The 70583-nt window shown below is 51.4% G+C and overlaps 3 long non-coding RNA genes across 3 annotated transcripts; 2 read left to right on the top strand and 1 right to left on the bottom strand.

Moving 5' to 3' along the window:
* Nucleotides 1-30276: 30276 nt before the first annotated feature.
* Nucleotides 30277-30650, bottom strand: LOC128799937 (uncharacterized). Its single transcript, XR_008434873.1, has 2 exons — nucleotides 30494-30650; nucleotides 30277-30416 (listed from the first exon to the last, which is right to left on the bottom strand). It is a non-coding gene; the product is annotated as an uncharacterized LOC128799937 (long non-coding RNA).
* A 1220-nt stretch (nucleotides 30651-31870) lies between these two features.
* LOC128799947 (uncharacterized) lies at nucleotides 31871-32484 on the top strand. The gene is made up of 2 exons (XR_008434878.1): nucleotides 31871-31959; nucleotides 32101-32484. It is a non-coding gene; the product is annotated as an uncharacterized LOC128799947 (long non-coding RNA).
* A 34086-nt stretch (nucleotides 32485-66570) lies between these two features.
* Nucleotides 66571-68021, top strand: LOC128799863 (uncharacterized). The gene is made up of 2 exons (XR_008434850.1): nucleotides 66571-67149; nucleotides 67834-68021. It is a non-coding gene; the product is annotated as an uncharacterized LOC128799863 (long non-coding RNA).
* Nucleotides 68022-70583: the final 2562 nt, after the last annotated feature.

Here is a 70583-nt window from a genome sequence, read left to right on the forward strand (position 1 = left end):
TGCCAAAGGACCTTTAAAAATCCAGTCTTCAAGGGAGCACTTGCACTGATTGCAGCCCAGCATAAATCTGACCTTTTCTTACTCTTCATCCTCGAATCCTCCACTGAGGCTGCTCCTGCAGTGCTCAGGAGGTGTCTGCTCCGGTTTGATCTGTCTCCCAGACAAAAGCTCTACAAAAGAAATTTTTCATGTTAATTGTGAGATGTTAAAACACTAAAACAACCAAAAAAAAAAAAAAAATCCTACTCGGGATGTAGATTTTCCAGCCGAGCCTGAAAATCAGCTCCACTTGTCTCATTTCCAAAGGCAGCTCTGCAGTGCCAATCATCCAAAGATGTCAGCAAAATTCCCTGGATGCACAGAGCTGGTGAATGGATTCATGGGCAGCCTGCTGTAATGGCAACTTTGCAGAGGCTATCAGAGCTCTTTAGACATCAAGCTAAAAAATGACAAAGCAGCTGAAAATAATGATTTGTGCTGTGAACCAGAGGCTGGCAGAGCCCTCTGCACCAGGAGAAGGATGTGAGCCTGGAAAGAGATGTAGTTAACCCCAGATCTCCGTCAGACAGGTGCAGCTACGGGGGAGCCACAAATCACCACTGAAAATTGATTGTAGGCCTGGAATGATGTAAATCTTCCTCATTTCAATCTGCTCCAGATTTGGGAGCTCCAGAGCTGAGGAACACTTGGAAGAGGAGCAAAGCTGCCAAGTGGAGCTGGAACAACAGCAAACGGGCCAGCTCAGGTGGGCGTGGGCAGCGCTGGGCTCCTGCGCGGCCGGGATCTGAAGTCAGAGCTCTGAAGTCAGGTCTGGGAATATCCAGGTTATTGTGAAGGGCCCTGCTTGGAGCTGCCAGCCACAGCTCGTGGCAGGCCCAGGGACAGAGAGATGGGGGGGAGAGAGAGGTGGCAGGGGTGGGACAGGATGCCAGGAGAGCCTCAGGTCCCCCGGGCACACCTTACCAGGGCTTCAAGGTGGGCTGGAACAGGACTTGGGCCAGTGGGATCACAGACACCTGATGCTTCAGGCAGGGTTACAGGTGTGGGATGAACCATACACAGAGCATTCCCTGTGACCCTTGGGCCTGTCTGTAGGTGCAGGGCATTGTTTAATCAGAGGGACTGCTTTCAGTCTGGCTATACTGTTGTTTTCTAGTTGCTCAGTAACCAAGGTTTGGTATCTCAAAGCTTTTTCTCATTTCAATCTCGTTTATAGTTTCTGTATTTTCTAAATCTTTTGCCAGGCAATCATATTTACAAGGCTTTGCTGTTTCATCTTCCCCAACAGGTGGGAGCTGTCAGGTGGAGACAGCCCCAGCCAGGAGCATCCTGGCACATCCCAGCTGGGCTCTGGGGGAGCCTGGATGTGCTGGGAATGGGGGGAGCTGCAGGCTCTGGGGCAGTGAGGGTTTGTTTGTGCTGGGAGCAGCAGCAATTCCTGCAGAAATCATGGATGTGCAAAGATGGGACAGCACCTCGAGTCCTTCACTCATGCTGGGCACAGCATTTCCAGGGCTGGCTTTGCTCTGGGGCAGCCAAGGTCCTTTTTGTGCGCTGAGAACTGCCCTCACTCTGCCTTGGCCGAGGGTTTCAGGTGTTCCACACCTGGGGGTTTTCCCTTTCCCAGTTATCCAGGATTGACCCCTCAGCTGTGGCAACACCTCATGGAAACGATGTGAACCTGCCCTCACTGGGAATTTTGTCAAAATCCTGCAGCTCAAGTAAAACTTCGCCTCAAGTTTCTAGAAAGAAAACACAGGGAGATAAATCCCAGTGAAAGATTTCTGGGATTTCTGCTCCAGTCCTACTCTACAAACAGAGTTTGCAATGGGTGCTCTGGGATAGCAGAAAAAAAACCTGTGCTGGGTCACCTCTCCCTGTGTCCCTCTGTGTCCCCTGGGTGTGCTGGGACACCCAGGATTCTGAATTCCCCCCAGCAGCTCTCAGGACTGGTTTATGAACTCAGAAAAACCAGCGTTTTCAGCTGTCAGTTTGGGCCCACTGGCTGTAAATACAGGCCCAGCCTCGCAGGGAGGAGATCCAAGCTTTGATAAGCTCTGATCTGCTTCACAGGGAAACAGCAGAGAGGTTAAAGAGAAAAACCTGATAAGAAGAGAAAAACGGTCCTGAGTTTTAAATCACCAAAGAGATTTTTAAGAGCAAGGAGGGAAGCGAGTGAAAAATAAACCACTGGTTTAAGGACAGGTTGTTCAATGAAGTTCCTCGGCCCTTTGGGGTGACAGAATTTGGAGAGACCTGAGGATCTTACATTTAATGCTGTCTCCAAGCACACCTGGAGCATCCTGCTAGGACGGGTTATCAGTGACACCACACGGAGACAAGACAAGGATCAGAGCAACGGCAGCACTTCCATAATAAATGTTCATCCCTTCCTCTGGGCCACTCCAGCCATGTGCTGCCAGCTCCACGTGTGCAGCAGCTGCTCTCAGGTATCACTGGTGGTGCTTTGAATGGAGGGATGGGATTATTGTCAGGTTAAGAATTGTTTATTGTTCAGATAAATATTAGGCTTAGAGCTTGTGGGATTTTAGAGGAGTAAGTGGTTGGTCATACTATAAGTAGTTACAGGTTTCTTCATTATAAGATAATATATAACTTTTTAACCCAGTGAATGGATGTTACAAGGTTTATTTTGCTTTTCTAACTTATTACTTTTACTTATTTCTGCTGCACTGTGGGTATTTTTTGCCTGATAGGCTTCTGTCTCACATGCACACATATGCCTTTATTATAACTTCTAAACTCTGAGCTTATTTTATATTATTACATTACTATAAACCCTTCACCATCTTTCCAACAGTTTCTCACTTACTAAAGGTACATTCTTACAACTACAGAAATATAAGTTTATGATTTTTTGTGTATTTTATTTTTACATCAATCTAAGTTTCTTCTGAGGCTGTTTAGATTAAACTTTTCAGCTAAGTTTCTGTTTTTCTGATTCTCGCACTCATGGGCAGTCAGGAGCCCCGTTTGTACCTGCCTGAGATTGAGAAGCAGGGTGTTTTTCTGTTGCCATCTGTTGTCTTCTGGGCACTTTTCCTTATCTCCTGTTAATGGGAGATAAATGTCATCAATGTCTTGCCACAGGACTCAGAGATAAGTCCCTCCAGTTTCTGTTTAACGGGCGATCAAGCACCCACCCATGACTCACAATGACATCAGCCCACTGTGAGATGCTCCGCCCACGGGGGAGGAGCTAAACATTCCCACCTGGATATATTCTGGGATTTTTGGACTGGCAGGCAGCCTTCCCACAGGTTTCCAAGAGGACACAGCTGGGGTTTCCACTGGGCAACTACACCTTTTCTAGAGGATCACTGCTCCCACAGAACCACATCTGCCGCTCCAGGAGGAATGCAGCCACTCCAATTTGGCTGGCCAAAGGGGTGTCAGGGTGTTCTGACTCTGTCAGTGGTTTTCCTTTTGTGTTATTGCTTGGATTTTGTTTTCTTTTCCCTTTTCCTAATAAATTGTATTTCTGACTTGGAGTCTCTCACTGGTTTTGCTTTCAAGCCAGAGCAGTACCCCAAATTCATGTCTGGATGTGCACTGGGGGTGCCAGGAGGAGGTGATGAGGCTGAGCTCAGGTGTCACTGAGCTCCCAGGGACACAAGGTGACAGCTCTGTGAGACACCAGGACTTCTGGAAGGAAAGGCAGGAAAAATCACATCAGAATAATCAACAGAACAGGTACAGGAGGAACTGAACAAACAAATGTGAGTGGGAATAGAAACAGGGAATTGTTCCGAGTGACAAAATCCCCCTTTTCTTTTGGCAATGCAGTGGGGGAGAAACTGCTCCTTGGCTGCCTGCACCCCGCTCTGCTGGCCCTGCAGAGCCCCTCGGACCCCGAGGGGAGGACACCAAAACACTGGGGACCCACCCTGGGGATTGACCCGGGGGATTCATCCTGGACATTGACTCTGGGGATTCACCCTGGGGATTCACCCTGGATTCAGCCTGGCAATTCACCCTGGATTCACCCTGGGGAGTCGCCCGGAGAATTCGGGGGCATCTGGGAAGGGCTCGGGGATGAAGAGGATGTCTCTGAGCAGCACAGGACAAGGGGTGAGGTGGCACAAAGGGCCAAAGGAGGGTGACACCAGGTCCCAACCTGCCCTGGAGCAGGTTTTGTGCCCTCAGGCTGCAATCTTGGTGTCACTGATCAGATCTTTTCCAGCAGCCTTGGCTTTTACCCTCCCTCACCCGAGTGACTCAGAGCAGCCAAGTGGCCGAGCTGATGAGAAAATAACAAGCAGCAAACGCCTGTGGGCAGATGTATTTTCTGTTTTGGTGTCAGATTGGTCCTTTGACTGTCAAGCCACCACTTAGAGCTGCCAACCCCTGAGAAATCAGCCGGTGCCTGTGATCCACATGAAAGGACATCTCTGCCCCAGCTGGGACCAGCCCTGGCAGCGCCCCGGGCTCGCAGCTCCACAGCGGCAGCATTAATGTGACACCTTGGGCCCTGTCCCCAGCCAGGGTCCTGGCCAGGCTGCAGTAAATCACTGCAGGTCCTGCCTGGCACATCCTGTGCCTGCGGGCCCCCGGGGACCTGACAGAACCAGGGACAAACCGGGCTGAGCCCGGCTCCTGTGCCAGCCAGTGGCACTTGGTGACACAGGGCCACGGGACCGCGGTGCCTTTGAGAGGGTACAAATTGCCAGTTCCTAGCATTCAATAACTCCAATTCCTTCGTGCCACACAGGGGCTCATTACAGAGGCAGTGTCACTCTGGAGTCATCTCCTGGATCAGCCAAGCTTTGGCTGATGGATATTTGATTGCTCCGTGCTGATCGGCGCTGGAACAGTAATGAAATTGCTTTCATTTGCACCAGGAGGGGCTCGGGGTGTGAATTGTGCCAGGGTTCCGAGGAACCTTTTTTTTCATTCTTCCCAGTAATTATGCCCAGGAGGGTGAAAAGCATTTGAATTGCATCAGACATGTGCCATTGCACATGACAATTCCTATTTTACACAGCAGCTCCCGACCCCTGCAGGACAATAATGCTCAGTCTGTGTTTGTTTTAGTAGGGGAGGCAACTGAAGGACCCTAAAGGGAGTGAGATATGGAGTTTGGGGGTGAACTGTGAAGAGAGCCAGGATCTTCCTTCCCTCTTCAGAATACGGAGAGTGTCAGATTCAAACCTAGACCTGGGAAATGGGGTGTAAGCCTCAGTGCCCAGCAGGTGCACTCACACCTGGGAGCAGTTCCCAGCCTCTCAGGGGAGTGATCTCTGCAATGAAGGATTTGCTGCTGGGGCCAGGAGCTCTGTGGCTTCTCACACATCCCAAAGGGGTTCTTCCATGGGCCTTTGCTTTGGGGTTTCCTCTGCGCACACCATGGTGCCCTGACAGGCCAGGAGCGAGGAATTCCTGTTGCTTTCCCCAGATTATCCTGCTTTTTGGGCTGGACTGCTGGAAGCAAGGAGCTCCTGCAGGAATTTGGGGGTGCTGGAACATCCCTGTCTGTGTAGGGCCAACTCCCTTTGAGGACTGGCCTGGCTGTGGGGGGTTTTCTGCCTGTCCTGACAGCCAGAGCAGCACATTTTGATCCCTGGGTGTTTTCAGCCTGTCCTGACAGCCAGAGCAGCACATTTTGATCCCTGGGTGTTTTCAGCCTGTCCTGACACCCAGATCATCACATTTTAATCTCTGTCCTGGCCATGGGATGATTTCAGCCCATCCTGACAGAGCACATCCCCTTTGGAGCCTCTGGAAGCGCTCTGTGGTCCCATTCTCCCTCTGGGAGAAAGAGAAATGGACAATGACCATAAGCAGTCACTGGGGGAAGGCCCATTTGTGCCAAAATGAGCTCCCTGGGTGCCCCTGGCTGGCCCTGGCTTGGGGACACCATCCCTGTCCCCGGGGCTGGGATCTGTCCCCTCACTGCCCCAGCACAGCAGCTCCAGCCACATTCCCAGGGCACAAACAGCCCCACATTCCCAGGAGCTGCCTCGGGTCAGCCACTTTTAATGGGGCTCCTTTAGGGCTTCGTTCTGCCTAATTCTGATTTTTCCCCTTGTCCTGCAGGACAGCAGAGGAATAACCCTCAGACTGATGAATCTTTCCCTTCCCTGCTCCCGGCACTGCGCGCTTTCATCTCTGTTTCTGGGATGACAGTGAAACTTCCGGGCTCGTGTGTGCTCGGTGTCAGAGGAGAAGAAAGTGTTTTATCATTAGTGAGGTTGATTCTGTGCAATTAGAGGGGGAACAACCATTGTGTCAGGACAAATGGTGTAATTCCTGCTGCCTGAGCCCTGCCCCATCAGGAATCACATCTTTTCCTCCCACAAATCTCCCATCGCACAGAAATATAAAAGCCATGAAACCCATCAAATGCAGATTGGCAAATTTCACTGAATTTCCCCCTATTTCATAATCAAAAGTAATTGGAAATGCTACAGAGACTGTTAAAGTTAAATTTCCCCGGTGCTGAAGAGCACATCAAAGAGCAGATGCTCAACACAGTGTCAGAAACAGTGAAAGTACCCCGTAAATCACTGCTGATATTCACATTTTGAGAGGCTGCTGTGGGGAGGAGGAGGGTGGATGTGGAATGTGACTCAGGGAGGGGACTTTAATGACATTTGTGATGGCACTCGGGACAAAGCTGAGACTTGAGCGCGACCTAAACCAGGGGAAAACAAACAAAGAGCTGTGAAAATGGCTGGGGCCATGAACTTTTGGGACAGAGGATGTGCTTTTATTACAGAATTGGACTCCAGACCATTTTCAGAAGCTCAAAAAATGTGTAAAGTTGGGTTTTAACACCCCAAAAGCTAGGGAATAATCACAGTGATGGAATGAGCACGACTGGAAAAGTCACATCCCTTAAAAGTCTCTGCTCCCTGACCCATTTCCAACAAGTGGTGGAGCAAATCCCTGGCTCCTGGAAAACACAGAGTCATCCAAAGTGTCCTCACTTTGCAGTCAGGAGGAGCCAGAGGCAGGGCTGGGCCTTCCATGGAGAGCTGCAAACCCAAAAAGCAGAGTGGGATTTGTTCAGACCCTTCTAGAATAGGGATTCAACCCATTTTGTGATGTTTTGGACATGAAATGAATCTGTAGAAGGTCTTCAAAGCAGTAATAAACTCAGTGTCACCTGGGTGGTCACCTGCCACAATAAATCCTTGGGAATTCTCATCTCCTGCAGCAGAAACAAGGCCAGAGATGTTTGGTTCAGAGTGGGACATGAAAGAAACACAATTTAAAAGGCACCTCCAGGAGGGTGTCAGGGCCACACTGAGCTTTAGAGAGGGCTAGGTTTAGAATCAGGGGAGCAATGAGGAAAAAAGCCTTTTCCTTCTAAGCAGAGCTTGCAAAACGTTTCTTTTTAATCTCTTTTTTGCATCTTCTGTGGGCAGATGAAATGCTCGAGGTGGGCAATGAAGACACCCTGTTGTTATCCAGCTGATATAAACCCAAATATTTCTGTTCAGCATTCCACACCTCTTGTAATTCCTGGTTTAGAAACCCAAATATTGCTGTTCAGCATTAGTGTGGCACAGGAAGAGGTTTTCTGTCATGCTTGGTGACTTGTCCCAGAAATTTCAGCACCAGAAGGGGCTGGGGCAATCAGATTTGGGATTGCACTTGAGCTCTGGCCCCAGGCTCAGCAGATGGATGACAACATCTGCAGGAGACAGGGAAGAACAAAGAAAATTGATAAAACAAAGATCAGATGTTGTTGCCAAACTTCTTGGAGTGCAAGTAGACATCTGACAGCCAGGGCAGCCTGAGGGATCCCAGCAGGGCTGGGAGTGGGAAGGTGCAGGATAAAAGCCGGTGCTGGAGGGCACCAGGAAAATCCTCACAGCTTGCCAAAGGAAGAAAGGGAAATTCAAACTCACCCCATTCGCCATGGGACACCTCCCACTATCCCAGGGTGTGCCAGCCTGGCCTCGGGCACTTCCAGGGCTCCAGGGGCAGCTCCTGCAGCACTTCTCTTCTGACAGGCAGGGCAGCCTCCTCTCCTGCATTTGGGATCCCAAAAACGTGAAGCAGTGTCTGAGGTGTCCTGGGTTGTAAGATGTGTGTGTTCTGTCCCACCTGTCAGAGCTGGGGCAGCTCTCTGCTGTTCTCTGGGCAGTTTTCTTTCTCTCTCCCACAGCCAATCCTCCCTCCAGGAGATCTCTTCTGTCCATGGCCACTGAGTGTCCCTGCATGGCTGAGAAAATTCCAGCATCCCATGGGCAGAGGCTGCGCCCAGGGGGAGCAGCCAAGCATTCCTACCTGGATACAATCTGAGCCCTGCAACACCACAGCAGCCTTATCCACTGCATTCCCAGAGGACAAGAGCTCCATAACCACCCCTGGAGCTCCAGAGGAAAACTCCAGCCTTGTGCAGGATCCTGCTCCAGCAGAAGCACAGCTGGCACTGCAGGAGGGCTGAGCCCCCATGGAATGGGACTGCTGCCAGCACCCTGCCCCACAGCCTGCCAGGGCCTGCTCTGACTCTGCACTGCTTTCTTTGTGCTCTTGCATTTGTAGTTTTCATTTCCCTAGCAAAGAACTGTTATTCCTGCTCCCATATCTTTGCCTGAGAGCCCCTCAATTTCAGAATGACAATAATTCAGAGGGAGGGGTTTGCATTTCCCATTTCTGGGGAGGCTCCTGCCTTCCTCAGCAGACACCTGTCTGTTCAAAGCAGGCCAGAGGGCTGGAGCTGCCTCTTGCTGTGGGAATGGAGAGCTGGGAGTTAATTAACGACCCCAGCACTGATTGACTCTCACAGTGTCCATGGCTTGGGTTCTTGCCCCGCTGAGCTCTGAGCCACGCTGTGCCCTCGATCATTACCTGGAACGCAGCTGGAGCTGTTGGAACTTGGGAATTCCTGCTGGTCTGTGGAAAATGGATTTGTAGAGAATTTTCTTTATTTGAATCAAGGTAGAGGCCATCCTTTTTGGACATCAACCTCTGGTGTTTGTGGATTAATTTTCTTGACAGGCCTAATCCGACATTGGCCAAGCATCTCTTCATTTAAAGAAAAGACAAAAAGGACAATAAAACTGAGAAGAAAACCTAGTAAGCTTAAAGGAAGCTTAAGGAATACCGTGCAGAGAACACAGGGAGGGGTAACTGGAATTGGGAGGGGAGTCTGGTTCACCAGGGCTCTGCTGAAGGTTTCCCACATGCCCATGGGGTTTTTGGGAGACTGAACTCCTCACTGTTCGTGTCTTTAGGATCCTTTAGGAGCTGTGGGATTGTATCCTGTCCCAAACACTTCAGAGTCCCCCTCAGTGCCACACGGGGCTGGCACAGCTGCTCCCAGAGCCGCTTTCTTTGGGATGCCAGGCATTTATAAATGAGGAATGACCCAAACCCTTCAGCCTGGGACACGCTGGCCTCGATGGCACCGTGCTGTGTCCGAGGGGTCGCTGGGGCCACTCGGTGCCTCATTCCCAGGGCGTGGCTGGGGACAGCAGTCCCTGCTCAGCCTCTCCATCCTGCTGGAATTCCGGGGATCTCCCAGCGTGGCCCAAGCTGCCACAGGCCCAGTTGTACCATAATTAACACCCTGTGATGAGCGACATGCTCGTGGCAGGGAGGGGACATCACCCTGCCACCACTGACTTTGACTTGGCTGTCCCTTAATTGTCACCATTACGGGGAAATCGGCCCCTTCCCAGCTCCCTGCCAAGGACACATCGGGTTGTGTCACCTGTCACTGTCCTGCCTGATGTGACAGGCGGCAGAGGTGCCACCGTGCCTGCCCTCAGCCAGCTCCCAGCCCTGCAGAATTTTACAAATTGTGTTTAGCTTTTAATGATTTGCTGGAACATGCTTGATTAAAAACCTGCTGGAATTCCAAACCTAATGAACCTTAAACTTTCGCATTAGATCCATTAATTATCCCGGTCCCAGTGGCACACACGGGGATGTTTCCCTGCTGCATTCGTATGAAAATGAAGAGTTTCTGCAAGAACTACATTAAAAAATAGACAAATAACAAGACTCCATTGCTAAAGCTGTTGTGTCTCTGAATTAAGTTACTGTCTTTTGTTTTTCCCTTTAATTAATCATTCCCGAGGCATTGCTGGAAGGCCCGGGGGAGGTGGGGAGCAGCAGTAGTGACTGATGGCTTTGTCACCGGTGTCACAGTGCCAGAGCAGTGATGAACGTGAGGGGAGGGACGGGGGCACCAATTCGCTGTCATTGGTATTACAGGGGGCTGTTCTGGGATGATCCATGTTTTTCTGATTTATAGGGGAACACCAATCAGTGGTTACAGGCCCCACAATGCACAGGGATAATCACATCAAAGGGTCTTGGCTGCTGCCAGGGAATCCCGGAATCCCGAGGTGGTTTGGGTTGGAAGGGACCCAAAACCCACCCAGTCCAGGGACACCTTCCACTGTCCCAGGCTGCTCCAAGACCCGTCCAACCTGGCCCTGGATGCTTGGACATGGACAGAAAAGCCCTTTAATGCTGCCTGAAGGCCTCGTTCAGAGAATCACAGACTCCTTCTGGCTGGAGAAGAGCTCTCAGGTCACCTCTCGGTCCGAGACAAGCTCTCAGCTCTGAGCCAGCTCCCCTCACTCGCCTGTGCCTGACAGTGAGGGGCAGAGTTTGGGATCCATTACAGGTCCAGCACTCCCCACTCCACGGGGAATGGATAGCACATTCCCCTGCAGCCAAGCAGGAGACTGTTAATTAGCTAATTATTGCCCAGCATACATTCTAGAGGCTCGTCAGGTCTCCTGAACTCTCACTTCATATTCCACAGGTTTCCGCACGGGAATTCAGTGGGATAATGGGGCACACACTGATCCAGAGCTCACCCTGGCTGAGGAGACAGCAGGCTGCTGGGATAATCTCCCCAAGGGAGGGGCTGGGGCCTCCCCCTGTGCTCTCACCTCTCCCTCAGCCCTGGCCAAGCCCTGTTCTCCACCTGCTTCGCTCCTGGCGAGGGTGGAACGGGATCACGGCAGCTCTTCTGTCATGGAGCAGATCACAGCAGCTCCTCCTGGCTCTTCCCACTCCTCAATAATGGTGAATTCCTCCTCCTCTGGGACGAGCCCCTGCTGCTCCCAGGCTGGGCTGAGCTGGTGGGAGTCATGGACACGGCCTGGAGGGACAGGAGCCAGGGAATGGCTCCCACTGCCAGAGGGCAGGGCTGGATGGGATCTTGGGAATTGGGAATTGTTCCCTGGCAGGGTGGGCAGGGGCTGGGCTGGAATTGCCAGAGCAGCTGGGGCTGCCCCTGGATCCCTGGCAGTGCCCAAGGCCAGGCTGGACTGGGACAGTGGGAGGTGTCCCTGTGATGCCTGAAGTTTTAGCTTTCATATTTTCCAGATTCTGTACTGCGTTAGTATATAACTCTGAACTTCATATAAAATGCTAGCAAGTTCCCTTCACAGTTTAGTCACACAGAACAATCCTTTTCCAGCCTGAGAACCAAGGACACCGTTGCAGCTTCAGGCCCAAAAAGTGTAAACAGCAGTGAATTGAGAAGAGCAAACTGGGAGGATGGGACTGTAACTGGACAATTAACCCCAATATGGAAATGGACCAAAACTTATAGAAGTGTGAAAACTTGTGACGCACCGTCCATCTCGGGAGCAGCCTCGGCCGAGCTCTTGTACTGCCCAAGGTGTGTCCTCTGAAGGCCTTTTCATAAATCCCTGCTTTATTCCTTTAATCATGCCCAGCCTCTGTTCTAGGCAGCCTCTCAAGGCATCAGCAGCAGGGATGGGATGGGATGGGATGGGATGGGATGGGATGGGATGGGATGGGATGGGATGGGATGGGATGGGATGGGATGGGATGGGATGGGATTTAATGTCCCTTCCAGCCCTGGAGGCAACGTTCAGCCTGGAAGTTTCAGCTGGCAGTGTCAGGGATCTCCGTAGTCCCAAACTGGCCCAGCCCAGATGCACCAAAGCCCAGGAGGTCCCAGCCATGCTGCTGAGTGTGAAATATTTGCTGTTCTCTCATCCCTGCTCCGGGGTGCTAGAGATGAGCATTCGGGGATCAGGCTGGGATTTAAGGATTCAGGGATCAGGCTGTGATTTAAGGATTCAGGGATCAGGTTGGGATTTAAGGATTTGGGGATCTGGCTGTGATTTAAGGATTCAGGGATCAGGTTGGGATTTAAGGATTCAGGGATCTGGCTGTGATTTAAGGATTTGGTGATCAGGCTGTGATTTAAGAATTTGGTGATCTGTCTGTGATTTAAGGATTCAGGGATCAGGCTGGGATTTAAGGATTCAGGGATCAGGTTGGGATTTAAGGATTTAGGGATCTGGCTGTGATTTAAGGATTTGGTGATCAGGCTGTGATTTAAGGATTCAGGGATCAGGATGGGATTTAAGGATTCAGGGATCTGTCTGTGATTTAAGGATTCAGGGATCAGGTTGTGATTTAAGAATTCAGTGATCAGGTTGGGATTTAAGGATTCAGGGATCTGGCTGTGATTTAAGGATTTGGTGATCAGGCTGTGATTTAAGGATTCAGGGATCAGGCTGGGGTTCTCTGGCCCAGGTACTGTAAATATGCCTGCATTGCCATGCTGAAGCCCTGCCTGGACTGTTTCTGCACCAAGGGTGATTTATTAATTAGATAAAGATGTAATTTTTGATTCCTTTGTTTAAAAATGTTTCCATGTTGCTGTCAGAACCCACAATGATGGAGGCTGTGATTTATCACTCACAACTCCTCAAAGCAAGGAGACGTTTGTTCAAAAGATTCAGCCAATGAACCCACGCTCTTCTCATTCCCTCTCCAAACGAGTTGGGAGCAGAAGCACAGAATGGACTCAGTCAGCCTTAAGGCACTAAAAAATGCTGGGAAAAGGGAGAGATGGGGAAAACTGAAACTGGGGGAAAACAGCAAAGAAAACATCAGTTCTAGAGAGGGATGGACCCAGCCGGAAGGGGAATTTCCATCCCAGGTTTCTGGAACTTATTGAAACTGGGAGGGGACGTGACCCTGTCCCCAGGGCAGCAGCAGCCTGGAGAAGTGCCCTTCATTTCCAGCAGGACATTGGGAAAGGGGGAGAATCCTTCTCCTCTGCCCACCTCCAAACCCAGCCCTGGAGGTGGGGGCAAACTCAAACCACCTCCAAACCACTTCTTGATGGTGCCAAAAAGTTTTGGTGGCTTCTAATTTTCATCCCTGTGCAAAAGGGCTCTCCTGTTACTGCTCCCCATGTTTGAACAGGGCATTCCAACCAGGAATGATGACCCAGAGCTTCACCAGCAGGAAAATGTCACTTCACCAACTCCTGGCTATGCCCAAAGCTCCCCAGCAGTGTTCTCCTGCAGAAATGTGTTTTTCTCCAATTCCTGATCATCCCTGCCAGCAAAATGAGTTCTGTGGTTCTGTCACAGTCCCTTGAAGCCCTCTGTCAAATTAAAATTTATTTTCCCCATCTGAAGACAAATCTCTTACTCTGATGGCAAAATTCATTTGATATGATCCCCAAAGCTTTTCTCCTGGAAAATCAGTGTGTTAAAATACCAAAGCCACTTTGCAGAGTAATGTAATTTTGCCCTCTCTCCACCCTCCCTGCTATTGTTAAAGATTTGATTTTTTTTTAACACAAAAAGAGCAAGGACATTTAATCATAATAACAACGATTTTGCTTCTCAGAACAATTTTACATGGAAAAAAAAAAAGGACAGGGAAAATTACAAAGCTTCTTTTTATAGTCTGTGTTCGGGGCAAAAGGGTTAAAGAAGAAGAAAATATCTGTCAAATAACAGCACTAATGACAGCACCAGTGAGAATGGAGTGTCAAATGTGCACATGGCACAGAATTCCAGCCTGGATGGGGCTGGAATCCCCCGGTCCCAGCCCATCCCTACCTGCAGCACGAGGGCTCTGAGGTGGCTCCACTCCTTCTCCAGGCAGCCTCTTCCAAGGCTCTGCTACCTCAAAAGAAAGGGATTTTTCCCCATTTTCAGCTGGAACATGCCATGTTTCAGTTCGTGCCCCTGCTGCCGTCGCTGGGCACCTCTGAAGGGATTTGTGCCCATCACTGCCCCAGCTCCCTCAGCCTTTCCTCAGCAGAGACGCTCCTCCAACATCTCCCCAGCCACAAAAAAAAGACGCACAAAACACACAGGAAATTATCTGACACGGAAGAAAAGAAAGGATAACAAAGAAACACCAAATTGTAGCACGGAGAAAATGATGCTCCCCAAACCGTCCTAAATCACCTGTGAGAAGAATGCACGGAATATTCTTTATTTGACAGGAGAAATGTCTAGAAAGATAACAAAGAGGAAATTGATGCCAGGGCAGGATGATCTTTGGTTTTGCCACTTTTCCCAGGTGCAGTGAGAGCCCTCCCACAGAGCCCTGCCCCGTTCCTGGCTGGCTGCTGGGTGTCCCAGGGAACTGGATTCCAAATAATCCCTCTGAAATCCCGTCGAGGCAGGGGAGCCCTCCATGTGCTGGATAAATGGAGAAACGGTGCCACGTTGGGAGGTCCCTCAGGAAGAGTTTTGGAGAAGTTTGGGATGCACTGGGGGGGGTTCTCCTTCTCCATTTCCCTTTTATTCCAGGTGCTTTTTGGTTTGTGAAATGCCATTGTACTGGACAATTTCAGTAAGAAAAGTCTTCTGCTCGGTGGAATATGATCAGTGATATTAATGAATGAAATTAATGGTATTGTTTGATGAAAGGTAAAGATCCAGGGTGCAGCAAACATCCTGGTGTTGGTTTCTGTGTTCATTTTGGGATAAAAAAACCCCAAAGATCAGGATCTTTTGTGAGCCACTGACACAAACAGAGGCTTTGGGTCTGTGTCTGTCGTCAGCTGGGGCTGGAAGGAAGCAAAAAGTTCTTCCTGGGAAATGGAGCTGTGGCTGGAATTGCAAGACAAGGATGGAAACCCAGGAACAGTTTCTGTCGTGCTACACTTTCCACAGCCCTCAGGCAGCACCTGGGAATGCCGGGTGCCTGGTGCCCCCACACCTCTCGTGGTAAGGAGAGGACCCTGCTGGCTGCAGCACAGCTCGGGGGCAAAGTGGGAAGGGGAGACTCAACCCAAGGGATTTGAAAATGGAAATTGCTCTTCAGGAGAGCTGATGCGGGGGGGAAATCGATCAGATATTTCTGTTATCCTGAATGGATAATTGAGAATCCCAGGGTACCAGACTGGACTGGGTTGGGAGGGACCCTAAGGCTCATCCCTGCCATGGCAGAGTCACCTCCCGCTGTCCCTGGTGGCTCCAGCCTGGCCTTGGGCACTGCCAGGGATCCAGGGGCAGCCCCAGCTGCTCTGGCAATTCCAGCCCAGCCCCTCCCCACCCTGCCAGGGAACAATTCCCAATTCCCAGGATCCCATCCAGCCCTGCCCTCTGGCACTGGGAGCCATTCCCTGGGTCCTGTCCTGTGGCAGCACATTTCTCTCTCTCTCACGATTTTTCATAGAGGAGCACAGAGAGAAAGAAAGAGGAAACAATTTCTATTTCTGCTCCTTGTTTTTCCCATATGGAATGTTTGGAGAATTGTTTACCTGGGGTGATTGCTTGATTGGATTCTGGTGAGGATTGTTTGAGCCTGATGGCCAATCCAACCCACCTGTGGCTGGAGAAGGCCACAAATTGTTAGTTGTAGTTGGAAAAAGTAGGTTTGTAGTTTCAGTATCTCCTTTAAGTAGTATATTAATGTATTATAGCATAGTTATAATAAAGAAATCATTCAGCCTTCTGAGCTGGAGTCAGACATCAGCATTTCTTCCCACTGGGTTCGCCTGCATTTTACAGTACTGTCCCTCCAGGCCCTTTTCCAAAGTCTTTCTCCAGCTCCCCCGTGGCTCCTTCAGGCACTGGGAGGCTGCCATGGGGTCACCCCAGAGCTTTCTCTGCTCCAGGCTGAGTTCCCCTGCGTCTCCCTCCTTTCCCTGGCCCAGCTGTGTCTTTGGGACCGTTTGACACCTCTGCACCAGCACTGCCTTCACCATTCCTCCTCTTCCTCTCTGCCCCCCACCATCATCACTCTGCCTCGACTCTGCAGAGCCCCAGCACATCCCTGCACTTCCCATGGGAAAGGAGGGAGGGGTGCCCAGAGGACACAGAGTCCCCTCAGCTGAAGGGTGTTGCAGTGTGTTTGCAGGGGTAAGGCCATAGTGTGCACCAGCCAGCCTGCTTCTGAGTCTGTTATCAAAGCCTCAGGAATCCGTCAAGGCTATTGGAACATAAATGGTGCTAAATTAAGAAAGAAGAGGCTGAGAAACCGAATACCAAGAGCACAAGAACTGGATAAGAGAGGGCTGTGAAACACCTGGATGTAACCAATCACATACTGAGAGAAATGCAGGCAGAGAACGAGGCAGCAAGACAAAGGCACCAATCAAGAAGTGTGATCTGAGTAGTTTGTAGAATCTGTAAAAGTGTGTGTAATGTAAACAATAAAGGCTTCTGCTGGATCATACTGCTCAGTTGTGCAGGAGTCCTGGATTTCCCACAATAAAGGGCTGCCAGCTGCTCTGCCTTGCAGCAGGACTTGGCTTTTCCTCCCCATTTTCCCCTGGTGCCTGTCCCCATCTTGGCTCTCAGAGGTGCCACGGGGCTCCAGCCCTGCCAGCCCAGCAGCAGGATTCATCCTGCTGGGGATAAATCCTGATTTATCCCCAGTGTTTAATGCTTTTGTTCCGCTCTGTGGCACACGCTGTTCATAAGCCATGTAAATCCAGAGAGATGGGATTTAGAGCGACTTAAAATTAAAGAAAGAGCTTGTCAGTTAAACACTTTTTTCTCCCTTTCCTGCCTCCATCTCATTCTGTGCAGCAATAATGAGGGTGACTGCTGCAATGGCCTGGCCTGTCCCAGCACCATTCCCAGCTGATCCTTCCAGGCATTGCAAAAACGCCCTCAGCGCTGACGGTCACTGCAGCAAAGAGCCCAAAGCCCAAATAAGCCCAGCACGTTTTCTTTTGCTTGCACCAAATTTACCTTGCATCTTTTAATTCCTCACTGGGAAGCAGCTGTGGGGCCAGGATTGAGGTGTTGGGTGGGATCCCTGACCCCCCTCCCCCCCGGCTGTCCCCTCCTGGCAGGAGCTGTGCAGAGCCACAAGGTCCCCCCTGAGCCTCCTTTTCTCCAGGCTGAGCCCCTTCCCAGCTCCCTCAGCCTCTCCTGGGGCTCCAGCCCCTTCCCCAGCTCTGTTCCCTTCCCTGGACTCACTCCAGCTCCTCAGTGTCCTTTTTGTGAGGGATCCAGAGCTGCCCTCGGCAGTAGAGTGCCCTTGAAGAGACCCAGACCCAGCCTCTAAAAGAACTGCACTCTCTGCATGGCCCTGAGGGGCCCAAAAATGTTCCATGTCCTGGGGAGCGGGGGGACCCCTGCTCCCTGTGGGGCTGAGGCTGCAGACAGACAGACACAGACACACAGACAGACACACAGACGGACACACAGAGCAGGTTCAGCCGTGCCTGGAGCCTGGTCCTTACCCTTCTCCAGCTCCTCATCTCCCAGCCCTGCTCCCACCCGGAGCTGGCTCCCAGCTTCCCAGCCTTGGTGGGAGTCAGGCAGCCCTGGGAGCAGCTGCTGAGCTGGGCTGGGCTGTGGGGACATCCCTGGGCCTGCTGTGCTGTCACCAGGGGCTGTGGGGACATCCCTGTGCCCCTGTCACCAGGGGCTGGGCTGTGGGGACACCCCTGTGCCCCTGTCACCAGGGGCTGGGCTGTGGGGACACCCCTGTGCCCCTGTCACCCGGGGCTGGGCTGTGGGGACATCTCTGTGCCCCTGTCACCCGGGGCTGTGGGGACATCCCTGTGCCCCTGTCACCCGGGGCTGGGCTGTGGGGACATCCCTGTGCCCCTGTCACCCGGGGCTGGGCTGTGGGGACATCCCTGTGCCCCTGTCACCCGGGGCTGGGCTGTGGGGACATCCCTGTGCCCCTGTCACCAGGGGCTGGGCTGTGGGGACATCTCTGTGCCCCTGTCACCCGGGGCTGGGCTGTGGGGACATCCCTGGATGTGCTGTGCTGTCACCAGGGGCTGTGGGGACACCCCTGTGCCCCTGTCACCCGGGGCTGTGGGGACATCCCTGTGTCCCTGTCACCCAGGGCTGGGCTGTGGGGACATCCCTGTGCCCCTGTCACCAGGGCCTGGGCTGTGGGGACATCCCCAGATGTGCTGTGCTGTCACCCGGGGCTGTGGGGACATCTCTGTGCCCCTGTCACCCGGGGCTGGGCTGTGGGGACATCCCTGTGCCCCTGTCACCAGGGACATCCCTGTGCCCCTGTCACCCGGGGCTGGGCTGTGGGGACATCCCCTTGTCACCACGACGCCCCTGGCCAGGTGCAGTGACTCCTGAATTTGGGCCTTGGAAGCCTCAGGGGCTGTTCCCAGGTCTGTAGCCGGGGGCTGACTGCACCAAACACCCCAAAAACGTGGGGCCAGGCTGGGCTCTGGCTCCTCTGGCACGGAGGGTGTTGGCAGGGGCTGATGCAGCAACCCAACACTGAAACCTCCGATTTCCTCGTGCCCTTAGAGGAACTTTGTCCCAGCCCTGCATCTCCTGCTCCGCAGCCCTGCCACCAAACCCGGCTGCTCCTCTGCTCAGTCCCTGCATTGTGTGGCAATTCCTCCCTCTGTGTTTCTCCTCCCTCCCTCTATAATCTCATTTTAATGTGCATGTCACAGTTTTAATAAACCCGAGTTCAAAGGATGAGCAATTATACAAATCTTCCATTTCACACATGAAAAGCGTGGTTTTAAAGTTGTCAGCACAAAAAAAAAAAAAAAAAAAAAAAAAAAAGGCATTTTTTTGATTCCCTTCTCACTGCAATTACCTCATGTCTGCTGTGGGTTTCAGCTGGTGTAAATCCTCAGAGTGCCTTTGATTCCAGGGTCTTACCCCTCTGGAATTGTTGGCTCCAAGGTGGATTAGTGCAACTTTCCAGATAAGAAATGAGGTTGGAGTTTATCCGCAGCCCAAATGGAATCAGTGATGTTTGGTGCCCTGCTTGGGCTCACTCCTGGGGGATTTTTATCCTCTCTCAGCATTTTGTTTACACTTTAGAAAAAAAAAAAAATTGTCTGCTGAGCTGTGGAGAAGAAATCATGCCCCAGAAGAAGAAAAAGGTGAGGGATCCAATTCCCATGATTTCTGTGGCTGTTCCCAAACTTGTAAAATGGGGAAAAAATGCTCTTATTCCAAAGGAGGAGGGAGGGACTGGGCATTTGGCTGCACGTCTGAGGTGCCTTGAACAGCTCCAGGGAAAGCTCAGGGCAGGTGAGGGAGATCCCTTTTCTCTTGGAATACCAGGATGGGTAGGATGCTGCAGGTTCATGGATGAGCTCCTTCCCAGCTCCCACACTTGGCCAGGGTGAGCCACGGCCTCAGACCAGGAGGTGCCACCTCCAGAGCTGCTTCTGAGAGTCCATCAGCGCTGGGCAGGGGCTTCCCACTGCTCTGGGGATGAGAAATCCTGGATTTCAGAGCAGAAGGCGTGCCTCAGCACATCCCTGGGGCAGGAGAATCTCCTTTAAGCAGCAGGTTGGGAAAGGCCTGACCTTGGCGGGATTTTCCCCATTCCTTCAATCCATGTGCATTAAAAGCAGGGAAAACTGGAGTGGATACTTCCATTCCTGGTGGCTCCAACCTGCAGGAGCCTCTTTCACGTCTTCTGGAGCAGAATAAAGTGACAGGCTAGGGGAACAAAATCATGGCAGTGCTAAAGAATTCACTGAACAACGCCCAGGATTGATAAATGGAAAACTTCCCGCAGCCCCATCCTCAGAGCCCACTCAGAGCTGGCGTTTGCAGAGCTCTCTGTGCTGCTCTGGTGATGGTGGGTGTGCAAAGCCTCACCCATTTCTGGTTCAGCCCCTGCTCAGAGGCAGCTCTGGGACATCCCCAGCTCCTGCCTGGCTCGCCAATTGAATCGTCAAAACCGAAAATCACGGACAAAGACTCTCCAGCTAGTCACGGTTAGAAAGTGTTAGAAGTTGTTTATTACACCGGCGGGCAGCGCCGCGGGGGTCGTCCCCAAAATGCGTGACTGCACCGTACAAGGATTTTTGCCTTCTGCTTATTTCCCAAAATAACACCTATGCACAACCCCAGCACCTCCCATGCCCGCTCTGTATTAAAATGAGGTTATTGGTCCTTCACGCGTGCGCAGCTCTTCTCCTGAGTTGGGTCGGTGATCTCCAACTGGGTCAGTGGTCCCAGGGATGAGGTCAGGAAAGTCTTTGTCAGGTCTCTGTGACCCTCTGGCACAATCCGAGGCCCGCTGCTTCGTGATGGACTGCCACAGGGTCCAGGTGCTGGGCATTGTCCTACTGGCTTCAGTATGTTCCTATAATGGTTCACCTGCTCCACCTCCTTCTGCAAATGGGCTCATGATAAAACAATTAGCTTTAGCTTAAGCATCTAATAATCATTAACCTGTCACTGGTGTATCTAACTTCAATATGAATTGGTTCTAACCCTCAGCTAAAATCTTAACCCTTTAAAATCACGATCCACTGGCTGGGCAGAACATCCGCAGGAATGCAGGGCTGGCTTCTCAGGGGCCGCGCCATTTTCAATTGCAGCGGTTTCCAGGCAGAGAATTGCGCTCGATGTGGTGATGGCTGCTCTTGGAGGGCTTTATTTTAGCTGGGAGAAGTGACTGGAACAAAACTTCAGTGCCAACACCTGTGGGAGAGCAGGTGTGGAGGAGTGATTGGGACTGGGCACCACAATGAAAGTATTTAATGTAATCCTCAGTTAAAAAGTAAATTGCCTGAATGGCTACACTCCCATTAGCCCTCTGTGTAAGTAATAATGTTCCTCCCCTCCTTTTTAAAGTAAAGGATGCTCCTATAAAAGCATAATTTTCATAAAACCATTCCAGGGAAAAAGAAAAAAAAAACAAAATACCCTGCAGAACCTTTTGCGCTCACCCAAAGAAATAATATTTTAAATTATACAAATGATTAGGACCTAATTCAGCATTAAGGGAAATTACAGCACAATGCAGAAAATTGGAGATGCTGGCGTTGATCTGGGATTGTGAAAAATGAGTGTGAGCTGCCTGGAGTTCAGCGCTTTTCATTCTCATGCTGCTGTTTCTCTCCTATTTTTCTTCCCACTTTGTCCTTGTTTAGTGTGGACAGCTCTAGTCTGGAGGGAAAGTTCTCACACAGCAAGTTTGTCCTAAATGAGTTGTCCACGAACAGAAACAGCCAGAAAAACATCCGGCTGTGTGAGGGGCCGCTCCAACCTCTCCATGAGCGAGGAATGCTTGGATAGCAGCAGGAGCTGCTCCGAGCTCCCAGCCTTGGCCATGGGCTGCCTGGAGCCCCTGGCTCAGCCCGGGGTCAGCAAAGGAAATGCAGCAGCCCAGGATGGCAGAGAATGGCCTCAAGGTGCTCCAGGGGAGGTGCAGATGAGATGTGAGGGAATATTTCCCCACAGAGTGGTTGGAAACCACCGGGACAGACTGTGCAGGGATCTGGTGGAGTTCCATCCCTGGGAGTGCTCAAACAACGTGGGTGTGGCACTTGGGGACGCGGTCAGTGGTGACCACGCTGGTGGGGCTGGGTGGGTGGGTGGACTTGGGGACCTTAAATGATTCCATGGATCTCCCTGCTTCTCCAAAAGGAGGGTTTGGAGTCTCCTCTGGAGCTGTCAGGCTGGGTGCAGGTTTAACTCCCTGTGCAGGTTTAATTCCATGTGCAGGTTCAACTCCTTGTGCAGGTTTAATTCCCTGTGCAGGTTTAATTCCATGTGCAGGTTCAACTCCATGTGCAGGTTTAACTCCATGTGCAGGTTTAACTCCCTGTGCAGGTTTAATTCCATGTGCAGGTTTAACTCCTTGTGCAGGTTTAATTCCCTGTGCAGATTTAACTCCTTGTGCAGGTTTAATTCCCTGTGCAGGTTTAACTCCTTGTGCAGGTTTAACTCCCTGTGCAGGTTTAATTCCATGTGCATGTTTAACTCCTTGTGCAGGTTTAATTCCCTGTGCAGGTTTAACTCCTTGTGCAGGTTTAACTCCCTGTGCAGTCCCTGGAAACCCAGCAGGAACAAAGAGAGGAGGCACCCCTGGCAGTGACCACGGGGCTCACCCAGCGCTGCCTGAGCTGGCCCCACAGGAACTGCCATCCCTCTTTTTGCCCCCAAGGAAATCTCCCACACTGCTGCGGTGGTGTGGCCGCGCTGTGCCCAGCTCGGACCGGGCACTGCCCGGGGCTGCGGGCACTCAGCGCTGGCACCAGAGGGACACCCGGGGTCACCCCGGCGGTGGTGGCACCACGCTCAGCCTGGCTGGGGGGAAAACCAACAGCCTGGGGAGGAGCTGTGGCCTGGGCAGTGCCACAAATCGGGGCAGGCAGGTCCTTGATTCCCCTCCGCAGCTGAAGGAGAATGGATTTCAGTCCCTAACAAAGGATTTCAGTCCCTAACAATGGATTTCAGTTCCCAACAATGAATTTCAGTCCCTAAACGTCCCCTCCCTAACTCCTGCATTTATCGGTGGCTGTGCTAACACAGATACAGCGCCTTTGAGGCGTGCTGAAGGGGGATGACACTTCCATCAATACCTGGTGGCAGTTTTATTGTGCCAGCCTCAGCCGAGATCTGTCCATTGTGCTCAGAACTCAAATGAATGCAAGAATTTATGGGTGCGTCGCCCAAGTGCTGCTCCCTTTAATCACGGCAGATAAAGAAATTCCTGCCCGAGCAGAGTGGGAGTGTCAGCTGGTTAATGAGCAGGTACTTAGCAGATGCAAGCTGCAAAAATCCTTCATTTCAATGGCTGCAGTTGGACAAAGGGAGCTGTGGGCCAGCAAGAAAGAAAGGCTGCCAAAGGAAAGAGAAAATATCCTCCGCTGGGTGCACTCCGGCAGGATGAGGGTGATTTGCAGAGTCTGTAATGTAACTGTGTGATATTTTATGGGTTTCTTCTGCCGTTATTGCCGGGTGGGTGCAGGACAACATCAGCTGCTGCAGAGATCGTGGTGCTGAACTCCTGCTCAGTGAGAAGCACCAAAGGTGGTTTTGGGGTCGGAGCCGATGTGGGGACATCGACTCAGCACATCCGTGTGGGAAATGTCTGCTCTGCCAGTGGGGAATGTCCTTAATGGAGAGTTTCCCTTCCCCTTCCTCTTCCCCTTCCCCTTCCCCTTCCTCTTCCCCTTCCCCTTTCCCTTCCCTTTCCCTTCCCCTTTCCCTTTCCCTTTCCCTTTCCCTTTCCCTTTCCCTTTCCCTTTCCCCTTCCCCTTTCCCTTTCCCTTCCCTTTCCTTTCCTCCTTCCACAGTCACCCCTGCCCTGGTGAAGAGCAATTATGCTTTTGCCAGTTTTCCATATTCGCTTTTCCCCCAAACCAGGAGAAAAGCAGTTTAAAAGGCTGATTACGAAATGTGAGCAGTGTCAGGAGGAACACCCAAACTCAGGTTCTCATTCAAAGGCTTGAAATTGAATTTGCAACAGATCTAAGGTGTTGAAATGTTCTGAGGATCTCTGTCCTCCTCTGGAAGAAGTGAAGAAAGCTTGGGTGTAGGAAAAGCTGTTCCCTCAAACACAGCTCTCAGAGACATCCAGATGCCTCAGCACATAAAGCACAGAGCCACAACTACAAACACTTTATGAAATACCTGAGGAGAAAATGTGTCTGAGCGTTGTGAGAGCACAATGCAAACAGTCATTAGGATATATTCACCATTGTGCTGCCTGATCTCCAGATGAGCCTCTTCAGGAGCACTGAGCCTGTCATCTCCCAGGAAATCAAAGCTCGCTGCCATCCCAGGAGCCACGAGAGCAGTTCAATCACCAACAGCTCCCGACAAAAAGGGCTCCTCATCCCGCCCTGAGGAATTCAGCTCTACCGAACTCTGGGAGAACCAAACCCCTACAGCAGCGTGAGCTCGGTTTGACAGGTGATAATTAACTGCTGATAATATAATTGCAGTTTTGAGGCAAAAATGGGTTTCATTAAAAACTACTCAGCATTTGCATGGCATGGGACAGCCTCCTCCAAGCAGGAATGTTCAGAGTTCACTCACTGCTGGCATGTTTACCTCGTGCTGAACATGGATCCTGCAGAGGAAATCCATGGTCCCTTCTTCCCATGGAGCTGGAGATGGTTTGTCACCTTCCCATGGATTTGGAGATGGTTTGTCACCTTCCCATGGAGCTGGAGATGTTTTATCACCTTCCCATGGAGCTGGAGATGGTTTGTCACCTTCCAGGGCTTCGGGTCTGAGGGCTGCAGTGGCCCAGGCAGTGCCCCTGGGAGGGAATTGCTGTCAGCCACACCAGCCTCCAGGAAACTGAGGGAGATAAGACAAGTCCCTGGATGGAGCCCTTCCCTTCGGAGGGGAGGACTGGCTCTTCCCATGCTCATGGATGTCTCAGGATGGGTCAGCACCAGGATGTGATGCCCTGGGCTGGTCCCAGGGCATTGTACTCAGTATAGGGGGCACAGTTGGAAGGGATCAGCTCATTGCCTCTGCAGGTCTGGGGCACAACTGAGCACAGAGTTACCATTGGATGTTCCAGAGAGGAAAACGGCCACCTCAGAGACCCCTGTGACCCCTCCTGTGGCTGCCCAGGGGTCTTTTAATGCTGCAGTTCCTCATGGGCTGGAACCTTCTCTGCTCCTGCCTCCAGGTGGGGAGCACCCAGTGTGGAGCTGTCCCCAGCCCCCTCCTGCCCCTGCTCCTGCTGACCAGGGGTGTGGAGCTGTCCCCAGCCCCCTCCTGCCCCTGCTCCTGCTGACCAGGGGTGTGGAGCTGTCCTCAAACCCCTCCTGCCCCTGCTCCTGCTGACCAGGGGTGTGGAGCTGTCCTCAAACCCCTCCTGTCCCTGTTCCTACTGACCAGGGGTGTGGAGCTGTCCCCAACCCCTTCCTGTCCCAGCTCCTGCTGATCAGGGGTGTGGAGCTGTCCCCAAACCCCTCCTGCCCCTGCTCCTGCTGACCAGGGGTGTGGAGCTGTCCCCAAACCCCTCCTGCCCCTGCTCCTGCCGACCATGGCTGTCCTTGGCATTGGGAAGTCCCAACCTGGTTTTGGGAAGGAGCAGAACAGAATCACAGCTTCTGCTCAGAGCTTCTGGTGCTGCTCATTGCAGAAGAGAAAGTCAAATTACCCAGATCAAGGAGAGAGGCTGTGGCCAAGACCTGAGAAGAATCAGACTCGTTAACTTGCAGATTTCCCCACCTTCTGGGTTTCCAAACATGCAAGTGTTCTATAGTAAATTATGCTCCTCAAAGGTTAATTTTTAATAAGGCAGTAAATGTATTTAAACAATGATTATTAAAAAAAGAAAAAGTGTGAGGTTTACAATGTAAGAGGTAATTATCTTCTCCAGAACAGTTCTAACAATGCAGTTCATTCTTGTCTGCAGTGATCCTTTGGTATTTGTTTAACCTGCGGTAAGGTTCTTATTAAACCCAGCTGAAATGGGTGCAATTGGAGGCATCACAGCACATTTCAAGGAAAACGGCTCTGGCTGACCCGGGCTTCTTTCCCTGCCAGTTACAGCTGTCTTTGATGTCACAATGACTTGTCCCTGAGCTCTTGAGCTCCACCAGAGACAGGTGCAGAGCAGTGCCCAGGTTTGGCACTGGAAGCTCAGTCCCAAGCCAATGAAATCCCCGCTGTCTGTCCCAGTCCCCTGTTCTCTGCAGGGGCATTTCACCCAGCAGGGCAGGAGCTGCTGCCCTGCTGCAGATGGACCTGGAGGAGTGGGAATACCCCAGTCCAGGGGGGTGATCACCAATCCCTCCATTCAGAGACATCCCAGAGCTGCTGCAGCAGAGGGAGGCAGAGGCAAAGCCCTTCCCAGCACCCTCTGAGCAAGAGGCTCCTGAGGGGAGGGGGTGAATTTTCCCTGTCCCACGTGCGTGTCCTGTGGTGCCCCCACCAAAAGCTGCCAGTGAGACCTGGCAGCTCCAACTCTGCTGGTGCTGCTGGCTCAGCCTGGAGTCTCTGCGAGGGTTTTTTCCCCACAATAGCGTCTCTTTCATGCATGATCAGTAATAGAAGTTTCATTATGAGATCACAAAACACTGGGGGATATGTTAATGTGCTTCAGCGTGTAATCCAGAATAATATCATTGCAAGGAATTGCATTTTGTCTGCGACGGAGGCAGCAAATAGGAGCTGCTTCTTTTCCATCGTTAATATCCATTGCTGAATTAATGCTTTCTTTCCCACAATCCTGGGTAAAATTGCCCAAATGTGCATTGTGCTGATTTATACAGGTACAGCCCCATTTGCTATAAACAACCAGCACAGGGAGGGGGGTTTGAGCTTTCAAATGGGTATTTTGAAGCACTGGGGTTGCTGTAAGAATCTCAGCTCTGATTTTGGGGATCACAGAGCACTTGTAACTCCCCCTAGGATGTTCCACCTGCTTTTCTCTGGGGCAGCAAACCTTTGGGGCTGAGCAGGGCCCCCTCTGACCTCAGCAGGGGCGGCTTTGGGTGAGCAAAGTCCTGCACCAGGAGCTTGAGCCAGGGTCACACGAGGACGTAGGCTCTCCTCCTGTGGTAAACTGAAGATGTGCCCTCCTTCTGTGGCCTCTCTGTGATAAAGTGAAGCAAAATCCCCAGTCCTGTGGCCTGTCTGTGTTAAATTTCCGAAATATCCCATATCCTGTGGCCTGTCTGTGTTAAATATCAGAAATATCCCCAATCCTGTGGCCTGTCTATGTTAAATTTCAGGAATTCCCCAATCCTGTGGCCTGTCTGTGTTAAATTTCAGAAATATCCCCAATCCTGTGGCCTGTCTGTGTTAAATTTCAGGAATTCCCCAATCCTGTGGCCTGTCTGTGTTAAATTTCAGGAATTCCCCAATCCTGTGGGCTGTCTGTGTTAAATTTCAGGAATTCCCCAATCCTGTGGCCTGTCTGTGTTAAATATCAGAAATATACCCAATCCTGTGGCCTGTCTGTGTTGAATTTCAGAGATATCCCCAATCCTGTGGCCTGTGTTAAATTTCAGAAATATCCCCATTCCTGTGGCCCATTCTGTGTTAAATTTCAGAAATATCCCATATCCTGTGGCCTGTCTGTGTTGAATTTCAGAGATATCCCCAATCCTGTGGCCTGTCTGTGTTAAATTTCAGAAATATCCCCAGTCCTGTGGCCTGTCTGTGTTAAATTTCAGGAATTCCCCAATCCTGTGGCCTGTCTGTGTTAAATTTCAGAAATATCCCCATTCCTGTGGCCCATTCTGTGTTAAATTTCAGAAATATCCCCATTCCTGTGGCCCATTCTGTGTTAAATTTCAGGAATTCCCCATTCCTGTGGCCTGTCTGTGTTAAATTTCAGAAATATCCCATATCCTGTGGCCTGTCTGTGTTAAATATCAGAAATATCCCCAATCCTGTGGCCTGTCTATGTTAAATTTCAGGAATTCCCCAATCCTGTGGCCTGTCTGTGTTGAATTTCAGAGATATCCCCAATCCTGTGGCCCATTCTGTGTTAAATATCAGAAATATCCCCAGTCCTGTGGCCTGTCTGTGTTAAATTTCAGAAATATCCCCAATCCTGTGGCCTGTCTGTGTTAAATTTCAGGAATATCCCCAATCCTGTGGCCTGTCTGTGTTAAATTTCAGAAATATCCCATATCCTGTGGCCTGTCTGTGTTGAATTTCAGGAATTCCCCAATCCTGTGGCCTGTCTGTGTTAAATTTCAGGAATTCCCCAATCCTGTGGCCTGTCTGTGTTAAATTTCAGAAATATCCCCATTCCTGTGTCCCATTCTGTGTTAAATTTCAGGAATTCCCCATTCCTGTGGCCTGTCTGTGTTAAATTTCAGAAATATCCCCAGTCCTGTGGCCTGTCTGTGTTAAATTTCAGAAATATCCCATATCCTGTGGCCTGTCTGTGTTAAATATCAGAAATATCCCCAGTCCTGTGGCCTGTCTGTGTTAAATTTCAGAGATATCCCCAGTCCTGTGGCCTGTCTGTGTTAAATTTCAGGAATTCCCCAATCCTGTGGCCTGTCTATGTTAAATTTCAGAGATATCCCCAATCCTGTGGCCTGTCTGTGTTAAATTTCAGAAATATCCCCATTCCTGTGTCCCATTCTGTGTTAAATTTCAGGAATTCCCCATTCCTGTGGCCTGTCTGTGTTAAATTTCAGAAATATCCCATATCCTGTGGCCTGTCTGTGTTAAATATCAGAAATATCCCCAATCCTGTGGCCTGTCTATGTTAAATTTCAGGAATTCCCCAGTCCTGTGGCCTGTCTGTGTTGAATTTCAGAGATATCCCCAATCCTGTGGCCCATTCTGTGTTAAATATCAGAAATATCCCCAGTCCTGTGGCCTGTCTGTGTTAAATTTCAGAGATATCCCCAATCCTGTGGCCTGTCTGTGTTAAATTTCAGGAATTCCCCAATCCTGTGGCCTGTCTGTGTTAAATTTCAGGAATTCCCCAATCCTGTGGCCTGTCTGTGTTAAATTTCAGGAATTCCCCAATCCTGTGGCCTGTCTGTGTTAAATTTCAGAAATATCCCCATTCCTGTGGCCCATTCTGTGTTAAATTTCAGGAATTCCCCAATCCTGTGGCCTGTCTGTGTTAAATTTCAGGAATTCCCCCAGTGCTGGGGCTCTTGTGGCACCAAAGCCCCGCTGGGCTCCCAGCAGCAGCTCCACTCCCATTGATTGCTGCAGCTCTGTCAGACAGAGCCTTGCTCCATAAAAAACACTGGGATCCTCAGCTGGAAAGCATCCAAGAAAGACTAAAAGGTTTCTCGAGCATATTTTATTCTTTTTTGGTAGCAGAGTTTCCACTCCTTCTCCCTGAAGTGCTTTATATCTCTCTAATGCAAATCCCATCAATCCACCAACTGTCCCACCCAACATTCAGGGAGTCCTGCATTGATCCATCCCTGATATGAGACAGCTCCAGCCACATTTCAGGTGATCAGGGAAGGCTTTACCCTGTCCTTGCTCTGAAAAAGCAGCAGCACATTTTAAATTTCCCGTATTCTGTGGACAAACCGGCTGGAATTGTGAGCCACAGATGCTCACTTGACAGATGGACTCCTGGCCATGCTGCAGCGTTTGAAATGTTTCCAAACCCACCAGATTGAATCCTGGTGGCCAACAGGTTCCCAGGAGGGACCAAAAGATGTGCAAGTTGGTGTTTAAGGGTTGCTGAGCAGAAAGAAACCTGCAGAAATCTAATTAGCAACAGGAAGGTAATGAAGAGAGAGGTCTCAGGGAGCTGCTTTGCTGAAAGCTGCACTCTGAGGTGGAAAATAACTTGGATTCAGGTAGGTCAGGGAAAAAGTGAGTGCCAGGGGCCAAACACAGACAGGGAGGTTCTGATATTTCCCTTTATTTTAGAGGAATCTGAAGTCTGTAAAGCTGGGAAGAGGGAAGGAAGGTCAAGCCAGAGCCTTCCAGGTATGACCCCAGGTGAGAAGTGAACACGGGACTGGTGGCAGAGGTGAACTCTGATCTCCTGATGTGAGGGGGAGAGTTTGAAAGCATGAGGAAGCACAGGAAGCTTCTCACGTAGCTGTTTTGTACCTGCTGAGGTGCCAGCCAATCTTCCCCAAGTATTTTTTTTTTCTCCTTTCGCTTCCTGCCTCTCACACAGTCTCCTGTAGGCAGCACATCCCACAGGGCTCACCCTTGGGTTCTCTGGAACCCCCACAGCTCTGGTTCTCAGTCACAGAATCCCAGGATGGTTTGGGTTGGAAGGGACCTTAAATCCCACCCAGTGCCACCCCTGCCCTGGCAGGGACACCTCCCACTGCCCCAGGTGCTCCCAGCCCCAGTGTCCAGCCTGGCCTTGGGCACTGCCAGGGATCCAGGGGCAGCCCCAGCTGCTCTGGCAATTCCAGCCCAGCCCCTCCCCACCCTGCCAGGGAACAATTCCCAATTCCCAAGATCCCATCCAGCCCTGCCCTCTGGCACTGGGAGCCATTCCCTGGCTCCTGTCCCTGCAGGCCTTGTCCCCAGTCCCTCTGCAGCTCTCCTGGAGCCCCTGCAGGCCCTGGGAGGCCACAATGGGGTCACCCCAAAGCTTCTCTTCTCCAGGCTGAACAGTCCCAGCTCTCCCAGCCTTTCCTCCCAGGATGTCACCAAACAAGTTGGGGGCACCTCTGTGGACAGGGCATTTCTCTTGCTGCAGGTGTTTCCCTGTCACTTGGGGTTCAGATGAGTCCTGTAGTGGGGGGGCTCTGCCCTGTGGCCCCTCAGGGTGACCATTCCCAAAGGATGGAGGAATCTTTGCCTCAGTAAGGAAGAAAAGATGGCATTTCCCCATGGCAGATTAACCTCAATGATTTTTGCATTTGGCAAATTATCTGAGAGTCGATTTAGGACAAGGAGTTTCTCTATCTCTGTCATATCCCTGTGTTAATATTGATGGTCCCCTGTGGACGTCCAGTGCACACTCAAGCAGCCTCACTGTGCTCGTTCCTCTCCACATAAACTGACATTTTCAGGGAGGAAAATTTACACACTGAGCAGGGCAATGAACTGGAAAGAGAGGAAAGCAGCACTGTGAGATCTCCTAAGGGACAGTTTGGCTGCACCTTCCCTCCCCTTCTCAGTACCAGCCACAAAGATCCTCAGTTTGAGGCCAGGCCTCTGTGATGTCTGCCAAGTTTTGGTCCCTTTTTAACTGTTCTTGTCTGGACACCTGCAAAGTTCTGGATTCTCTAAAAGATGTCCTGGTGGGGCAGTTCAGTCCATGAACTTTATCCATGTGTGTTTCTCAGCTCCCTGTTTATCCATGAAATGAAAAGGAAAACCCTTCCAGGCTTGAGGGGTTAATGTTGTTATTTGAGCAACGATGTCATAGAAAACAGGACCATGGAACCATGGAAGGGACCAGCCACGGTCACTGCTCCCTGCTCCCTGCTCCAGCAGGGCCATCCTGGAGCACAGGGCTGGGCTGGGCTGGAGGGGACCAGCCAGGGTGTCCTGGTTCAGGGCAAATTTGGGAGAGAACCCCCAAAGGGGTTCCTCTAGAAGGCAGATTCAATTGGCCCCTCCCCCAGGCAGTTCGGGGAAAAAATACTTCCTTGGAGAAAAGTGGAAAAAAACTGTTTATTAAACAAGAAAACCTAAACAATATTAAACAATGAAACTTTTTGCCGCTCCAAAAGAGAGACAAACTCAGAAAAATCCCCCCCTGCCCAGGCTGCAGCTCGGCTCACTCAGTCTTTGATCAGTCCCTCTGGCTCTGGAAATGCCACGGCCCAGGCCTGGCCTGCTGGCCACAGGTGTGAGCTGCCAGTGCTCTTCTTGGTGTTCAGTCCAGAGCAGGTTTGAGCAGGTCCAAAGAAAAGGAAAAGCCACAGTCCAGGGAACTTCTTTGCCTCAGCTAGCTAGAACTAACTAAAAAGCAAAGGAGAGCTCTGTCTCGCTGTCTGTCCGTCCGCAGACAACACAGTCCAGGAGCAGGAATGTGGAGGAGTGAGTGCAGTTTCTGAAAACAAACTCCACGCTTCTTCTCCTTCCCTTCACTCCTGGAACAAGTCTTAAAGGTGCAAAACTTATTATTGAGCATAAACAGAACAGACGACTGGAGATAAAAGCATCATACAGTCAACCTAGGACACAGGGCCACTGCTCCCTGCTCCAGCAGGGCCATCCCGAGCACAGGGCTGGGCTGGAGGGGACCAGCCACGGTCACTGCTCCCTGCTCCCTGCTCCCTGCTCCCTGCTCCCTGCTCCAGCACGGCCATCCCGAGCACAGGGCTGGGCTGGAGAGGACCAGCCACGGTCACTGCTCCCTGCTCCTGCTCCCTGCTCCCTGCTCCCTGCTCCAGCAGGGCCATCCCGGAGTACAGGGCTGGGCTGGGCTGGAGAGGACCAGCCACGGTCACTGCTCCCTGCTCCTGCTCCCTGCTCCCTGCTCCCTGCTCCCTGCTCCAGCACGGCCATCCCGAGCACAGGGCTGGGCTGGAGGGGACCAGCCACGGTCCCTGCTCCCTGCTCCCTGCTCCCTGCTCCCTGCTCCCTGCTCCCTGCTCCCTGCTCCAGCAGGGCCATCCCGAGCACAGGGCTGGGCCAGGTGAGTCTGGAATATCTGCAGTGCACCTGGCCAGGGAGCAGCCCTGTGATGGGAAGGGATTCGGGGTTCTGTCCCTGTACATTGGGAATGTCCCAATCCCCTTGCGTGGGGAAGGGCTGGGAAAAATCTTTCTGTTGCTAGGAAGGCCTTGCTCCATTCAATAAACCCTGGATCCCTCTGGCTCCCGAGAAACCGTGTCCTGCTGCTGGCTGTACTCGGGTCAGACATTTCCTGAGGTCGGGGGAGAAGCACCAGGGGAGCAGATAGCCCCTGCCAGGAACGAGGGAGATGTGCAGGCAAGGAGAATGTGCTTTATTTCCCTCCATCCTGTCAGAAATGATTGCCTTTACTGGGATCAATCCAAGCATCCTTCACAACCCGCACAGAGGACTTTGGTAGATTTATTTTCTCAGCCTGCTTGTTCAAGCCTGTTATTAATCCCCTCATCAGCTCAGCTCACTGGAAGAAAACAGAGCTTCTTAAAGAGTTCTTACTGCAAATAAATGCCTCATTAAGTTAAACACATTTACCTGAAAACAGTGTTTATGTCAAACAGACTAATGAAAGCCATTCTGTGGAGCACACTTGGAGCCTGCCCAAGCTCAGGTTCCAGGGGCTTTGGGCCCCTCTGAAACACCCACACGGCCAAGATTTCACCCACAGGGAGAGGGAGGTGAGGGAGGGAGAGCAGGACCCCGGGTGATGCCTCTGCATTGTTAATTCCCATGGTGAAGGAGATTTAGGGACACAGGAGCTTCTCCCAAACCCTGAGAGCTGTACAAATCTAGCCAGTTCCTCTTAGGTGGTAGGAGAGAATAATCTTTTTGCTTTTTAATAGATTTTTTGATTTTAACAGATTTTTTTTTATGCTCATTTTGCCTCTCCTCAAGCATCAAACACTCATTACAAAGGATCTTTCTCAGTGTTTGGTTTAGGTGCTCACAATGGGATTAAATCTGTTCCAGACCACCCTTAGCAACCAGTGGAAGGTGTCCCTGCCCAGGAACTGGATGGGTTTTACAGCCCCTTCCAACCCAAACCACTGCAGGATTCCATGAAACACCCCGTGAAGGGACTGGGAACTCCCTGAAAATGCCCAGACTTCCCAGTTTCAAAGGCTTTGCTGGGGACTGGCTTTTCCTTGCCCTGCACAGCTGGGGCCACCTCTCCTGACACGGATTTGCTGCCTCACGTGGGAAGAGCTGAGCACCTCACACAGAGCCAGGAATGTTTTTAAGAGTTCAGGGAGTGAGGACAAATTCTCTGGTGTGTCCCAGAGGTTGGGGACAGCTCCCATGTCCTGAGTGACCTGCAGAGTGTCCTCGGGAGGCAGTTTGAGGGCAGGGAGACGAGCCAGGATGCAATCCCAGGTCGGGCAGAGCACACTGTGAGTGCCTCCTGTGGAGCTGCCATCCCACATTAACATTCCAGGCCACAGCTCTGCTCTGAACCCAACATCATTTGAATGCAGCTCAGAAAACCTCCTGTAATTCACCCAAATCGAGAGAGAAGTAGCCAGGAGGGGCTGAAGAGAACGACAGCAGCAGTCTCATACTAACAAGAGGTTGTCCTTCGAGGTGTTTAACTGAAGCCTTCTACAAAGCAGGCTCAAACTTGATGCAGCAACAGCTGCACACCAGAAAAACGCAGAGGATGTGGAGTGCTGGAGTCCAGCACATCCCTCTGGCTGCCCTGGCTGTCTCCAGACCCTGGCAGGGGTCTCAGAGACCCTGGCACGAAGTCAAAACCACCTGTGGCTTCGATTTTTAGCCTGTGGAAAACTCCCAACTCTGGATGAGGAACTACAAGCCACAAGTGTAATAGGTGAATTGGCACAGGGTGGAAAAGTAGAATTTTGGGGTTTTTTAGAATGTAATTCAGGGGTACAAGATGGAGGAATCTGGGCGTGCCCTGGCCTTTTCTTCCTTCTTCCTGTCCTCCATGTCTCGGTGTGATGGTGACACTTTCCTATTGGTTTAGGATAGGGACACACTGTCCAACATGGATTTTAGGTATTGGTACAGGAACTGCAAACATGGCACATGTAGTTTTGAGTGTAAAATGTGGGGGATGCCCAGGGCTGGGGGCAGACTGCCATGGCTTCTGTACTAGCTGGACCTCGGCAGGTCAGAGAGAGAATGTTATAGATAAGGAAAAATAAACAACCTTGAAAAAGGAACTGCACAGATTCCAGACCTCTTCTTCAGCTGTGTTCGGGCTGGGGAAGCAAAGACTCTTTACGATCTCTCTTGGGGTCGCCCTGGCCCTAGGAACCCCGGGAGAAATCCACAGTGGAGCATTTAAACCGTGACGTGTGAATGTCAGTGGTGCCAGAGGGGGTCAGTGACCCCAGCAGTGGACACTGGAGTGGTTCTGGCTCTCTGTAACAAACAGCCCCGCGCCCTCTGTGCCGCTCAGGCTCCTGCCAGGGAAGGAGTCATTAAGGAGCTCAGCTCTCCCAAAAACGCCACTCGACAGAGCCACGCGGCTGGACAAGCTACAGAGGCCTGGCTGGCACTGCAGGACACCCTGGGGAATGGGGCGGTGGCCGTGCCACAGGGCTGGTGTCACAGGGCCACCCCTCGTGTCCCCTCGTGCCTCAGGCTGCAGGGCCGCACTGAACCACGGAGCTGCATGTGGCATGCACATTTCTCTCTCTCTCAGGATCTTTTATTGAGGTGCACAGAGAGAAATGAAAGAGAAAACAATTTCTATTTCTGCTCCTTGTTTTTCTCTTGTGGAATGTGTTTGGAGAATTGCTTACCCAGAGTGAGCTCTTGGTTGGACCGTGGTGGATTGTTTGGGCTTGATGGCCAATCCAATCCAGTGTGGCTGGACTCTGGAGAACAGGGTCACGAGTTGTCAGGGAGTGAGATATGATAGCTAGAGAAAGTAGCATGTAGTATTTAGTACCCTCTTTTATATGGTATATTAATGTATTATAACATAATTATAATAAAGAAGTCATTCAGCCTTCTGAAATGGAGTCAGACATCAGCATTCTGCCCACTGGGTTTGCTGACATCTACAACAGCTGCGACCCCTGGCCCGGGTCAGGGACAAACTGCTGCTGCTTGTGTCACATCGGTGCCTGAGCACCAGGCCGGGCTCATTCCTCGGGGATTTTCCCTCTGGACCATGCCTGGAGGGTTTGCAGCAGGCAGTGGGGCTCGGGCTCTGGGGCCAGTGGCCATGGAAACACTTTGCCGGCCACCTTGCCAAATCTGCGCTCTAGCTCTCAGATAAACCCGCCCAGGGCCCCTGATGTGCCCAGGGAGCTGCCACTGTCTGTGCCCATCACCCTGAGGGGCCCAGGCCGAGCTCTGGCCGGAAATGCCAGGGGTTAAACTGGCTCCAAAGCTGTGCCTGTATCCAAACTGTGCCTGGGAAAAGGGCCTGACCTGATCCCTGCCCTGGGCTCTCATCCCCCAGAGCAGATCGAGGGGGCCAGACCCACACCTGGCACCCCCCGGCTGCTGTCCAGGTGCCACCTGGTGCCAGCACTTCCCTCCACCTTCCCAGGGATCCAGACCAGAAGAACCAGGCCCTGCTCCTGTGGCATCCCCACGGGACGTTCACAGAGTGACAGGAGCATTTCTGGCCCCAGTGCTGGCTGACAGCATTTGTTCCACCCCACTCTGGCATCTCCCCTGCCACAGGGCAGCCAGTCCAGCAGCCAAAATCCCGGGAGGAGGGAAGTGCAGGGGATTTTTGGGCTCCGTCTCCTGCGCTGTTTCCTTGGTTTCAAAGCAGCATTGCCAGAGAAGCAGCGAGGATTCAGGGACCCAGAGGAGCTGCCCGCAGTGACAGAATGTGACTTTATTACACACCGACTTCCCCAAGTCCTCTTTCCTGGGCAAAGTACTGCTTTCCTCCCAGCACGGTTTAATTTGCCCCTCGCTCTCCCTGTGATCAGCCACTCAGCCCTTGCTAATATATCTCATTTCCACAGGCTCTAGGTGGTGTTTAAAAAAAAAAAAAAAAAAGAGAAAAAAATGATCCTTGCATGCAAAATATCCTTCTGAGCAAAGAAATAACTATCTGCAAGGCCTAACTGAATTATCCCCTTATCAATGGAAGGAAATAATCCACTTGAAACATGAAGTACAAGTGGAATGAAAAGACTTTGCAAGTGGCAGGGGAAGAAGAACACAGTGTGAGTCTCAAACAGCTCTGCTTTTCCCACATGGAGAAACAAATTTTTCTTGGAATCATTTCCTCTTTCAGTGCATAATGAAGTTTCTCAATTGCTCACCCTTCCACCCCCCTTCTAATACAATAAAAGGGAAATAATCCCTCTATTTGCAGAAGTCCTGAGAAGAGACTTCAGGCTGCTTGGAGCTCAGCAGGGGCACCTTCTACAGATGTTGATGAGATTTCTCCTTTGTTTTGTGGGACAAGAGCTGCATTTGCCCATTTGTGCTTCAGGGTTTAATTAATTCTCATTATTTGGGCTCTCTGGTACAGCCAAGCAGATCCTCTCAGCCAAGATATCCTCAAAATCCTGCCTTTCTCCATGGCTTTGCTTCTCCTTGTGAGCAGAGAAGGCCTGGAGGAAGGAGGAGGTTTATAAATAAAAGCCACAGTCCACATGGATTCCCTTCTGGGAAGGTTAATTCAGGGTTCTGCTTAAAGACTCTCATTTCTGTCTCTTCCTGTCTCTCTCTCCTGCTAAAGACAATCCTTTATCCTTTGTAATGGAGCTGTTGAATCCCATCAGGTCCGATCAGCAGCTCCCCGGAGCAAACAGGGACTGAGAGTTTGGCAAGATAATGACTCAGAGCTGGCAAAGTCCAGCCAGGGCAGGGCTGCAAAGCCCTTCTCCAAAAACAGGGCTGGATCCCAACCCCAGCCCGGTGTCCTTGTGCTTCACGGGGGCTCACCTGCACGTCCTGCCTTTCCTGGCGCATTTTAGTTTGATTTTTTATTCTCACTGTCCACAGGAGAGCTGCAGAGGTGAAAGGTTTCACCATGCTGAGTTTTCCAAATCAGGAATTAGCCAGGTTTGGCTCTCCAGGAGGAAACTCAGAGGGCAGGAGAGCGGTGAGCCCTTCCCAGCACTGCTGGGGACAGGCTGTAGATCTTCAATTAACAACAGCCCACAGTGTTTACTATGCCTAAACCAAACAAACCACATTCCCAGATAAATGAAACTAATTAAACATGCTGCTATGAAAATTAAAGCTTCCCTTGTTTGTTTGGGGATATTGTTTTAAGTGACTCATGGAGGTTTTTTCAGCTCTCTTTTTGTTTTGCCTTTTGTTGTTGTTGTTGTTCTTTTCCGGTGCTGCAGCAAATCTGAGAATGGATTTGCCAACACACTGCAGGGCTGGACTGGCTTTTGGTCTCATGTGGAGCAAATGTTGTCACTGGGCTTTGAAAGGCTCCAGAGGAGTCACAAAATCATGGAATGGTTTGGGTGGGAAGGGACCCTAAAGCCACCCAGTGCCACCCCTGCCCTGGCAGGGACACCTCCCACTGTCCCAGGTGCTCCCAGCCCCAGTGTCCAGCCTGGCCTTGGGCACTGCCAGGGATCCAGGGGCAGCCCCAGCTGCTCTGGCAATTCCAGCCCAGCCCCTCCCCACCCTGCCAGGGAACAATTCCCAATTCCCAGTATCCCATCCAGCCCTGCCCTCCGGAAGTTTGAAGCCATTTCCCCCTGTCCTATAAATGACAAGGCCATCAGTGGGATTCATCACTTGGGGTTTGTGGCTTTTCTCCCCGCAGGAGCTGACAGAGCCTCTTTGGGTGTTTGTTCCACTCTGCCTCGTCCTGTGCCAGCCTGTGCCTCGGAACTGAGGAGCAGGGACAGGAACAGGCAGAGCCAGGCGAGCTCTGAGGCAGCTTTAATGGAGGGGAAAATCCCAGTGCTCCCAGATGGCACCGCAAGCCAGGGATTGATGGAATTCTAACCACTGCAACTGGAACGTAAGCGACAGACTCCAGGATTGACCACCTGGAACGTGAATGTGTCACGTGCTCGGGATTCCACAAGTGTCATTTGCACAGGTTTAATTTGCACAGGTGTCATTTGCACAGGTTTAATTTGCACAAGTGTAATTTGTACAGGTTTAATTTGCACAGGTTTAATTTGCACAAGTGTAATTTGCACAGGTTTAATTTGCACAGGTTTAATTTGCACAGGTTTAATTTCCACAAGTGTCATTTGCACAGGTTTAATTTGCACAAGTGTCATTTGCACAGGTTTAATTTGCACAGGTTTAATTTGCACAGGTGTCATTTGCACAGGTTTAATTTGCACAGGTTTAATTTGCACAAGTGTCATTTGCACAGGTTTAATTTGCACAGGTGTCACTTGCACAGGTTTAATTTGCACAGGTTTAATTTGCACAAGTGTCATTTGCACAGGTTTAATTTCCACAAGTGTCATTTGCGCAAGTGCAATTCCCAAGAGCTTTACTGCTGCAATAAGAAAGCGTGTCCCAGTTACCTGGGATTGCTGGTGGAGCCTTTTCCACACGGGAGCCTTTGGGTTCACTCGCACAGGAGTGGGGAGTTTTGCAGAGCAGCCTGGCACATTCCTGGTGTGTGAATACCTGTGCTCCAAGGAAAAGCCCCGGGACGGGATGGGATGGGATGGGATGGGATGGGATGGGATGGGATGGGATGGGATGATGCCACTGGGGCTGCTGGGCGGGGAAATTGCGCACTGGGGAAATCAGAGGAGCTCCCCAGAGCCGAGGAGCGGCCGCCCTGTCTCTCTCACACGCACAGTAAATAAACAGGGAGCGCGGGGTAACGCGGAGCTGTGAGCCATTACCCGGGCTGTGATTAACAGCGCTGCTGACAGACGCCTCGGGGCAGCAGGGAAACGTGGCCAGGGGCGCTCAGCACTCCAGCACTTGGACATATCCAGGCCATTCCAAACAATCTCTTTTGGCACAGCTGCTGCAGATGGTCCCGACAAGAAGGAATTTGTCTGGCAGACTTGAGGAGTGCTTTTTGCTTGTTCTCTCTCAATTTTGTGATGCACGACCTTGGGTTAGTCCTCGGGGTGGGAGTGCAGCTCTGAACTGGGGAGAAAGATGTTTACCAGCACTTATGGACTCTTGAAGATCTGTCACCACAATATTGTTAATGAATGTCACTGCGAGAACTCCAGCCCAGTGCCCACGTCAGGTTTGTCGCAATTCTGCCCGGAGAGGCTGGAGCTGACAGTGAATGAGACCCTGGAGATGCTGAGGCTGACTCAGAGCTCTTTGCACCAGGCTCTCTTTGTAATTTGGCTCATGCCTGACGGCAGAGCTGAAATTCCCAAACAGTCACCAGCCAAGCCAGCCATTCTGGGAGCAGGGACTGAAATTCCCAGACAGCCACCAGCCAATCCAGCCATTCTGGGAGCAGGGACTGAAATTCCCAAACAATCACCAGCCAATCCAGCCATTCTGGGAGCAGGGACTGAAATTTCCAGACAGCCACCAGCCAATCCAGCCATTCTGGGAGCAGGGACTGAAATTCCCAAACAATCACCAGCCAATCCAGCCATTCTGGGAGCAGGGACTGAAATTTCCAGTCACCAGCTAAGCCAGCCATTCTGGGAGCAGGGACTGAAATTCCCAAACAGCCACCAGCCAATCCAGCCATTCTGGGAGAGGAGACTGAAATTCCCAAACAGCCACCAGCCAATCCAGCCATTCTGGGAGAGGAGACTGAAATTTCCAAACAGCCACCAGCCAATCCAGCCATTCTGGGAGAGGAGACTGAAATTCCCAAACAGCCACCAGCCAATCCAGCCATTCTGGGAGAGGAGACTGAAATTTCCAGTCACCAGCCAATCCAGCCATTCTGGGAGAGGAGACTGAAATTCCCAAACAGCCACAATCCCGTCTGGATTCTGGGAGCAGGGACTGAGCCCAGCACAGTTTCTAGAGGCTGATGGGCTCCCCACAGCCAGGCCTGGCTGTTGCTGGATTGGGACTGGTGCAGCCCTGGCTGTCTCAAGACCCTGGCAGGGGGCTCGGAGACCTTGGCATGAAGTCAAAACCACCTGTGGCTTCGATTTTAGCCCGTGGAAAGCTGTCAGTTTTGTATGAGGAATTACAGGTCACAAGGGTTTGAGTAGTGTAATAGGTGAACTGACACAGGGTGGAAAAGTAGAATTTTGGAATTTTTAAGATAAGGGGTTCAGGGGACAAGATGGAGGGATTTGGGCATGTCCTGACCTTCTTCTTGTTCTTCTTGTCCTCCACGTGTTGCTGTGATGGTGACACTTTTCTGTTGGTTTAAGGTACAGACACACTGTCCAACACAGATCTTAGGTATTGGCACGGGAACAGTAAACAAGGCACACGTAGCTTTGAGTGCATAATGTGGGAGCCACCAAGGCTCAGAGCAGAGAATCCCATGGCTGACTTGCTGAGAGGAGCTCGGCAGGTCAGACAAACAATGTTAGAGATAAGAAGAAATAAACAACCTTTAAAAAGCAATTGGACACATTCCAGACCTCTTCTTTGGCTTCGGGCTAGGGAGAAAAAGGACTTTTACAATCCTGGGGTCATCAAGACTTTACAGAGACACAGACCCCGAGACCACCCTTCTGCTCAGGTGGTGGAAAGGAGCCACACAGGCCCCTCCCGAGCCCCCTGTCCCAGCTGCCATGAGGGACCAGCCCAGCATACAGCCCCTGAGCCCGTGGGTGTCACAGGGAGAGTCCTGCCCTGAGTGCTGGGAGGGGACAGGGCAGGGACACGTCCGAGGCTGGCAGAGCAGCCATCAACACCCTCGGCTGCTCCCGGAATGAATCCGCTCTCCCTTCCTGAAATGTGTGGTGAGAACTCACCAGAATGGAAATGGGATTCTCAGGTCTGGAGCGGGGTTCACGTTTTAATTAACAGTGCAGGAGAGGGAACAGGGAGGGATGGCAAGTTCCTCCCCAGACAGGCAGAGGAGCTTTGCTTTCCCATTCCATTCTTGTTTTCATTTCCTGGTGCCAACAGAGCAGCTCTGTCTCATTTTCAGTTTTCAGCCCACGGGGCTGGGAAGAGCTGAGAATGACATCACAAAGTGCAATTCTGTGGCAAAAGCTGGAAGATTTCTCATTGATGGTGTCAGCCACGTTCATTCCAGCCAGAGCTGGAATTGATTGCTCAGCCCTGGGACCCGTGGAGTGCTCCCGAGGTCCTGGAAGGAAACTGTGCTTGGATTCATCCTGAACTGCAAAGCACTGGGAGCAGGCTGGTCCCTCTCAGGGCTTCCAAGGGCTGCAACAGCAGCAGGCATTGCAAATTGCATTTGTGGGGAGTAGTGGAGGTGTGGCACCAGGAACAGCCCAAATCCATCCAGGATTCAGGGAAACACTGCAAAAAAAACCCCAAATTTGGAGGAGGGAGAGAGAGACAGAGGGTAACTGGTGGGGCTGTGGGGCCCCCTGACCATCCCCACCAGGAACAGTGGGGTCAGGGCGGCGTTATCCCAGGATTTCCCTCTTCCCTGCTGCAGCCTCCCCACTGGAGGGTGGATTTTTGCCCTGAAATTCTCCATTTCCCATTTCTGGAACTTGTGCCCAGCTGCTCCCCACACCAATGCTCTACTTGCAGCTCCATGGTGGATTTCTCCCTCATTCCCATCTCCCTCTCCATTGTAGCGATAAATGAATAAATATGGGAAATTCTGAGATGCTTTTGAAAGCCCATTTGCTGACTCCAGCATTACTCACAAGTTGTTTTTTTCTGTTGTTGTTATTGTAAGTGGATATTTTTTTTTACCCGAGAGACAGACAGCAAATAATTGAACAAATAGTTCTGAGCTTTTCCTATTTGGCATCTTTTAAAATGAGGGCATTTTTTCACTTCTTTTGAAGTGTCTGTGAACATTTTCATTGATAATTGTATGAAGATACTGAAATAATCACTGAAGATTTTACATTTGATGAAAATTTTGTTATAAGTAAACAGAAAGTGTCAATAGTATACTAAATAATCACTCAAAGAAAAAAAAAACTATAAGAAATTTAACAACCATTTTAAAAAATCCATATTTTCCTCATATTTTTGGGAAAAGAGCCACTACATGTTAAAAAAAATCAATAAGCACAGCTACTCCTTCAGCCTCTAATTATCTCATTTTGCAGTCATTTTTTTGCCAGGACAGAGCTGCAAAGAGCCTTCAGTTAATCAGGAAAGAATCCCAAAGGCTTTGGCAAGCTGCAAGGTTAACTGAGGTCCCTGGAATTCCAGACAGAGCCATCCCTCCCTCAGGTGCTCCCAGGGGGGCGAGGGGGGGTTGGAGGCCCAGCAGCCCCTCCTGGATGGAAGGAAATCCCATCCCCTTGCTCCCAGCTCCCAAAAGCTGGGATTTCATTCAAAGGGTTTTGTTTTTTTTCCCACTACCTGTGCTGTCAATTCTGCACCTCCCTATAAACCAAGTTTTTTCTCCAGCAGCGTCTCCAAGGATGGAATCTCTCACCCTGGGCTTGTCGTTCCCTCTTGTCTCAGGTTGGAAATGGGGCTGTGTGTTCTGTCCCAGCTGTCAGAGCTGGGGCAGCTCTCTGCTGTTCTCTGGGCAGTTTTCTTTCTCTCTCCCACAGCCAATCCTCCCTCCAGGAGATCTCTTCTGTCCATGGCCACTGAGTGTCCCTGCATGGCTGAGAAAATTCCAGCATCCCATGGGCAGAGGCTGCGCCCAGGGGGAGCAGCCAAGCATTCCTACCTGGATACAATCTGAGCCCTGCAACACCACAGCAGCCTTATCCACTGCATTCCCAAAGGACAAGAGCTCCATAACCACCCCTGGAGCTCCAGAGGAAAACTCCAGCCTTGTCCAGGATCCTGCTCCAGCAGAAGCACAGCTGGCACTGCAGGAGGGCTGAGCCCCCATGGAATGGGACTGCTGCCAGCACCCTGCCCCACAGCCTGCCAGGGCCTGCTCTGACTCTGCACTGCTTTCTTTGTGCTCTTGCATTTGTAGTTTTCATTTCCCTAGCAAAGAACTGTTATTCCTGCTCCCATATCTTTGCCTGAGAGCCCCTCAATTTCAGAATGACAATAATTCAGAGGGAGGGGGTTTGCATTTCCCATTTCAGGGGAGGCTCCTGCCTTCCTTAGCAAACATCTGTTTTTCCAATCAAGACACCTCTGCTGCCCTCACTCCAGGGTCTGGGAGAAATCAGCTGAGGTTTAGGCTGCTCCTGGGGTCTCCATTCAGGTTCCTAAAACAGGAGGAGTTTCTCCACAGTGACAATTCCAGCAACACCTCAGGTGTCTCACAGGACCTGCAGTGTCCAGGGCAGCCAGAGGCTCCTCAGCCAGGACTGCATCCTGAATTGATGGAAGTGGCTCCATCCTGGTTTTCTCCATTCCCTGTTGCTTCTCGCAGCAGGAATCACTCAGGAATTGGAAAACAAGTTCACCCTTCAAGCAGCCTCTCTCAGTGATCTCCTAGACTCAAACCAACCTTTTTGGATGCCCACCTGAGGAATTTCCTACTGGATGAACGTGGAGCATTTCCCTCTGGAGGAATTCAGAACAGTCCAAGGTGACACAGAGGTTCTGAGGCACCCTCTGGAAGCACAGCCCGCGTTCCCACCCCATCCCAGGCGCCAGGTAGGAGGAATTTCTGCTCCAAATGCATTGAAGGCTTTTGTGTTCCAAGCTGGGAGCCACTGGCGGCTGTGATTGAAACTCCTGTCACCGTCTGAGGGGAGGGAGCAGTGCCAGCCACATGATCATCCATATGCTCGGCTAAATCCACTCCAAATTGATTAAGTTCTGCTGAAGGAGACCTGGAAATCAATCTGTTCAGGCTTGCTTGGAGACAAACTACAGCCTGGAGGTGACACAAGTCTGTTCTCATCGCTGGCCCTCGTGGGAGCTCACGCTGCACCTCCCATGCCTTCCCCCAGGTGATTCTGCTGGCAGAGATAATCAGCTGCCCTTGGAATCAGTGCAAGATACTTTGTACTTTCTGGGGCATTCCAGGCAGTTTGGGCTTTCCAGCCAAAACCAAGCAAAAAGAAAGATGTTTTTTAGGAACAGAACAAATGTTCCTGGTGTATGGATGGTTCCCAGAGAGGGGCTGGGGTCTCCTCCCTGGCACATTCCAGAGCCACACGGACGCAATCCTGTGCCCTGCGCTCTGGGATGGCCCTGCTGGAGCAGGGAGTGGCACCAGCGACCCCATGGGGTCCTTCCAGCCTGACCCATTCCATGAATTTCACATCCCCTATCCCAGGATTCCAGTTCAGCACCCCCATTAATGCCCCTGGAGCTGCGGGGGGTCACCAAGGTCTGTCCAGCTGTCCCGGTGACATTTCCCACCCGCGTTTGCTGCTGCTCACAGCAGCCTGGGAGGTGCTGGAGCCTTGTCCTCCGTCTGTTTTCCGCCTGTTCTGACTTCATTTGTTGAATTATCCAGTAATTCATTACAACTAAATTTCATTGGGCTTTTGGCCAAGGTTTCTCATCAAAAATGACATGAACACAAATATTGTGGTTATTTGCCCAGCTGTGCAGCTCCATTGATATTCCCTGCAGGGCTGAGCCTGTTATCAGAGCTGAGTAACACTGATAATAAACCCGTATCTCTCCCCTGCAGAGCATGCAGTGTCAACACAGGCACCTGAGCGCTGTCCAAACCTCGGGGCGGGTTTAATCCCCCTCCACACTCTGTTCACATGGACTCGCTCTGTAATCTTCCAATTGAACGCTTTTCCAGCCAAACCCAGGCAGTTTTTTTACAGCACAATGTTCCACATGAGCGTGCTGGATTTTGTGTATTCATATTTCAGGCAGGGAAAATAAATACCCAGGCTGCTTCAATAATATATCAGGATCCTGTTCCCACATTGCCAAAGCAGAACATTTGTGTTTGTATTCCGAGCAACTTTTTGTTTGGAGGTATCTTTATTTCCCAACATAAATATTCCTTTAAAAATACGCAACAGGCGTGGAACATTTCTTTTTCATCAAATGAAATATCTTCATTATCCCCAAATGCCTGTTTATTAACACTCCCAGCACTGGCATTTCTATTCTTCCCTCTGCACTGCTCAGGAGCAGCAAACACAAACTCGCTAATGGAATCCATGGTGGCAGCCCTGGGAAGGAGCAAACACGAGCTGAGTGTGAACACAGCCACTGACTGTTTTTATCACGTTAATGTCAACTGAATGTTTTTATCCCCCCCCTGCTGCAGGAGGAACACGCTGGGGGTGTTGCCTCGGAACAATCTGGTGCTCCAGGAGGAGGGGGCGGGTTGGAATACCCGGCACAGGATGTTTAGAAACCACCTTGAGCGCTCTGCTGCTGCCCTGGGAGGTGGGAAAGGCACAGGAGCATCCTTTGCTCTTCCCGTGCTGTGAGACTACAGGAGCATCTCTGCTATAATTCACCCCTCTGATTTACAGCTCTGCTCCCTCTCAGCCCTGGCAGGCAGAAAAGAGCTGTACATCACTTAAATCCGAGGATTTCCCTCTCCCAGCCCGAGACAGGGATGGCTGTTGTGTCCTCACGCAGGTAACTCTCATCTTTCTGTGGATGCCTCTTCAGGTAGGGGATTTTAAAAGCTCCATGAGATAATGGGATATTTTAATAGCTATAATCCTCCCAAAATCATCACTTTCATTCAAACCTTTAATGGATCTGCTCCCCAAGCCCCTCCCCACACATCCACCCTAAATTTGTGGGAATGAAAGGATAAAACATCCCAGCTCCCTATGACCAAAGCTGCCTTCGCTGGCTCTGATTCAAACAGCCCCCGAGTTTAGACTGAGATTAAATATTTGTGTGTGTTTTAAAGGGGGAAAGATTAATTGAGCTTTATTACAGGTTTAATGCCTCAGCCCCCATTTGCATTTTAAGAGGTGTGATCTCATCCTGCCCCAGAACCCGCGCTCCGTGTTTACCGCCCAGAATCGATCCCAGCTTTGAGAGGTTGCAATTAAAGCAGGCACATGAAGGATTTAATAGGGCTTCTTATTGTGAAGAAGGATTAAAGAGGTGGTAGAATTCACACTTAAATTTAATAACTTTGATTAAACAAGGGCACAAAGGCATCCCTTGGTTCTGGCTCCTGTTCTGACCTTGGGAAAGTCACCCGGGCACAGGGCCTGGTCTCTGTAAGCTCAGGCTCTGCTCTGAGCATGTTCTACAGAGCTGGGCTTAACTCCTTCACACCTCGGTCAGTTCTCCTCATCAAAGTTGCAAATCCCTTCCAGCTGCAGAGCAGGGACCTGGCTTTTGGGATCAGCTGGGATTTTTTGGAGTTTTCTCTGGTCAAGTGCTAAGTACAAGGGACAGGACAAGAGGAAAGAGCCTCAGGTTGTGCCAAGGGAGGATCAGGTTGGCTATCGGGAAAATTTCTTCATGGAAAGAATTGTCCAGCCCTGGCACAGCTCTCCAGGACAGCGGCTGAGTCCCCATGCCTGGAGGGATTTAAAAACCTGTGGATGTGGCACCTGGGGACATGGTCAGAGGTGGCCTTGGCAGTGCTGGGTTAAAGGTTAGACTCAATGAGCTCAGAGGGTTTTTCCAACCTGAACAATTCCATGAAACATCATCTAACTCAAACAGCAGTGACAAGGGAGAGCTCAGTCTTGTGTTGAACGTGCAACTTTCCATTAAAATGGGGAAAAAAACCAGCTTTTTTCCTTTAAAAGTTACTTCTGTGAATGAGGAACCATGGATGATTTCCTTGTTCAGTAATTCCTGGTACTTTTTGCAGGATTCTTCCAGAACTGGTGGCAAATCTTCAGCTGTGATGTGACACTGCACCACAAAGGGGAAAATCCAGCCCAGAATTGAGGGAAGGTTTGAGAGCAGCTCAGCAAAAAGCAGCGAAATCTTTCAGCTCAAAATGTGTCAATCTGTTCCCTTCACTTCAAAAATGCCTCGCTGAAACTTCTGGAGCTTCAGTTCAGTAACAAACATTCCCTTCCCTCCCCAGTTTCAATGAAAATAAAGGATTGAGCCACGGAGATTTGACACAGAGGAGGAATCCCAATTTTTTGCTCAGCTTTATCCAGATGGCTTCTGCTTTGTGCCCAGAGTACCCGAATTGAAACGAGAGAGCGTTGACTTGGGAACAGCTACTCCATGGGGTGAACAGCAAAAGCTCTTCTATTCCCTGCTATCCCTCTTTTCCTTTCCTTTTCTTCCCCTCTTTTTCAAATCATGAGGCCTTTGATAGGACTGTGTGGTGTGAGGCTGTGGACTGGCTTCCTGTGCATTGATTTTTAGGGCAAAATGAAAATCCACCCTGGAAGGAACACGGATCAAAAGAGCTTTTCCCAAAACAAACTCTGAGTCACTGCTTCTTTGTGCTGGGAAAAATCGGGAATCACGCCTTGAAAAGGAGTCAGAGCTATCTCCTGGGAAGATCTCAGCTGATTCCTGCAGGATAAGAGCTGGAATCAGGAGCTCAGGGCAGAGATAAATGAGATGAAGTTTGGCTGCCTCTTGTCACAGCCCAAAAACGGGCAATTCCCTGATAAAGGGAAATCTTTCCTGAGGGGGGAACTCCACCTGAGCCCAGCTCAGCTTTGGCTCCAAGCCCCTCCTGCGGATCCCCAGTGGCTCCTGGGGAGATCACCTCCCGGAAAACACGGATCTCCAGAGCTGTTCCCTGCTCTGTCAGTCCAGGGAGCCGGGACAGCGCCTGGCAGTGGCTCGGCACTGCTGATTCCCACCCGCTGAGCCTGTCCTGCTCGGGACCCCCACCCCTGCAGGGCCACGGGCTGGTGACCACCTGCCTCAGGCTGCCAGCAATTATTCACCTGCGGCAAGGGGGGTGAAAATTTCATGAGGAGTTGTTGGAGAATGCTGGAATGCCAGGAAATGGCACGGGAGGGCTGAGATTTAGGGACGCAGCACAAGCCCTTGTCTGCAACCAGGCTTGTTAAACTGCACTGATCATTTGACCACAGGCATGCATTTGTAGAACAAATCTTTTTGTCTCTACCTGTGGAAAAAAAAAAAAAAAAGCAGTTGTTTGAGGAGTTGAAGATGGGAGGAGTTGAAGATCTGCAGCCTGTGAGATTTGAGGCCTGTGAGATTTGCCCACATTTGGTCCCCCACCCTGAGCTCTTTGTCCCTCACCACAACCTCTCAAACAGCTGGAGAGTTTTTGAGTTTCTTGTAAAAAATGCACCATCATCGCACATGTTGAAAGCAGAATGCTAAGTGTGGTCATTAATTAACTTATTAATTTATGATACAATTAATTTTTAAAATATATCTGCCCGCTTTTACCACTGCTGCATGTAAATGTCTCTTCTGCAGAGCTTAACTTTAATTTTTTACCCAATCTACCTGCAGCCTTGATTCCAAATGCACTCAGAATTGACTTGGGGATGAAGAATTCTCTGAGAATGGCAAAGGAGGAAATTAATTTCACCTGCCTACACGAGCCTGTGGATGCACAGAGGGGACAAGAAACCTCTGCCCTGTCACACTCACACTGTTCTGCACTGGAGTTCACCAGTAAAAAACATCCCATGGGAGCAAAAAGGGCTGAAAGGGACGTGGAGCTGGGGAAAGCACCCAGAATCGGGTGATTTGGGGCTGATATTTTTGTTCCTCAAGTCTCTCATCTCTCCTCACACTGCCATCTGTACAAAGCACACATTGTACATATGGGATTTTTATTCACAGTCTTCGGGGAGCTGGATTATTTCCAGTGATTTCAGCTCCTTCCCTTCAACAGCCAGGAAAAAGAATGTCTTTCTGGAGAACATTCTTGTCGAAGCATCAGAACAATGTTCACTTCCCGTTGTTTTTTGTGCCTTTCTGTTGCACAAACATTGCTTTTCATCTCCCTTCTGTTTCCCGTGGCTTCTGCCTGGGTTTGCACATCCATTGCTGGCCTGGGCACGCTCTGTTCCCCTCTTTGTCCAGGATCACAGAATGCCCCCGGGCTCTGCTGGGTGTGGGAGTGAACTGTCCCGTGGACTTCCCAGCAGTGCATCCACTGGGAAGTGCTTCAGTGCTGGCCACGCTCCAGGCTGAAAATATTCCAGCCCTGGGCTGACCCCACAGCACGGGCAGCAGGGAAGGGGTTGGGGTTCTGCCCCCGTGCTCAGGGGAGACCCCACCTGCAGAGCTTCCCCAGCCCTGGGGATTTCAGCACCAGGAGCACCTGGAGCTGCTGGAGCCAGCCCAGAGGAGGCTCCGGGATGATCAGAGGGATGGAGCAGCTCTGCTGGGAGGAAAGGCTGCGAGAGCTGGGGTTGTTCAGCCTGGAGAAGAGAAGGCTCCAGGGTGACCTGACTGCATCTCCCAGGACCTGAAGGAGCTGACCAGGGAAGATGGAGAGACTTTCTGAGGGATGGAGGGACAGGAGCCAGGGAATGGCTCCCAATGCCAGAGGGCAGGGCTGGATGGGATCTTGGGAATTGGGAATTGTTCCCTGGCAGGGTGGGCAGGGGCTGGGCTGGAATTGCCAGAGCAGCTGGGGCTGCCCCTGGATCCCTGGCAGTGCCCAAGGCCAGGCTGGACACTGGGGCTGGGAGCACCTGGGACACTGGGAGGTGTCCCTGCCATGGCACAGGGGTGGCACTGGGTGGGATTTAAGGTCCTTTCCAGTCCAAACCACTCTGGGATTCTGTGATTTAAAAATGCAGCTGTGGAGGTACCAGGGAATCTGGGGGTGGGAGGAGGTGCTCGTCCACAAGAACTTCCCAGCCTTGGAAATGAGAAGAGGTGGGAGGGGATCCTTTGGGCCACCTCAGAGACAAGGCCAGCAGCAGGAGCCTCTGAGAGCCACTGCCACCCCTGGGCTCAGCGTTCCCTTGCCCTGCTGGCAGCCCAGGCCACTGTTCCCAGCCACCGGAGCCACAGAGGAGCAGCAATCTGCCAAAACCTAAATAGAGGCATTTCTGGGGAACTGGAGGGGAAAACAACGCCCCAGACAGCATTTGTGGAGTCCATAAATCCACGTGCTGATAAATTACCATGGAAAGTGCCTCACACAGACACAGAACCCTGATCCACAGGGGCAGCTGATGATAATGACTGCACAGGTTGTTGCTACCCGAGCACAACCAGTCTATTTTTCTCTTTTATGACTCTCCACTCTCAGGAATGCATCCATCAGGAAAAGAGCTCCTGTTTAAGGCCGAGTTCCTTTGGTGGGCAGCCAAGTGGCAGTGCCACGCTGGCTGTGCCCGTGGCTCAGGAGCTGAGCTCGAGATTAACAACAGCTTTTGCTGCTCTGTCTCCTCCTCTGCGCCGAGCTCTGGACAAGCTGCCACTCATTCCTTCCTTCCTTCATTCATTCCCATTTGGTGCTCACGGGGTGATAAATCCCCTCCTACTGCCTCTCATCCCAGGAATTAGCAGAGGAACTTCCTGCTCCTCGTCCGAGATCGGTTGAAGGGATTAAACGGGAGCTGAGCAGTTGCTTCTGATCGTTCAGACCTTCTGCCCCTGCTCTGGGTGGTTTTTCCAACCATACCCCTGGGGATTAGGAGGAATGTTGGCATCACTGCTGCCTCCACTGCTGGTTTGCTTAATTAACAGCTCTCGTTTTGGACTGGTCTGCACAAAAAGCTCCCTGCCTTGGTGAAATGTGTTTTAAACTGCGGACAGTTGTTCAGCAGCAGGGTGTCATGTCCAAAAGCACTGAGAAAAGAGCCCTGGTGGGCTGTTCATCAGCCTGCTCTGCCAGTGCTGTGTTTTGGATGGATTTGGATGGATTTGGATGGATTTTGGATGGATTTTGGATGGATTCTGGATGCTGATTCATCACCCCCCAGCAGGGACCTGCAGGGCCACCCTGTTTGAAGCCCACCTTGAGCAGCAGCGTGAGAGAAACACCTCCAGCCCAGTGGCCTCCCCAGCCCCGAGGGGTCAGAGATGTAAGGAGGAATTTTGGGATGAATTCTGGAGGGGCAGCTCCACCTCCTGAATGCATTCAAAATTCATCCCCCAATTTGCTTTACAAGTCATTTAACCATAGGATGGTTTGGGTTGGAGGGGACTTTAAAGCCAGTCTTGTTCCACTCCCTGCCATGGGCAGGGACACCTCCCACTGTCCCAGGCTGCTCCAAGCCCTGTCCAGCCTGGCCTGGGCACTGCCAGGGATCCAGGGGCAGCCACAGCTGCTCTGGGCACAGTTCCAGCCCCTCTCCACCCTCACAGTAAATTATGAGTTTACTCTTCCTTTTATTGGATTCTTTCCATGGCATTTCATATTTTTCCTCTTCACCTCCTGTCTGGTCACCTGTATAACATTTTCTGCTGCTCTGGGAGGGCTGTGAGGAGTTGATGTTTTGCAGAGGAAAGCTGTGACTTCCCTGGCCACAGAGAGCTGAGGAGGAGCGGGGGATGATGATATGGATCATTATCAGGAGGCTTGTAGGAGAATCACGGGAGCTGACAGTGGTGGATTGGAGACAATGTTTACAAGATAAATAACAGCAACAATTTCATTGGAGCTGCTGACTTAGAAATAAGAACAGGGACATGTTATTTTGGCTCCCAGTTCCACGTGCACGTGGCCCAGCACTGGGGTGAGGCTCTCTCCGCCTGCTTGAGCAGAGTGCTTTTGTTTTATTTTATTTCCAAGCCAAGAGGAACACTGGGATGAGCTCCTGTTGCTGACCCTCAGCTGAGGGAAGCAAACCAAGCTCAGCCTGTGGAGCTCCAGGTCCTGCTCAGACCTGGACAACAAACAGACCTCTGTGCCAACGCTCAGGTGTGTCCTGGGTCTGTGCTCCAGCCGATGTTTTATTAAATCCCAGCTGCAGGACAGAGTGAAATCCCAGCCCAGCTGAGGCAGAGCTGAACTCTGTTTCACAAGGCTCAGAACCTTGGGCTATTTTTTTGTTATCATTGTTGTTGCTGCTTCTCAAATCTCTGAAGCCAAAGCCAGTGACCCATCATCCCCCTTGTAAAAATTCCCCTCTCTGCTGCTCGGTGCTGACACAGGACTGAGCCCTCCAGGCCTCCCAGCTTCTGAATCATCCTTGTTTTGCCTGCAACCTTCTCCTCCTCCAAAACATCGCTGTGGGCTCAGCAGAGAAGTTAAAGATTGTTGAAATGTAGGAAAGAGTGCTTTATCCACTGCTGCTGCAGCCTGTCCTGGATGAGCAATTCTTAAAAATGCAGTTTCAACATGGCTTCAAATGTGTTTTATGTTGGACTGAACCTCCTTAATGTGGCTTTTTCTGGATTTTGGATTGTTCTGTTCCATCCCATTCTCTGCCTCTGCTCCTTTTCATTAATTTCACCTACACGGGGTTAAAGAATGTGTGATCCTGGACAAGAAAGCAGCAAAAATCTAATCAAAATCCTAATTGATAATCAGGGAATCCTGGAATAGTTTGGGCTGGAAGTGACCTTAAATCCCACCCAGTGCCACCCCTGCCATGGCAGGGACACCTCCCACTGTCCCAGGCTGCTCCAGCCCCAGTGTCCAGCCTGGCCTTGGGCACTGCCAGGGATCCAGGGGCAGCCCCAGCTGCTCTGGGAATTTCATTCCATGGCCTCACCACCCTCACCGAGGAAAATATCCAGCCTAATCTTATATTTAGTGTGTTTATTACTTTATTATGAGGAAAGATCTTATAAAGGGCAAAGCAAATCCAGCTCAGGATCCACATTCAGCTTGGAAAAGAGTGCTGCCAACAACCAGTGCAGTCGCTGGTTGGAAATGGGTTAAAACCCCTCGAGCTGCAGCTCTCCCTCCCAGCTGGGGCTTGGATGTCTCCCTCGGGAGTGGGGTGGGAATGATCTGCCTGGCTGGAGACAGCCCGGGTGCAATTCCCGCGGCTGTGGAGCAGAAGTGAACGAGGTGTCACCAACAGCTCCTTTGGCCGGGGAATTCCTGCGCTGGAACAGAGCTGACAAACTCCGAGGTGGCTCCGTGCAAAGCAGGATCTGGTTATGGTGCTGAAGGGGCAGGAACCCAGGGGAGGAGCTAAGGGGCAAATTCTCCTGCAATTCAAATAAATGAATGTTCTCTCCGTGGCTCAGATCCTTGTGAGCCGAGCCTGGAACACTCCAGAGCCAGGCACCACGGAATGCCCCCTCTGGAAAGGTGAGTGACACAGAATCCCAGCATTATCGGGCTTGGAAAGGACCTTTGGGATCCTTGGGTCCAACCTGTGACCCAACACCCCCTGGTCACCAGCCCATGGCACTGAGTGCCACATCCAGGCCTTCCTTAGACACCCCCAGGGATGGGGACTCCAAACCTCCCGGGGCAGCCCCTGCCAATGCCCAACCACCCCTTGTGGGAAGAAATTCTTCCCAATCTCCAGCCTAACCCTCCCCTGGTGCAGCTAATGACTCCCCCGTGTCCTGAGCCCAACTCCTGGACTAATCCAGGCCCTTTTGCAGCTCCCATTCCATCCTGGGCTGGGCTGTTGGTGCTCTGCAGCCCCTGGGGGCACCGTGAGCACTGCCAGGGACTTGTTCTGCTGCTCTGCCCCTTCAGCTGTGGGGGAATAAAGCTGAGCCTGGGCCTGTCTCAGGAACTCTGCTGTTTGTGGAGATGGGAGACACTGGGATGCGAAGCCAGAGGGAAATGCCTCTTTCCAACAACCAGCCAGATGTGTCCCTCCCAGTTTGGTCACTGGAACGCACCAGCTCTGTCAGCCACAGCTGCTGTCAGGGAACAGGGACAGGCAGAGAGGAGAGGGCTTAAAGGATAAGGGTAAGGTCTGAGACAGGGAAACTTCCAGTCACTGAACAGGATCAACTCAACTTATCCAGGGAAAAACCAATGAAAGAAGAATTGTTGTGCAAAGCAAGAATCAAAGGGGAGTCTCAGGCTAGAAAAGAGAGTTATGCATGTGACACGGCAAAACTTGCTCTTTTCATACCACATAAAAAGCCAAGGTAGCTTTGGAAGGGGGCAAACAGGAGAAAATGCCCAACTACAGATCCTGGACTGGCAGTCAGAATTGAGAATTTCTACTCAGGACAGTCTTGTGTCTTTCACCCTGTCAGTTCTTGGCACGGAGGTTGCAAACACAGCCTACATTGCTCAGGGTTGATGAGCAGACTGGACTGGGAGGGAAGGGACCTTAAATCCCATCCCACCCCTGCCCTGGCAGGGACACCTCCCACTGTCCCTGGTGGCTCCAGCCTGGCCTTGGGCACTGCCAGGGATCCAGGGGCAGCCCCAGCTGCTCTGGCAATTCCAGCCCAGCCCCTCCCCACCCTGCCAGGGAACAATTCCTCCCCAAAATCCCATCCAGCCCTGCCCTCCTTCAGCTTCACTTGCAGCCATTTCAGTTCCTGGGGAGCAGCACTGGTGACATGGATTTGTTCCTTGGAAGGAAGGAGAGGAGAATGTCTGCAAAGCATTTTGGGGGAAATAGGAACACACAGGAAAAAGAAGAACCAAAATCGTGCCTTTCTTCCTGCACCTTCCCCCACGCGTTTTTCCACAGCTTTTCCTATTTCTCCTTTAACATTTTAATTAAAAGCATCATCATAATCATAACAACTGGATGATGAGTGTGTTTGTGGCTGACTTGAAATAACTCCATCCCCAGCTGATAAACTCCAGCGCTGAACACTCCAGCTCCACCTTTTCGGATTTATTTTGTCTCTGATGTGGTTATTGCAGCCCATAAACAAGAAGCATCCTCAAGTTCCCATTATAATAAAACTGTTACAATGAACTGCTTTTTATGTAGGAATTAGGGAATGTGTTTTTGCATGACTGGAAATTTATATATTTATTTCACAGATTTATACGGAAGGAGTTTTTTTACAGGAGTTTTTAAGTGCAAAACTGCTGCACTTGGGGTTTGTGAGCCTGTGCTGGGCAGGGAAATGACAAATCTGCTCCAGAGTCACCTGGGTGCTTCAGAAGCCTTGGGGGAGAGATAATTACAGAGGAAGTTATTGTTTCCTGAATAGACAGGGATTTCTTCCATCCAAAATTCCTTCCTTCCACTGAATAACAGCAGAGAGAAAGCAGGAGATGTCCTGGTAGCAAGAGTTTGAGCATTGGGATATCTGAATGTATTCCCACCTGCAGAGCTGCACCAGGTCTGGGGATTCCGACACCAGCAGCACCTGGAGCTGCTGGAGAGAGGCCAGAGGAATCCACGGAGCTGCTCCAGGGCTGGAGCCCCACTGGAGCCAGGCTGGGAGAGCTGGGGGTGCTCCCCTGGAGAGGAGAAGGCTCCAGGGAGAGCTCAGAGCCCCTGCAGGGCCTGAAGGGGCTCCAGGAGAGCTGCAGAGGGACTGGGGACAAGGCCTGCAGGGACAGGAGCCAGGGAATGGCTCCCAGTGCCAGAGGGCAGGGCTGGATGGGATCTTGGGAATTGGGAATTGTTCCCTGGCAGGGTGGGGAGGGGCTGGGCTGGAATTGCCAGAGCAGCTGGGGCTGCCCCTGGATCCCTGGCAGTGCCCAAGGCCAGGCTGGACACTGGGGCTGGGAGCACCTGGGACAGTGGGAGGTGTCCCTGCCCATCTCCCCTGGCACTGGATGGGATTTAACCTTTTCCAGTCCAAACCATTCTGTAATTCTGCGTTGACACCAGGACAGTCCACACTCATTTTGTCCCAGAAAAGCAGTCCAGCCTCTATGAGCCGATTTCCATCGGGGGTATGGACTCCACTCCCAGGTCTGGAACTGTCCCTGAGTGGTTTCTATTGAAATGAACTCGTTTCTCCTCCCATTTGTCACGTTCTCAAAGTCTGGGGGCAGCACTTGAAAAGCTCTGGGTCTGTGAAGATGAACTGGGAGGAGCTGAGAGAGCAGGAGGTCGTGGAGCCCTTCAGAGGGCCCAAAACAGGCTGGGAATGGCCACGGAGGCACCTCCTGGAGCTCAGGGCAGGGAAATTCGGCTGTTCCTGATCCCCGTGCTTGCCACGGAGGGCACACAGGAGAGGTGGGCTGAAAGAGCAGGGCAGGGCCCAGGGAAGCCCACCAGGAGTTGGGGTGTCCAAAGCCAGCAGCCAAAACACTGCCCAGGCCCTGCTCCAGAGCCGGGGGGGCAGTGGAAGGGCCAGGAAGTGCAGATGAATCATGGCAGGACAATACTGCCACAAATCAGCAGCGCTGGGGGACGATGGAAAGCTCCAAAGTGATTTATCCCCTCTGAGCCCTCTCCCAGCCCATAAATCACAGAGCCTTGCTCCAGGACCCTCGGTTTCCCTGCTCAGTCACCCCTGGCTGTGCAGGGCCCGTCCAGCTCTGGGATCAGGCAGGGAATGAGCAGAGTTCTGCAGCAGCAGCCTCCTCCTCCTCCTCCTCCCTCCCACCACACCTGGAGCTCTTTTCCCCACCAGGTTTGGTGCAGGGATGGAGCCAGGAAGAGCAGGAGCTCCAGGTTTTGTTTTCCTGGTGTTACAGGAGGGAAGGGATGCCTCTGGGAAGCCCCAGAGCAGCAGGGATGTGCAGGAGGGGGTATCCAGGAGCACGGGGACTGTCACATTCCCCTCTTGCCACGTTCCCATCAGCTGATGGATTCCCTGCTCCTGCACAAAGCACAGCTCCATCTGCCCAGACATATCAAACCTGAGGGGGTTCCTCTGCAGCAAGGTATGGATTCATTTTAGGTGTGCAAACGTGAGCTCACCACCACCAGAGGGGAGGAATCTTGGTGAAATCTCCAGGAGATTTCTTTGCGAAGCCAGAGGGGAGGAATCAGCTCCCCCAGCAGGAGCTGTTGCCGTTTCAGCCACGCTCAGCTGGGGCAGAATCACCTCCTTTGGGAGGGCCCACTGACTGCTGGACAGGGTGGGATGGGTCAAAGCTTGGACTCGATGATCCTGGAGGTCTTTTCTACCCTGCAGTGCTCTGTGGTTCTGTGGCTCCAGAGGAGTCTCTGGCAGATGGAGCTGCACATCTCCTAAAATGAGAGGAGATTCATTCACTTCATTTTCTGAATGCTTTGTTGGACTTCACTCTAATGTTCCACCAGTGTTTGTCAGGGAGCATAAAAACCCTCCCAAGGAGCTCTGCAGCTGCTCAAGGTGGGAGGGGGATCCATTCCTGGCCTTGGCAGCCCTGGAAGGAGCTCCCAGCTGCCTCCTTTGGCTTCCCAGTTAATAAAGGGGGAAGGACACTCAGAGAGATGCTGTGTGCCTTGGCTTGGTCCTTGGGAACCAGATATTCCTCATGTTTCAGTGGATTCACACACTCAGGTCTCTCAGCAGTGACCCTCCCAGCAGAAAATCCAACTGTCACTGCACAGACTCTGGAATTTTCCAAGGGCCGTGGAAGGGTTGTGCCTTCAACAAACCCATCAATCACCGTGGGTGCAGCTCAGGGTGAGTGATTCTTGTCAGCTCTCATTAATTTGAAAAATAAAAATGAAGCTTTGAAAACATTAGGGGAAATATGAATCAAATAATCATTTGAAAATGTGCAGCACAATAAATCCAAAGTGTTTGTCTGACTGAGGGGATTTGGGCAGTTTGAGTGATGAGCTGCAAATTTGCAGATCATAAAAATCATAAACAAGGGCAGGAACAAGCACTGAGCTTGATCCCTGTGGCTGAGGGGCAGTGACAGGGACAGAGGCTCCTCTGGGGTTATTTGGGGTCTCTCAGGCACACAGGAGGTGGCAGGGAGGTGAGGAAGGAGCACATCCTTTTGGATTTGCCCAGGCACTCCTTGCTGTCTGTTCTGCCTCTCTCTGGCTGGGAAATCCCAGAACAACACCAGGATTTGTGCTGTGCCCCAAACAGTGCTGGGGTGGGCAGGTGCTGAGCAGGCAGGAGGGGCCACAGGGCCGGGGGCAGCTGAGGAGCAGCAGGACTGGCTCAGATTTGTGTTTGTGCCACCCCTGCCCTGGCAGGGACACCTCCCACTGTCCCAGAGTGTCCCAGTGTCCAGCCTGGCCTTGGGCACTGCCAGGGATCCAGGGGCAGCCCCAGCTGCTCTGGCAATTCCAGCCCAGCCCCTCCCCACCCTGCCAGGGAACAATTCCCAATTCCCAAGATCCCATCCAGCCCTGCCCTCTGGCACTGGGAGCCATTCCCTGGCTCCTGTCCCTGCAGGCCTTGTCCCCAGTCCCTCTGCAGCTCTCCTGGAGCCCCTTCAGGCCCTGCAGGGGCTCTGAGCTCTCCCTGGAGCCTTCTCCTCTCCAGGGCAGCACCCCCAGCTCTCCCAGCCTGGCTCCAGAGGGATCATGTCCAGCCTCAGCACTGAAGTGACCCCAGTGCCCCCCAGGCTGAGCTCAGTGGTTCTCCCACCCTCTGTGGCACAGCTTTAAGGCGCCCCTGGAGCTTTGCAAAGGCCCAACACAAGCCTGGCAGGGAAATTTGGGGTGGGACAATCCCCTGCTGCCACTCCTCTCTCTCGCTGGCCCATCAGGACACCCAGGAGCAGCGGAGGACACTGGACAGATTGTGTCCACGTGTCCTTTTATCAACTCAGAGATAATCTCTGCCCCTGCCCTGCCCGGACAGGAATCAATATTCCACCTGGAAGGGAAGCCAGTGGAGCAGAGAGCCCTGCGGGCAGTCTGTGGCAGCAGGGAGGGCTCCTGCAGGTCACACCTGGGGAGCCCTGGAGTGACAGACGGGCTCCTCGTGCCGCTGGGGGCCAGCAGAATGAACGTCTTTACCGGGAGAAACTGGGACAGATTTCACCAGAGCAGTGGTTATAGGGGGGGCACCCAAGGGAGGGAGGGGGGTCTGCAGCCCCCCTCGGTGCTGGGGGCGCCCAGGGGGCTCCAGGGACCTGGAATTGTGGTGATGGTGGCAATGGCAGGAGCTGATCAAACCCAACTGAGTTCCCACTCCTGTGTCCTGGTGAGGGAGGGAATTCCCACTCAGGCCGTGACAGCTCCAGAGGGAAATCCGCTGGTCAAGCTGGGATTGCCCCTCCATGCCCGGAGTGCCCAGGGGGGCTGGGGTTAATGAGTGACCTGGGCTGGCCTTGCCCTGCTGAGCACAGGCCCAGCCTCCCCCAGCCCCTGCAGGAGCTGCTCCAGGCACCACAGGGGAACCCTGGAAAAACTCCTTTTTCTTCTCTTAATATGAATTTCTCCATCATCAGGGCAGGCTGACCTTTAACACCTCCAGCAGCCCCACCTGTGCTATTTCCTTTATTATTCCTTCAGGAAATAACATCTGAATCATGCCTGGGTTCCAGCCAGCTCTGCCTCCTCCTTACAGAGACCAGAGCAGCCTCTCCCATCCTGGGTCTGAATCCTGAGGTGAGGTTTTGCTGGGCGTTTAGAAAGATCTGTTTTTCCTCACTGGGGTCTGAGCACTAAGGACAGGATTCAAAGGGATTGAACCAAATCCACCTGCTCGCATTTGTTCCCTCAAACCTGCTTTGTTTTCTGTTTGCCTGCTGAAATCAATGCCCTTCCCAGCTGAAACTGTGCAGGAAAGACTTAACAGGGAAGTCCTTCTTTTAGAGGAACAAACTGCACAAAGGAAGCTGCAGGAGGCTGTGCTGGAATTGGGCTCTGGCTGCTCCCACCTGCTGGGGAGGCAAAAACTCTCCAGTCAGAAGCAAAGCACATCGAATTTGAGCAATACAGTTGAAAGTGGAGCTCCCATCTCATTCCCTGCCCAAATTCCCAGCTCAGGCCCCAGCACAGACCTGCAGGCTGCTGTGAAATGCTGCAGAGCACTGAGCATTTATTGACCAAACCCAAGCCCGGGTCCAAGAATACGAAGTTTTATTGATTTGTTTGCTTGTAGCCGGTGCTTCCCCCTGAAAGCTGCAGCGTGGCCATGATTTGTTTTCATCTCCAACTCTTATATCTCTATTGATTTAGGACGGGTGGGAACAAAAAGGAGAGTTGAAGTTGGCCCTTCAGATCTGTCCTTTCTTGTGTTTGCCAAGAGCTTGAGCGCTCTGAGGGAGAAATATGAATTTCCAAGTGCAGTTGTCAGGGCGTTGTGGCTAATGCAGGGTGCAGAACGCTCCCAAGCAATTCATGAAAGATGCTTTTTGTATCCCAAGGAGAGGACACGGCCCATCCCTGTGCCAGCCAGACGTGGCTAAGGCCACCCTGTCCCTGAGCAGATCTGGAGAGCAGCACAGGCCTGCCAAATGTGCTTCTTTAAGGCCCTCAGTTCTTCAGGAATTGTGTGGCCACCCACAAATACAGAAAAAAAATATGGACTTTTAATAGATACATCCACACAAAACTTTTATCATTCCATTTCAATCAAAGTCCCGGTGCTCCTGTAAGGCAGATTATTTATTCAGATCAATGAACACAAGCCAATGTATTGATCCAGTATAGAAAATGTTATTATTTGCTGGAAGATTTCTCCTATGGATGGCTGGGAAAAGAAATTGTGTCAAGGGTAAGGATGGATTAAAGCACCAGGTGGGAAACTGCCCTCAGTGGAGCTCTCCAGGTTCTGTCCAGAGGAAAGAAATGAACCCTGGCTTTGTTCCACAGAGGTTTCAAACTCTCTTTTCTCTCCACTGAAGAACAAACCCAGGATATTTTCTTGGCACATAATTTTGAAAATATTTTTTTTTTCTGCCATCTCTCTCTCTCTTTCCAGCACCTTCTCCCTCTCCAGCCACAGAAACCCCCATCCTCAAGCCCAGGGTGATTCCCTAGGAGAAGCTGGCTGCAGCAGCACAGCAGCTTTTGGTGACAGGACAGTGAGCAGAAATGTTCTGGCCAACAGGGATCCCACTGCAAATTCCAAATGCTGCCCACAGCCTCAGGGAAACCCAGTGAAGGAATTCTGCCAGCTGGTAAACCTGGGAGTGAAACTCTGTTTGGAATTCTGCTTCCCACAACTGAGTACAGAACTAAAGCTGGGAAAAGAACTGTCCCCTCCCGGCAGGAGCTGTGCAGAGCCAGAAGGGCCCCCTGAGCCTCCTTTTCTCCTGGCTGAGCCCCTTCCCAGCTCCCCCAGCCTCTCCTGGGGCTCCAGCCCCTTCCCAGCTCCCTTCCCTTCCCCAGGGAGGTGCTTCAGGTAGGGCCTGAGCAAACCCTGAAGGAAAACTCCCATTTTTCCTGCCTGAGGGAGAGGGACACGCAGCTCCTCCTCAGCCTGAGAAGATTGTGCCAAACCCCACGGGCAGCCTGGAAAATCTCATCCCAGCGATTCCCTCGCCTGTGCAAATGGGAATGGCAGCTCTGATTCCCGGGGCTGGCATGGGAGAGGGAAGCTCTGGGTGCAGACACTGCCAGGGGCCCTCTGAGCTTTGTTCCTTCCCAAATCCTGTGCCAAACATCCTCCTGCCTCATCCCAAAATCTGTGCAAACATCCTCCTGCCCCATCCCAAAATCTGTGCAAACATCCTCCTGCCCCATTCCAGCAGCTGGGACAGGCCCCACTCCATGGCTTCCCTGCCCTTCCAGCACTGCTCCTTCCCCAGTGAAACATAAACGTTAAGAGATTTAGAGATTTTAGAGGAGCTAAGATTTTAGTTAGAGATAAACCTTACTAAAGTTAATTAAAATAAAGGGATTTTCTAAGTAGGCCTTGATGAAGTTAAGAGTTAGTAGTTAACTAAGAACTGATTGCTTGTCAACACCATGTTTAGTTAGCTGGGTTTGTAATGGAGAATGTAGAAAATGACAAATAGCTTTTGGAACATGAGACAATTGTGGGCCTCCTCTGCTCTGAAACCAATTGAAGACAGGGAATGGGAGTTCTACCAAGGTTCATTTGTCATATTTGCATTGAAAAGGCAGAAAGGTCAGAATGAGGAGGACTTCATTTACTTCCTCATTTTGGGACCCCTCCCCATGAAAGGGACCACCGACCCATTTCAAGGAACAAACTCTGCATGCTTAACAGCTTTGGGAATGATTAGCATACGAAGCGAGGAATGGGACGTACCAAAATGATGAATATGTGTTTGTATTTTGGGTATTCAATCCTGGTGTGGATAAAAGGACTCTGTAATCATTGGAAAGGTGCAGTGTGCATTTGGGAGCTGTCCCGCACGCTGCCCGGCGCCGCAATGAACATACACTGTCTAACTTTAAACTGTTAGAGAGCTTTTGTCCATCACAGTCGGATATTGGTGCTAGATCAATATCCATATTTCTTTAATAAATCACCAGGAGATGCCAGCAACATTCCCAGAGCTCTGAGAAGGGGAATATTGGCATTTTCCAGCATAGGCTCCCAGCTGGATCCCTGCTGCCAAAGGCCAGGATGTGACAGCTTCCAAGGTGCTCTGCTGGAAGGGGCTGTTGGAGCACAGAGCTGCCTCTTTATCCGGGGCAGCAGGTGCACAGACCTCCATCCAAAAATATTACTGTGGGATTGGCTTCACCTGTGGAGGCAGAGCCGTCGTTTCGGGGTGGGAACAAAGGAAATGGGAATGTTCCTTCCTGCTCAGGCCGAGCAAATGGCTTTTATAACCCCTCGCTGCTAATCCACTGCATCCAGGCCAGCCATCAGTGCAGACTCTGTTTTTCATCTTGCTGCTCGATGCAGGAAAAAAAAAGAATGAAAATGAAGTGAGACAGTATTATATTTCAATTAAAATGCCATGAAATTTTTGGCTGTGCTTTTTAATGTGATAATGTTAATTAAACCAAGCTCTCGTGTTCTGAAGTCTTATAAAATGTCTTGGAAACGGATAAAAAATAATAGTAGGAATAAAATTGGGCTATTTATCTACCCTGAGATTAAAGGGCTTCTTGTTTCCTTTGTGAATTTAGATTTCCAGAATTAAATGAGTGTGAAGTAATGATATTTTTCAGTAGAATCATTATCATTTTTATTGCAGTGGAATGTGTGCAGCATTTCACTGTTATTGTACTTAACTCACCTAATTGGGCCTCTCCTCTCCCTCAGCCATGGGCTGGGCTCTCACGGGGAACAGGCCCCAAAATCCAGCCTTTTCCACCAAATTCCTGCCACTCTGATTTTTCTGGAAGCTCTTCTCTCCTGAGGGGCTGCAGGCAGCTGGTGCAGAGCTGCTTTTGCTTAAATATCCCACAGAATGTCCCAAAAATGCTTTTCAGGCTCTCCATAAGGCCTGGATTTGTAGTACATCCATATTTATGAAGTATAATACAAAAAAAATATACCGAAACCACAGTTTATGATATAAATATATAAGATATGAACCACAAGTGGAGTCCCCAGCATGGCCAGGCCCAGGTGTGGAGCAGAAATGGGGATATTTGGGGACAAATCTGCCACTGTCCTTTGGATGAAGTAATTACTGCTTGGAATTGCACTGGGAAAAGCGAGTAAGGAATACTGAGGGGCTGCTGTGGGCTCTGTGCCTGCGCAAAGACAAAACCCTGCCACTGAAACAAGCCTGGCAGGGCAGGGCAGGGCAGGGCAGGGCAGGGCAGGGCAGGGCAGGGCAGGGCAGGGACGCTGTGGAGAAGACCTGGGAGGAGGGAGAAGCTCCTGATCCGGATCCCAGAGGTGCTGCTGGAGCCAGCCCTGAGCCCGGGCACTGCCCAGCCTGGCTCGGGCTCTCTGGGCACATCCCGGGCACTTTCTGTGCCCTGGGCACAGCCAGGATTTGCAGAAGCAGCTCCAGGTGTGGGCACAGCTGGAGGCACCAAGACAAACACAAGTCCCGGGCATTTCCAGGCCTTTTATTCACATTTTGAGGCCACTTCCCCACACGTGTGAGGAGAGCAGAGAATTCCTTCCGGGCAGCACTGTCCCAGCTGCCCAATAATTGCTCAGCAGGAATCTTGGGAATGGCTTGGGAATGGGTTGGGAAAGCCCTCTGGGACCATCGAGTCCAAACATCCCCAGCACTGCCCGTGTCTCCAGGTGCCACATCCACATGGCTTTAAATCCCTGGAGAGAGATGGTGACTCCACCACTTGCCTGGCATCTGTGCCAGGCCTGGACAACCTTTTATGTGGAGAAATGTGGGTATTCTCAGATGAGTCAGAGAGAAAGAGAAAGGTTTTCTAACCAGGCAAGAGCCTGGGAAGCAGTTGGGAAAGAATGTAAATAATTCTCTAATCTACCTTGTTGTTCACATTGTTTATAGATATGTTCTGCCTCTGTGCATCATTCACTGCACACCAATGGTGACACATGTTTTTACTCTAAGACCAATGAAATTAGTCTGCACGATGTTCTCTATATATAGAGAGGTACATTTGAAATAAAGGAGAGAGTTCATTTTCTTTGCCTTCTGATCTGGAGTTCTCTGTTCCCGTCCTGCTCAACAGCGACAGAGAAATGTTCCCAAAATCCAACCCACACTTCCCCTGGCCCAGCCTGAGGCCATTTCCTCTCCTCCTGGCCCCTCTCCCTGGGAGCAGAGCCCAACCTTCACCCCACCAGGGCTTCTGCCAGGTGTGGGAAATGGATTTGTAGAAAATTTTTAAAGCTTGACAGAAGGTTTACATATTTGTGTGTTGTCGCTGACGAGGCAGGATGGGAACAGAAGAACTCCAAGATGGAAAGGCAAAGGAGAACTCTTACTGATTTATTTCAAATGCACCACTCTTTTTATGGAGAGCATTGTGCAGACCAATTTCATCAGTGTTAAAGTAAAAACGTCTCACACCATTGGTGCGCTCTCCAGAACCTATCTATAAACAATGTGAACAACAAGATAGATTAGAGAATTATTTACATTCTTTTCCAACTCTCTCCCAGGCTCTAGCCTGATAGAAACTTTTCTTTTCTCTCTGACTGAACTGAGAATACCCATAGTGTGTAAACTTTGAGATAAGAAATGTTGATTTAGAAATGTTATGGAATAAGACAGATATTGTAGAGAGAGAAATGGAATTTAAAGGATATAAGCATTTTAAATAAATGTTTATAATGTATTATAATTAGGAAATAGTTGGCTTCTGATTGTAATGGCATAAATTTTAACATCTGTATTGTCTCACTCTTCACATGAGACTAAAAATGGAATAAAAGTTTTTAAAACGCCTCTCAGTTGCCCCATCTCTGGGTCAGGGAAGGGCTTAATCTGACAGTCGGGGCATTGTGGGGAGCCAGAAGGTCCCCCCTTATCACACCAATCTGATTTCTCACCCCCCGTTAATGCATGCCGGGTTTATGGGAGTTAAAGGCCAGGAGTAAATCCTGTGTATTGGATTGTCCTGCCTATTGTCTGGGGACTTCAAGAACAAACAGGAGTCGTAATGATCCCATCATTCTCACCATGAGGTAGAATGGGACTTTTCCTGCAGAACTCTACATTTCCAGAAGCACCAGAAATTCGGAGTGATCGTAGAAATACAATACAGCAAAAAACAAAAAAAACAAAAAAAAAAAAACAAAAAAAACAAAAACCAAAAAAAACAAAACAAAAAAAAACCACACATAGAAATACATAGAAATAAATACATGTCCTTTTCCTCCTTTTCCTGGCTGAAATGCCTCCCTGCTACAGTCCAGGATGTGTTTGGAGCAGCTGCTGTGCATGTCCAGACCCTGAAATCGGTTTGTGGCAGAATCTGAAGTCTGACATCCAGGATTTGATATCCATTTGTGTCTCTATTACCCTGAGTCAATGCCATCATTTATATTTTCCTCCCTTCTTAGCAATCTGCTTTGATTTTGTCAGTCATTGACCTTTGAAGATTTATCCAACCAAATTTATAATCCTGGAGTGACAGCTGAGCTGGGCACGGAGCTCCTGTGGAGCTGCTGGTTCCTGTCTCTGAGCTGGAACAGAGAAATCCCAGCTCCTGGCCCAGAGAGGGGCAATAAAGCTGGGCAATCATCCTGGACGCTGCACAGGAGATCTCTGCTGATGGCACAGATTTGTCAGCCTGACATTCTTTATTGCTCTTCAAAGTCCAGCCTCTATCAGGGACTTTGGGGCCAGGAGACTTTATGATGACGAGGCAGGGATGGGTCAGGAGCTCTCTGCCCTCAAGGCTTTGCTGCTGTTTTTCCTTCCACTCCACGCTCCGAGCGGAGGAAATGAAACTGAGGAGATTTATAGCATAAAGGAGATGCTCCTCGGCCTTCTTCTGGCTTTTTTCTCCTGACAAACACTCCCCCCCCACTCCTGACTCTCCCTCCAACTTCCCAAATTGCACTGGAAGATGAAATATTCAGTCAGAGGGGTGGGGACTGGCCCAGACCTGATGATTTCAGGTTCCCACTCTAATTGCCTTGGCAAGGGGCACGTGGGGAGCTTTAGTACGGAGGCACCGAACCAGAACAGATCTTCCTGTAATGCCCAGATTTTAAAGCAGTTTTGCAGTTCATGGAGCTGCTGCTCAACATCAAACGGGGTTTATAAGATTTTTCCCCTCTCTAAGTGCCAAAGGCCCCTGAAGCTGAGCGTGCACAGAGCAGGGGAGGCCTGGGAGCGGCCCCAGTGGCCCTGCTGTGAATCGGGAGTGGCAGCAGTGAGCTCAGGAGGGCTTAAGGCTGGTGACAGTGGCACTGGGGTGAAGCCCCCTGCCTGGGGGTGTCCTGAGTGCCGCTGAGACAGACAGCGGTGGGCTGGGTACAAATTCTGCCTCAAAAGTGCTTTTCTATACCCTGGAGAGCACCTCCAGCAGGGCAGGAACTCCTTCCTGGGATTCTGGGATCCTGTCTCCCCAGTGACCATGGAATCTCAGTGTCTGGGTTCATGGAATCACAGTGTCTGGGTTTATGGAATCACAGTGGTTGGGTTCATGGAATCACAGTGGTTGGGTTCATGGAATCACAATGGTTGAGTTTATGGAATCACAGTGGTTGGGTTTATGGAATCTCAGTAGTTGGATATATGGAATCTCAGTGGTTGGGTTCATGGAATCTCAGTGGTTGGACTCATGGAATCTCAGTGGTTTGGTTTATGGAATCACAGTGGTTGGGTTCATGGAATCACAGTGGTTGGGTTTATGGAATCACAGTGGTTGGGTTTATGGAATCACAGTGGCTGGGTTTATGGAATCACAGTGGCTGGGTTTATGGAATCACAGTGGTTGGGTTTATGGAATCACAGTGGTTGGGTTTATGGAATCGCAGTGGTTGGGTTTATGGAATCACAGTGGTTGGGTTCATGGAATCGCAGTGGTTGGGTTGAAAGGATTTGAAAGATCATTTCATTCCACCCCTGCCATGGGCAGGGATACCTTCCACTGTCCCAGGGTATTCCAGCCTGGCCTTGGGCACTTCCAGGGATCCAGAGGCAGCCACAGCTTCTCTGGGAACTTGTGCCAGGGCCTCCTCACCCTTCCAGAGAAGGATTTTCCCCGGTATCTGCTGCAGGAATCTTCCCCTCAGTGAACCCAGAGCGTGACACCAACGCTGTGCCCATCTGCACCCTCCAAGCAGAACCAGCCCTTTCAGAACTTCATTCCCAGTGGGAATTTCCTGTTTATTTCCTGTGGTGATGTCTGAGCACCCAGCAGCGAGTAACTAAAACCTGGTAGCCACTTTTAATCACACCGAATCAATGCTCCATAAGGAGGAGGTTTAAAACACATTTTTTATGCATTGCTGCCTACACTTGAAGGACTCATTAGCACCCAAATCATCAATGCAGCCTGAACTCCAGAGAAACTCCTGGATGGATTAAATGATGCCAGCAGAGCGGGGGGGAAGGATGGAACAATGAGAGGGAGGGGAAAGAAGTTAAACAAAACAAAGCCTTTTGGAAATATTTTGCGTTTCCTTCCAAGACACCGACAGTCTCCTTCAGTGTGTTAGGCTGTGATTCCGGAGGGATTGTCGGGGTCTGGGGAGGTTTTGAGCTGAGCTGTTGCTCCAGAACCACAAGAGGGCAATGGAGAATGGAGCCAGGGCCGTGCCCGGGCTGTGGGGGAAGCAGGAGGTGCCTCGGTGCTCTGCCCTGACAGAACCCAAAAATGCCACACGCAGAGGAGGAGGTGCAGCGTGCCAGCCAGAGCTGCTCGGTTTCCAGCAGGGCTGTTTGGGAATCAGTGAGGCTTTATTCCAAACACAACATCTGTCTGCCGGGGAGCCCATGCTCCCCAAATCCCTCTGAGCCCCGGCAGCCAGGCAGGCTCGGCGCTCTCCGAGGGGTGCGTGCAGCCGTATCGATCTGCTGGCTAAGTGTCCTAATGAAACACAAATCTGCTGTCGTTCGCAGAGCCACCTGTCACCAGGAGACGTGAGAAGAGCGACAAGCAGAACAATAACTGGAATTCAATTGGAGAATCCAGCCCCTCTCAGCAGGCACAAAGCGCCGGGCCCAGTCCGCGGCCTCTGGGGCCGATGGCGGGTTTGTGTTGAACCTCATCAAAGGGCAATAAAGAAATCAGTCAGTGGAGAATTAAAGGAATTTCCAGTTATGGGCAAGGTACTTGTTGCACCAGAGCTCTTTAGCCTGGTGTGGTGATTTCAAATCCATCTGCTTGGCTGGGGCAGAGCCGTTTAATGCTCACGGTGTTCTGCTGTCCCACAGAATGGGAAAACTGCTGGAGAAGGAGCAGTGCAGGACCTGGTGACACTGGCCTCATGGAGGCGTCACTTTGGCAGCGCTCCCCAGGCCTCTGGTGATGCAGGATTCCCCTGCTCGGGAGTTTTCAGGGAAATTAATCCAAATTAACTTCTCCAGAGGATGGTTAAACCACATTAGCAGCTCATTCCCAGTGAAAATGGGCTTGATTCAATTGAGTTCAGTTTAACTCTGGTTCATCAGAGCACTGCAATATTTGCTCCTGTGCCCGGGACACGGCTCAGACACAGAGCCTGCAGGGCTGTGCTGATGAGGGCTGGGCACAGCAGGGCTGGGGCAGTGAAGGGACACCAAAGTGCCCCAGAGGTGGCTCCCAGCCCCATTTTTCAGTTGTTTCTGTCTGAGTTGCATCTCTCTGGGCACAGCTGCATCCAGGCTGTGCTGCTCCCTGCTCAGCCAGGCTGGGACACTGCCTGGGCCAGGATGGCCCTCAGGCATCTCTGGGTGCTCTCCCAGAGCAGCTGTGGCTGCCCCTGGATCCCTGGAAGGGACAGATTGGATGGGGACTGGGGCCACCTGGGACAGTGGAAGGTGTCCCTGCCATGGCAGGGCTGGGATTTGTGATTTCCACGGCCCCTCGTGCCTTGTGCTTCCGTCCCTCATAATCCTTCTTTTCTGCTCCTCCACCACGGACCTGAGAGGGCCAGATCAGCTGGAACAGCTGCTGGAGCTGCCCTTGGTGCCCCCCAGTTGTGCTGCTCACCTCCAGGAAACAGGAACAGGAGAATCCCCCCAAAATCTCCAGCCTCCTTCCCTCAACCCCCCTGTCACTGGTTCGTCTCTGTCTGTCCCCCCTTCATGCAGCAGTGACCAACAACCCCATCTTAGAGGGACAGCAAAACCTCATCGGGGTGAGATTTCTGAGCAGCCTTTGGCCCCTACGTGGGGGAAATTCTGGGAAGGAGAAAGGGGCCTGTGTCCCCAGAGCTGAGCACACAGGGGCTGGGATTGAGTCCCCAGGGAGGGACCAGAGCTGCCTCCCCCAGCCTGAGGGACCAGCCTGGCCATGGGCACACCGGGAGGAGCAGTGGGAATTATCCCCTGGAATTATCCCCTGGCTTGCGCTTGGGTTTATTTTCTGTAAAAAAGATAAAACCACCGTGTCTGTGCAGAGGAGCCAGAGGAGAGCTCGGATCTCCACAGGGCTGATAAACACAACCCAGAGCAGAAGAAAAGGGGAGAACCGCTCCGAGTGTGCCCCAGCCTCAAAGCCAACCCTCTGCAGCCACAGGCTGCCCCCTCTCCCTGCCCCATTGTTTCATCCCTTCCCAATCCCGTATCTGGGCTTTGCAGCGCTGCCACTTGGGCCCAAACCCCTCTGGAAGCACCATGGGAATGCGGGGCTGTGTGCTCTGCTGGGCTGGCTGAGATAATGGATGTCCAAATTATTTTTTTGGAAGCTTTTCCTGAAGTGTTTATCTGGCAGGCCCAGGCTGTGGGATCGATGTGCTGCCGGGAGCTCGCTCGCTTTCCATTCTCTGGGAGAGGCTGGGCTGGCCTTGGCTGGTGACAGGCCCTGATGAGCCAGGTTCTGTTCTTTGACAGCCCTCCAGAACATCCTGTGTCGCTTTTATGGCCATCAAAGCTTGGACTCCCTCATAAACCCAGGATATTTTCTTATTAATGGAGGGTCTCTCTCATCCAGCTGCTGATCCCTATTAATGACCCCGCACCTGGTACCAATCCAGGCTGCCCTTTTTGAGGGAACCAATTAGTGAGGATGGATTTGATTAATCTTCCTCTGGCAGAGGAGAATCAGAGCATTGGATTCTCCTGGATTGGGGTGCTTTGAGCCAGGTGGGGACTGATGGGGGGAGAGGAGAGGAGAGGAGAGGAGAGGAGAGGAGAGGAGAGGAGAGGAGAGGAGAGGAGAGGAGAGGAGAGGAGAGGAGAGGAGAGGAGAGGAGAGGAGAGGAGAGGAGAGGAGAGGAGAGGAGAGGAGAGGAGAGGAGAGGAGAGGAGAGGAGAGGAGAGGAGAGGAGAGGAGAGGAGAGGAGAGGAGAGGAGAGGAGAGGAGAGGAGAGGAGAGGAGAGGAGAGGAGAGGAGAGGAGAGGAGAGGAGAGGAGAGGAGAGGAGAGGAGAGGAGAGGAGAGGAGAGGAGAGGAGAGGAGAGGAGAGGAGAGGAGAGGAGAGGAGAGGAGAGGAGAGGAGAGGAGAGGAGAGGGGCTCAGCCTGATGTCCCTAAAACTCCTGGATGGAGCACCTGGAGCCCCAGGACAGCCACACAGCGGGGAGAGAGGGAGCTGGGCTGTGCTGGGAAGGAGCTGCTGGGAGGGAGGGAGGCTCTCACTGCAGGACAAGGGGCTGTGGTGGAGCCATGCCAGGCCCACAGGGCACCCTCTGCCTGAGCCCAGACACTTTTCCCTGGCATGTTCACAAC

This window comes from Vidua chalybeata, chromosome 25 (genome assembly GCF_026979565.1).
Source record: "Vidua chalybeata isolate OUT-0048 chromosome 25, bVidCha1 merged haplotype, whole genome shotgun sequence".
Taxonomy (NCBI): Eukaryota; Metazoa; Chordata; class Aves; order Passeriformes; family Viduidae; genus Vidua; species Vidua chalybeata.